The following is a 72,089-nucleotide window of genomic DNA, read 5'->3' as shown; positions in this document are numbered from 1 at the left end:
TAAAGGCTTGGTGATGATGAGCTCTTTTAACTTGACCTTATCTGAGAAGCACTTTATCTGCCCTTCCATTCTAAATGAAATCTTTGCTGGGTAGAGTAATCTGGGATATAGGTCCTTGTCTTTCATGACTTGGAATACTTCTTTCCAGCCCCTTCTTGCCTGTAAGGTCTCTTTTGAGAAATCAGCTGACAGTCTGATGGGAACTCCTTTGTAGGTGACTGTCCTCTTATCTCTTGCTGCTTCTAGGATTCTCTCGATCATTTTTACTTTGGCTAGTGTAATTATGATGTGCCTTGGTGTGTTTCTTCTTGGGTCTAACTTCTTTGGGACTCTCTGAGCTTCCTGGATTTCCTGGAAGTCTATTTCCTTTGCCAGAATGGGGAAGTTCTCCTTTATTATTTGTTCAAATACGTGTTCAATCTGTTGCTTTTCCTCTTCCTCTTCTGGTACCCCTATAATTCGGATGTTGGAATGTTTAAAGATGTCCTGGAGGTTCCTAAGCTTCTCCTTGTTTGTTTTTTTTTTAAATTATTTCTCCATTCTTTCCTGTTTGATTGTTTCTTTCTTCCTTCTGATCCACTCTATTGTTTTGAGTCCCAGTTTCCTTCCCATCACTATTGGTTCTCCATGCATTTTCCTTCATCTCTTTTATGGTAACCTGCATTTTTTCATCTAATTTGTGCCCAAAATCAACCAATTCTGTGAGCTTCCTGATCGCCAGTGTTTTGAATTGTGCATCTGATAGATTGGCTATCTCTCAGTCGCTTAAAATGATGAGTCCTGGGGCACAGATCTGTTCTTCTGTTGGAGACCTGTCTCTCTCTCTCTCTCTCTCTCTTTTTGGTCTGGTCGCACCTATTACGGTGAGGGGCGGAGCCTTAGGTGTTCACCAGGGCTGGGCACCCCAGTCACTAGATTGTGACATTGTATGTGGGGGTGGGGGTGGGGGTGGGGGTGGGGGTGGGGGTCGGGGTGGGGGTGGGGGCAGGGGTGGGAGGGAACAATGGCGGTAGCTCCGTTCTCCTGGGACCTCAGTCCCTTCTCTGGGATCCTGGGTTGTGTGCTCTGCCCTGGTCCACAATCACCACCTCACTGGGTCTGCCAGCTGCCGCTTGCATACTCAGGGTCCACCCGCTGCGATCTTGTGCGCCCCAGATGCCTTACATGCTCCTGGTTGCCTTATGTGCCCAGTTCTCCCTGTTCTCTGAGCCACAACCCGTGCCCAGCTGCTCCTCTCCGCCCCTCCTACTGGTCTGGATGAACGGGTCTCCTTCAACTTCTTGGCTGTTTGACTTCCATTTAGATAAATTCTCTATCAGTCCTGGGTGTTATTCTGCCTCTAAATTGTTGTTGTTTTAATCTTGGTTGTGCGTGGAGGTAACGTGTGTCCACCTATGCCTCCATCTTGGCCGGAAGTCCGGGAGCTTCCATATTCTTTTCAATAGTGGTTGTTATCAATTTACTTTCATACCACCAGTGAATGAGAGGTTTCTTCAAACCTCTCCAACCTGGTTATTTGTATTTTTCTTGTTGATAATAGCCATTCTGACAGGTGTGAGGTGTTATCTCATTGAAGTTTTGATGAGCATTTCCCTAATAGCTAGTGAAGTTGAGCATCTTTTCCTATTTCTGTTGACTGTTTGTATGTGTTCTTGGGAGAAGAGTCTGTTCAGGTCCTCTGTCAATTTTTTAAAAAAGATATTTATTTATTTATTTTTTAGAGAGGGGGAAGGGAAGGAGAAAGAGAGGGAGAAAAACATCAATGTGTGGTTACCCCTCATGTGGCCCCCACTGGGGACCTGGCCTGCAACCTAGGCATATTCCCTGACTGGGAATTGAACTTGCAACTCTTTGGTTCACAACCCGTGCTCAATCCACTGAACTATGTAAGCCAGGGCCTCTATCAATTTTTTAATGGGACTGTTTGTTTTGTGTTGAGTTGTATGGATTCTTTATATATTTTGAATATTAACCACTTGTTGTTTGCTAATATCTTCTTCAATTCAGTTGTTTGCATTTTTGTATCTCTGGTGGTTTCTTTTGCTGTGCAGAAGCTTTTCATTTTGATGAAGTTCTATTCATTTACTTTTGCCTTTACTCCCCTTGCCTTTGGAGTAAAATTTAATAAAATCCTCCCTAAGAACAAAGCTCATAATAGCACCTATGTTTTCTTCTATGTAATTTATTGTTTCAGGTCTTCTATTTAGGTCTTTGATTTATGACAAACAGTAGTGTAGTTTCATTGTTTTGCATGTGGCTTTTCAATTTTCCCAGCACCATTTATTAAAAAGGATTTCTTTTCTTCCTTGTATGTTTTCAGCTCCTTTGTCAAAAATTACTTGCCCATATACATACATGTGGGTTCGCTGCTCAGCTCTTAGTGGCCAAGATATGGAAACAACTAAAGTGTCCTTTAATAGATGATTGGGTAAAGAAGACATGGTGCATATGTATAGCGGTATACTACTCAGCCACAAGAGAAAATGAAATACTGCTATTTGTGACAACATGCATGGATCTTGAGAATATCATGCTAAGTGAAACAAGTCAGAAAAAGTCAAGAACCATATGATTTCACTATGTTTTTACATGTGGGATATAAAACTGAAAGCAATAAATAGGCAAAGAAGAAAAACAAACACACAACAGCCCAGTGGTTACTAGAGGGAGAGGGTGGGGGAGTAGAAAAGGGTAAAAAAGATAAAATATATGGTGACAGAAGATTTGACTTTAGGTGGTAGACACACAATGCAATATACAGATGATGTATCATAGAATTTTATGTTTGAAACCTATATGATCTTATTAACTAATGTTACCCCAATTAAAAAAAGAATGTAGTGGGATGCTACAAAACTTAAAAGAAAAGAAAACAAAACAAACAAAACTTCTAGACTAGGGAGTTGTATTACACGTTGAAGGACTTGTGTCTTTTTCCTTACCTAGGCTAGAACCAAAAGTCAGGTTTCCAGAGTCAGGTCTGACTCTGTTTTGTCAAGTTGATGCTGCTTGTCTTGGAAGTAAAACATAATGCTAATGCATTTTGTTTTATTTGTTTTTATTTCTTGGTGATAAGAAATGTATTCTTTCTTGTCACATGCTAACTGTTCATATGTAATCTTCTAAATTTTAAGGACCAGTTATTACATTATTAGAATATAATTTAAAAGAAAGAAAGAAAAAAAGTTTTTTCCCCAGCTTTGGCTTACAATAGTTAAACTCTTCACATATTTTGAACAAAGTCCTGGAAAAATTATTTATTTGGCAACAGGTGGTAAGTGTTATATCTGAGGAAAGTCTATTTTATGAATTCTTAGCCCTTGCTCCCAAGACAGTAATACAGAAGAAAGAGGGGTACCGCCCTCCCTGTGTTACTTCAATTTACAAAGAATTTCATGGAGTTTCTTTGCTTAGTCTGGAAGTAGGGGTAAGAGAGTCTATATCCAGTTAGAAATTAACTTGAAATTACTAGAAAACAGATGCCATTGAAATTACTTACAATATGAAGCAAAACTTTAATTGCACTTTCCCTTAGTGGCCTTATTCCCAAGATATGGTATGCTTTTGGGGACAGAGCTTTTTCAATAACAATAACAAAGAAAAAATGATGCAACTTTTCAAGGAACTTGCACCTAACTGATAAAAACAAAATATATTTTACAGTGGAGTCATCCACATTTTCTTTTTGGAAGAAGATAAAGGATAAAATCAAATGACTATGGAAATTCCTGCCCCATTCTGCATGTGAAGGTACCATGTTAAGGGAAGAGATGAAACTTGATGAACTTGACTCATTTATATTTTAGTTCTTGTCATCTTGAAAAAAGGAGAGAGCCTGTTAGAATGTAAGCTGAGATCTTTTAAATCATCTTCTGTTCTTCATTCTACTTGATTTTTAACAAGTTTAGGAGAACATAAATTATTTTAAGTGAACTTGAAATGAATTATATGTTTGGCTCACACCCAGAATCAGCATGATCCTCATCTTTGTTGGATGTTGAGCAAGACCTAAGAAGAGATAATTTGTGTGGAGATAAATGTAAATTCTGCAGCTGAACAACCAAGTATAACATTGGACAGAGATATTTCAGCAGCAGGGTGAGGGGGCAAATAGTCCTGACTTTAACTCCATCTGTCTAAAGCAACTGAGAGACTTCCTTACTAAAGAAAGACTAACACAGATGGTCTTGGTATTATCCAAATGTTTTGAACATGAGAGCCAATTGTGTCCACCACTCTGTGTAGTATTCTAAGTGGCAAATAAGAAAAAAGAGAAACTTAGAAATTAAAATATTCATAGAGGGGTAGAAGGCTTGGGAAGGCAGGTATAGAAACTAAGATTGATAGAAAAGAGTTGAGGAGCTTCAGGCAATTGTCAAGGTGAAGACTGGGATACAGTGTGTGACTGATGCAGTGGGAGTTAGTAGACTTTTAAGAGGTTTAAACAAGAGGTGATTGTGATGGGTAGACAGTTTGACTGGCTATTTCACCTGTCTCTTTAATTCCTCTAAAGCTAAGGATATAATGTAAACTGTATTTTTGGCTTCACAGAAAGCTTTGCTAAAGTCAAATAATGAATTTCAAATTAGAAAACTGAAGGAAAAGTGTCTAACACAAGACTAATTTGTGACTCCAATATTCTTGGACTCATAATTTTTTTAAAAGAAGTAATGTATAAGTAGCTTACTGAGCATTTGTACATTCATCCTCTTATTCTAAGTGGGTGAGAATTCTCAGAGATCAAACACAATAATTTTAGCTACATTGAATAACTGAAGCATTTAAGTAAGGTTCAGAGAGATCAGCTGACTTAACCAAGGTCACTCTTATAGTGGGTGATATGAGAATCTATCTTTAGATGATACAGAGATGGGAGAATTTAGGCTCTTTTCCAACTTTCTTCCCTGTATGGTTTACAAAAAGGTGGTACTTAAACTCAATACTTTTTATTAACTTATGGGCTTCCCACTAATGGTCACTGGCTATAAATTCAGCACCAGAAAACATACAATACTCATATTGGAATGAATTTTTTCTTTTTGAAATGAAAGGAAATGTGAATACATTAATACTTCCCAGTGTGAGAAAGGGAGAAACACAGACCATTTTGACAGCCATTTCAAAGCCCACCTCTGCCAGTCACTCGCAGTGAGAATTTGGATTGAGCTTACCTTCTCTCTTGCATAAAATGAGACACTTAGTTTGTAGGCTTTTTCAAAAGAGTATGTAAGACAAAAATACAATTATTGTGTACTTATTTAGGTGCTCAATAAGACACTGCTAAATGCTTTGGGTGCATTATCTCATTTAATCCTCAAAACAATTTACAAGGTTGGTATTACTATTAGTGTTCTTGCTTCACAGAGGAAGAAAAGTAACTTCCCTGGGGTGAGAAGAGGTGGATGCAAGAGCAGTTGGATAACATGCATTCAGCCTTATGTCATAATCGAAAAATGCAAAGAAAGTTGTCTGCAAAATGAGTGACTGCTCATTTCTTCTCCAGCCTGCCTCACTTCTACTCTCCTGCATCATTTCACCAGGGATGTGTCCACTTGGTGAACTCAGGTAAAGTTCACTAAGGTGGGAGTTAACAGATGTCTATTGTGGAACCACCTATGCTCAGTGAGTCAGCTGAGAGGACCTTGAGCAAGCTGCTCCTCTTCTCTAGGCTTCCACTTTTTCATCCATGTTTTGATGGATTCTACAGAGTCATAAATATTATAGCTGTGAGTGTGATCTATTTTGTGGTGGTTTCTATTTCATTTTGTATTCCCAGCTGCAGCTTGTAACTAACTCTCATCATTCTTTGTTAGTTCAGTTTCTAGTACATTTTTGCCGTGTCCTAATTTTGAAGATATATTCACCAAATCTGCTGTGATGCCTCTGTTCTTCTAATGGAAGTCACAACCAGTCAATGGCTAATGAAAACTGCACAAGAGTCACTGAGTTCATTTTCACAGGTTTGAATTATAACCCTCACTTGCAGGTCTTTCTCTTCCTGCTCTTTCTGAGTTTCTACATTACCAACCTAACAGGAAACTTGGGGATGATTATTTTGATACGTATCAGTTCCCGCCTTCACACACCTATGTACTTTTTCCTCAGCCACTTGTCCTTTGTGGACATGTGCTTCTCCTCAGTTGTGAGCCCCAAGATGCTCACTGACTTCTTTCTGCAGAGGAAAGTCATCTCTTTCTTGGGCTGTGCTTTGCAGCAGTGGTTCTTTGGGTTCTTTGTGGCAGCAGAGTGTCTTCTCTTGGCGTCCATGGCCTATGACCGCTATGTAGCCATCTGCAACCCATTGCTGTACTCAATTGCAATGTCCCAGAGCCTCTGTATCCAGCTGGTGGCTGGTCCCTATGTCCTTGGCTTCATGAGCACCATGACTCATACAGCAAACACATTTCGCCTCCCTTTTTGTGGCCCCAATGTCATCAATCACTTCTTCTGTGATGTGCCCCCCCTCCTCTTGCTGGTATGTGCTGACACGGGACTCATTAAGTTAGTGATTTTCATCATGGCTGGAGCTGTGGGAGTCTTTAGTGGTCTGATCATCATGGTCTCCTACATTTACATCCTCACTGCCATCCTGAGGATCCGCTCGGCCAATGGGAGGCGCAAAGCCTTTTCTACCTGTTCCTCCCACCTGACAGCCGTCTCCATCCTGTATGGTACCCTGTTCTTTATTTACGTACGACCAAGTGCCAGTTTCTCCCTGGATCTCAATAAACTGGTGTCTGTGTTTTACACAGCAGTCATCCCCATGTTGAACCCACTTATCTACAGCTTGAGGAACAAGGAGGTCAAAGACGCCATCCACAGGACTGTCACTAGGAGGATGACTTGTAGGGCTTAAATTTTTATCTGAATGGAAATTGGTGGAGAAATCTCAATGGAAAGACTGATTGTGTGATTCCTAAGGCTACTTGCAAGTATTTGGAGGCTGGCTGACATCCCTTTATCCATTCATCTATCCAGTTGTTTGTTCATTTAGTCAGTTGGTATAGATTTATTAAGCCCTGTAATGTGATTTTTCTCTTCAATATACCAATACTGTAGTTGGAACCCACAACCCATTTAATTTTGCTTCTCTTGGATACCTCATAGTCCAATTATTTTCAAAAAAGCTTTATTTAATTTCTGTCATTAATTTTCTATCATTCTGCTAATATATTTTCTCTTCCTGCTGACCCTTTGGTATTGGAAGTTTAAAATGCAGTATTTTATATTTTGCACTTCTATGTTGTTCCCATCAATAGAAATTTGTAAAAAAGTGGGAATCTCACATTAAGCTCATCAATGGAAAGAAATCCTTGGCTGTAAACATTGATTTTTGGGGTGTCCTTAACACAAAGAGCTACATACATCTTGGGGAATGAAGACAGAGCTGTGTTCAGCTCTGACAGTTGAGGTAGTCCACAGTGTCTGTTTATAGTGATAAAGAGTCCTGTGCTCATTTTAATGCATTTCATACCTGAAAGAGCTTGTGGAAGAATGGGTAAGACTTTTATTTTCTTAAGATTCCTTTTTCTGCTAGATGCTTAGAGAATCACCTGAAGTTCTCTTGGTTGTGCATATGATAGTGCCTACTAAACCCTGTTAATAATGAAGTTCATTACCCAGTCAGTACAGATTAATGTTGTGGTTATATGTAGGCTCTTCATATAACCAGCTCTACCTGTTGCTAGGAAGGTCAGTAGATTTGTAGCATCATAAGTGGGTACACACATGCAACTCAACTTGATGGTTGTGACTCCTGAGCATGGTGAACACTGGGCAGCCCTGATCTGAGCTTCTCTTAGAGACCCAGGAATGCCACCTAATTTCACATGATCTTTCTTGATCTATCTTTATCTTTTAATGTTGGAATGATGACATGAAAAGGAGAGAGTTTCACTGAAGAAATGTATAAGCTTTCCTAGATGACATTTTAATATCATGGCTAAATTGTTATAGAAATGTCCTCAGAATTTAAGGAATTCCTTGGTCCACCTATTTTCCCAAAATAAATTTAGCAAATTTGATTAAGAAATTTCTTTGAAATGCACAGTCTATCTCCTGGTTAGACTGAGAAATAAATTTTATAAACTATTGAGAACTTTTTTACATACAAAATGTTTTTGAGCTTTGAGCTATTTTCTATTGATTTTTTGTGTAATACACAATCTCTGAAAACAGACAATTGATCACTGAGTACCTACACAATCGTAGCATGCTTTATAAATGTTAGGGGCCTTTGAGACCAGTTTATCCTAACCAGATGACTGGCTAGGCATTGAGGCTTGGGGAAGAATGCCTTCTATTATCTTATGCTTTATAAAGCCCAAAATGTGTCTTGCTATCAAGTGTATTTATGGCAGATTCATTTAAACTTCAGGAATGTCATTTTAGAGTGGGTTTCCTAGATGGGATAGAATTTCTTTCAGAATATTTACTGGAAATGGTAGAAAAGCACAATTATATAACAAAAGAAGCAAAAGTTAGAGTTGGAAGACCTCATATACTCATATATTTAACAAATAATTATTGAATGTCTTTTGTGTGCCATGCACACAAAAGATGAGCCTGGTGTTGCAGACAACAGTGAAAAAAATAGACATGATTCTGTATCCACAGAGTTGACAGGATAGCAGACCTAATATATACTTCTGTTCATTACTCTTTTTGTGTATCAGTGAAGTCCATGATGAAATAAATGGAAGTAGTGATAGCATCCACTATAGCGTAGGACTATCACAAAGATTAAATTAAAGGATGGCAGGGGGAATCACTTGGTATAGTATAATTGCATTTTGCTGCTTCCTAATAAAAAGTATTTGTTGAAAACGACAACACTTTGGAACAAAGGTGTTATCTTAAGTGTGCCAGATTCCCCAACACAGGTTCCTTTGCAGGATCTTAGTTGTGATAATGGGAGGGAGAGTGGAGGCAGCATGGCATGGCGGACAGCCAACTGAATTCTAATCCTAGCTCCATCACTGGTGCTTTGTGATTTTAGGGTCATCTTTCAATCCCACCTATAAACTACTGATAACAATGCCTAATTTATTGAGGACATGTAACCAGTTTCTTGTAGGAGCTTAAGTTCACAGGCTATAAGTAGGAGGCACCTTCATTATTTTCTATCATTGCCCTTTTGAAACACTGATGTATCATCTCAAAACTCCTGACCACTTCTAACATCACAAAGAGATCTAATAGTTTTTCCTTCATTTGGAAATAAGAAACAGATGATGTCCATTTCCAACTATTAAAAAGTCAAGTCCAGTTCAGACCAGATCAAGATGGCGGAGAAAGTAAATGCTATGTTCTCCTCCTCCCATGGCCACATCAAAATTTCAACTGAAGTACAGAACAACCATCATTGAGAACGATTTGAAGTTGGCTGAAAAGAAGTGCTATAGCTAAAGAAATAAAGAAGAAACCACTTTGAGACTGTTATGCCATTAGTTAAATAAATTGGGGTACATCCATGAAATTTAAAAAAAAGTCAAGTTCCCCCGTAATGTTCAACTGCACATGCTTTTCCAAATTAAAACCTTCTCCCTCCCTGTCTTGGTCTCTGGAGCCTATAGAGATGAACGGGGCAGATCTGATTCTCTATTACTGCTGCCCCTCCTTTCCTACTCTGCAGCTGCTCAGATGGAAAGAAGAGGGGCAAGAGAGCAGAAAACAGTTGACTGGGAGAGCTGGAACCTGGCGTCAACATCTTTTAATGACAGATGCATGATTACTGGCTCTTTCTCTTGGGAGACTGTCCTAAAGAAATAATTCAAAATGCAAGTTTGGGTGGTGATGGTGGCACCTTGTTTCCAGGGATGTGTTTATAATTGTGTATGTACATAACCCAAGTATCCACTGGTTTCATTAGCTAATAGGTAACAGTGGCAGTCTCTTTCCTTTAATGCCAAATTATGATGGACTCAAGTTCCCATCCTTACTGATGAAAGAAAGGCAGAGTTTGTAAGTGTCTTTTCTCCATGGAGTTCAGAGCAACCCCAGGGGAGAGAAACAATGTATGGTGTTGCTCTCCCACTTTCCCTGCTGCCTCTGGCTGCCTCTGCTCCACCCACAAGTTCCTATTCCCATTGCTGCAAGTCTTCTCTTCTGCTTCACAGCAGTGGCTACTCTTCAAAGATTCCATCACTTCCTGCCAAACCTGCCAACAGACCCACTTCACTTTAAGTCACCTACAGAATATTTGAGGCCAAGGTGCAACTTCTGATGAGACTTTATTAGAGGGTGGAGATAATGAGAGAGACGTGCAATTTCCTTTTTTTTTCTGAAGATAACTTGGAGCTACAACATAGATTCCTTTGAGTTTTTGGGTGGCTCATTTTGTGGACTCCAGCAGGACAGTCCCATTAGGACAAAGTGTCCATGCATAGACCATTTCCCTAAGGCCTGGACTTAGTGTGGATGAACATCAGTGAAAGTCTTCACAGTCAGGTCTTGTTTGGATTCAGCCAAAGTGAGTTCAGTTTTTTGTATAGTCTTGTCTTCATCTAAAGCTGCTTTTTGTAGAGTCTCAACCCACAATTTCTTATGAAAATCTATTTAGGGAGAACATACTAAATCAGCCACAATTCAGAGAAATATTATAACCTAAATTCTTACATAGAAAACAATAATAGGTTTCAAACATTTCTTACAGTACAGATATATATTTTATACAGAAATAACCAGTGGAGACATACACGTACATAACTGGAAAGAAAAGTTCCACAAAATAGACTTAGTACCACAACATATACTTATACTACTTGCAATACATGTTGATCACTAAATTTCAGGAGTTGGCAAACTACATCCTGTAGGTTATATCTAGCCTAACACCTATTTGTGTAGTTTGCAAGCTAAGAATGATTTTTACATTTTTAAATGGTTGACAAAAAAGCAGAATAATATCGCATGACCTATGAAAGTCACTTGGAGTTCAAATGTCGGCATCTGTAAATAAAGTTCTGTTGGAAGGCAGCCACCTTTACGCTGGACTTTCTCAAAGGCGGCCCTGTGGACAGTTTGGACAGCATGACCCCTTGATTGTGGGCGCTGTCCTTTGTGTTGATAACTCTTTCATCACATCCCAGCTCCTACTCATTAGATGCCTATAGCTCCCCTCGCTCCAGTCATTGAGGCAAACATGTAAGTCACAGCTATTGTTGTATGAGCCATCTGTGGCTGTGCTGGGGGGTCAAGAGCGGAGCTGAGTAGTTGTCACTGAGTCAGTATGCCAGGAAATCCTAAAATCTTTACTCGATGGCCCTCTATAGAAAAGGGTTGATCGCTCCTACTTTGTCCTGTTGTTTCTTTAAACAATGCTGGCCATTTCCTGCTAACCTCTTTTACTTTCCCACTAATAAGTCTCAAACTGCTGTTTGGGAAACCTTACGCTTGTGTAGCTCCAGAGAAGCAGTATACTGAATACAGGCAGGGTAAGAGCATATGACTTAGATTCAAGCGTGGGTTCAAACTGTGAATGTATTATTTAATAGCTAAGTGAACTTGAGTAAGTTACATACACAACCTCTCTGAGCTTTTGTAACCACGTTTATGAAGTGGGAATGATAACAATAGCAGTTACACAGCTGTTTGCTGTTGTCATTGGTATTTGTATTTGCCAGGGTTCTCAGAGAAACAAAAGCAATAGGACATGTGTGTACATATAAAATGAGATTTACTTTAAGGAAGTGCCTTAAAAGATTATGAAGGATGGCGAGTCTAAAACCTGCAGGGGCAGCTGGCAGGCTGGAGACTCTGGGGAGAGTCAATGTTATAGTTCAAGTCTGAAGACCATCAGGCTGAAGACCCAGGAAAAGGCAATGCTGCAGTTCAAGTCTGTAAGAAATTTGCTGCAAAATTTTCTCTTGCTCAGGGGAGATCAGCTTTTACGTATTCAAACCTTCAACTGATTGGGGGAGGCCCACCCATGTTATGGAGTGCAATCAACTCAAAGCTCACTGATTTAAATGCTAATCTCTTCCCCCAAAGCCCTCACAGGGACATCCAGAATAATGTTGGAACATGTATCTGGACACTATGGCCAAGCCAAGTACATTCATAAAATTAAACATCACAGTGCTTAACATAATTCATGTCAGTAAAATAAAGAAAAATCATTATCGTACAGCATACCCAAGAAATTGAGAAAAAAACTGGATTACATAATGCAGCTTGTTTAGACATTTTATTATGCTTAAATATCACATTATGATAATTAAAAATAAAATACAAAATGATAGGGGGGATGTTTTAAATTTGTACAAAAATTACAACTATTTTCTTTCCAAATCTTTGAATGGGAAACTTGAGTTTGCTTCAGTGAGCCCAACAGCTCTGCCCTCAGGTTTTCAGTTGAAATTACTATGAACAATTCCTGATGAATAATTTTTAATAATTAACTTTGAAAATTAATTTTATAGCACCTATATGTGGAAAAGAACTGAATTAGATGTAAAGAAATGATACTAAAGGTATTCTTTGCTTTCTCTTTTTTTACAAATATAATGTTGAGATGTCTTGTTATAATGAGAATAGAGTTCAGATCCCATCTAATGTTTACACATTACATATTTCAAAAATCAGGTGAGTCTCTAGTTTGCTAAATGCTCATGAGTTGCTAGCCATGTTGCTGCCTAGACATCAGTGAAATGATAATTGTCTGAAAGGCATGGACATATCTGCCGAAGAAGAAGCCAGGTTCGGGCGGCCACAGGGAGCCGCATGCACCGGGAGACATACTTCGCCAGGCCCACCTGGTCACCAGCTCTTGCTTGGCTGCACCTCCGCGGACACTTGGAGCATGTATGTGTCCTGCAGCACCGTGGCCCCTTTGTCCACAATAGGGCTGTAGGCCAAACCAGCATGGTGTAGAGAAGCAGAGAGTGGAGCAGTGGATGTTGTTGGGGTTAGTTTCTGTGGGAACCAGGGGGCATCAGACCCACTCCATAGACTGCATTCTGAAGAGTGCGTGAAGAGCTTCTGATGGTCACAGCCCATGGGGCTAGGGCGGCCAGAGGCCCCATCTTCATCCCTGTGTTTCCTGGCACACCTAGGCTTTACACAGTGAGTAAAAATTTCTTCTGGTTCATTACTGTTCTCCTAGCAGAATGCCTACTACAGAGTAGATGCTGAGGAACATTTGTTGATTATAAACTGGCCAATAATTTATATAACTGTCTACATCCTTATCTCAGCAGAAAATCTTCGCTTTGTCTTTGAAAAGCTGACTGACATTCATAGCAGCATTATTACCATGGCCAAAAGGTGAAAACAACCTAGATGTCCACTGGCAGATAAATGGAAAATCACATGTGAAACAACCACACAATAGAATATTGTTCAGCCTTAAAAAGAAATGAAATTCTGATACATGCTACAACATAGATGAACCTTAAAGACATTGAATGAAGTAAGCCAAACACAAAAGGACAAATATTGCATGCCTCTGCTTAGATGACATAAAGTAACCAAATTCATAGAGACAGAAAGTAGGATCATGGTTACCAGGGGCCGGGGGAGGAGATAATGCAGAGTTTGTGTTTGAGGGTTACCGAGGTTCAGGGGGTGATGAAAAAATAATTGTGGAGATAGATTGTGGTTATGGTTGCATAACAGTGTTAATGTATTTAATGCCATTGAACTGTACACTCAGAAACGGGTAAAATGTACACATTACCATGTAGGGCTACCCAGCTGGAAGGGTGCCTTATGTAGGTGGTCAGGAATGAAGAGCAACTGGAGGTGAGGGGACCTGGCACGACCTTGTGCAATAACAGCCTGGGTGAGGGTAAGAGTGATGGCTGAACAATAATAACAGTATTTAATGAGCTTTTCCTATGTTTCAGGCACATAATGTGCATTATCTAACTTAATTCTCCATGGTAGGTACTACTATTTAATGGGCTGTTACAGCTGAAGGAACTGAAACACAGGACTTTTAAGTAATTTGCTCAAGACCAAGACCTGGTGTTCAAAACTAGAGGTGTCCTGCAAGACTCATGCTCTTCAACATAACAAAGGCTTGAGTTATATTCTTCTCTACATATTCCAAAACTTACAAATTAATTTAATCTCCTGGGTTTGCCAGTTTTTGCTGAATTGGAATAAATTTTCAGTTTGTTTTGTTTTATAGGGAAAGGGATCAAACCCCAAGAAGACAGAATAGCAGCCACTGACCCAATAATTCCAGAAAGTGGCCCTCCTGCCTTAAATCAGTTAAAGGCATCGTCTACCCCAGGGATGGCCAGGGATAGCCTTCTTTGCTGTCTGACCTACAACAGACCCTAGGGACTAACTTTCAGAGCTCAACAGCAATTATAACCCAGGAAATTTTCTTATTAAAATTGCCTTGATTAATTAGTTCCTCTGAAACTTGTTTAGAAATGAGGCAAATATTTTTTTTCAAGTTTAGCAATTGCTGGGATCTAAGTACCCACTGAGTCATAATGATGCCCAAGGCATCTGTTGGAAAGGGATCAGGAACAGTGTTGGGCCCTGCAGCCTCGGTCTCACACGACAAGCATAATTCATTAGCATTTTGCTGTAATGGTTTCTCTGAACAGTTGACTGCTGATTCCTCAGGCTTCAGACTCATACATCATTGTTGTATGTTACAGAAATGTTAGAAACAAAAACTACCTCAGAGATAATCTGAGCCAAACCCTTTCTTTATCAGGTGGGGGAACAAGTAAGTGGAGTGGAAAATTGGTCTACTCAAGATCATGGTGTTAGAGGCACAACCCTGGCAAGAACTGGGTCCTTCTGATAACTTAGTACAACTACTCCTTGTAGGGATATCTGCACATAAGACAAGAGGGAAGAAAAAAGGAAGGAAGGAGGAAAGGTACAAAGAAGATAAAGGAAGGAAAGAAAGCTCAAATGGCTATAACACTGAAAGAGAATGTTAAACATTTTATGATTAACTCATGGATGTTCCCAAAGGCCCTTCTATTGTAGAGCAAGGATAATTATGTTCTTGTGAATTTTAGAAATTTGTAATAGAGTGAGGATAATTTTTTGAAAAAGAGCCACTACTTCCTAGGGCTTTCTGGTGAAGCCAATAAGGGGAAGGAAATCATTCTGAGTGCTCAGGGAAATGAGGACACTTGCTCTCCTTCTCTCTACTTTGCTCCCTTGTCCACCCCAATTTTAAAAAATTGGGCCTTTCCTCTGAAAGATATATGATTTACATAATCTTCAGAATTCATATAGCTATGCAAATATATGTTTATGTATTTTCTTTTGTATGTGTATATACACACATATGCACACACATAATAGAAAATATATGACAGAAAAATTTACACTAGCATGGGGAGAGGTTCTAAAATGATGAAATGATAAATTTAATAGTTGCATAAACTATTCATTTATTGCATAAACACCAATTCAAAAGAACCTATGCACCCAGTATTCATAGCAATGCAATTTACAATAATAGCCAAGTGCTGGAAACAGCCTAAGTGCCCATCAGAAAATGAGTGGATCAAAATGCTGTGGTACATTTACACGATAGAATACCATGCAGCAGAAAGAAAGAAAGAGCTCCTACCCTTCATGACAGCATGGGTGGAACTGGAAAGCATTATGCTAAGTGAAGTAATTCAGGCAGTGAAAGACAAATACCATATGATTTCACCTGTAAGTGGAATCTAATCAACAAAACAAACAAATGATCAAAGTAGAACCAGAGACACTGAAATAAAGAACAAACTGAGAGTAACCAGAGGGGAGGTAACAGGGGAAGGGAGTGGAAGGGTCATCAAAGAACATATATAAGGGACCCATGGACAAAGATAATGGGTTAGGGGTGGATTAAATGTGGGAGGAGTGAGTAGAAAGAGGAGAGTAATAGGGGGCAAATGGGGAGAACTGTAACTGGACAAAAGAAAAAAAAATAAAATGCTGAGAATTAAGATAAAAATAAGAGTGTTGTAATGAAAATGCATGTGAAATTAGGCAAAAGAGTAATAGACCCTCTTGGGGAAAAAAATTACAGACAAGATTTCTTGTCCACATTTTCAGGTGGGATCTTTGACCCCTTAAAATCCTGTGTTCTTCCTAGTGACCAATGGACCTTAATTTAGAACTCCTTCTCTTGTAGATGTACAGCAAGACATTCAGGTGAAAAAAGGGACAGATAGCTAAGTGCTACGGTGTATAAGACATACGAAGTGCATTTTGAGGAGTTCTGATTGTGCTGACCCTGTCGTTAACCCTCTTCATGGTTTTAGGCTGGTCATGTAACCTCTCACAGTCACACTAGGCAATTGTTTTGCTTTGTAGCTGTAACAATCTGAACTCTAAGCCACTCATAAGGACAAGGGCTCTTTCTACTTTGTTCATGGTTGTACCTCTGGTGATTAACACATAATGTATTTTGGAGCTGAGAAGACCTGCAATGGAAATTTGTCTGTTTCTGTTTCTACATGTCATTAGCTGTATGACAGTATAATTCATGCAGAACCATTTCTACTGTTCAGTTACCTCACCTGAAAGTATTTCTGTGGCTTATTATAGTAATTGTACCAAATTTATTTGTGATAATTTGTGCTTCCTCTTAGCTGTAACTGTCCATAATTTTATTATTCTCATTGAAGTTAACTTAAAATATTAGTGTTTTGTTATATTATGAAAGAAGACTATCACAGTTATCTGAAGACTAAGTAGATTTCCCTTTTCAGTCTGCATACCTGTTTAAGGATGAATTTATTTCATGTACTGGTGCTTCAGCCAAATCATGATATCTCTGTACCTTGAGCTCAACTGTCTTATAGAAGCCAGACATTTTTAAAAATTATAAAATATAACACTGTCACTCCTCACTATATATTTTTTGGTTTTGAAATAAATTTATCTGTATTTATTAATCTATTATTTAGGTTAAATGTAATAAGCTTATTATAATTTTAAATGCATCAATAAAAACATCTGAAATTTCTCAGTTTTTATTTCTAAAATGGTAAATACTGATAGATATAAGCAATATAAAGAAAGTCTCCTTGGGGTCCCCAATCAGTTATAAGAATGTAAAGGTTGCTGAGCTCAAAAGATTCGAGAACCTCACACTTTGCCGACGGTTGAGTCAGTTGTACAACTGATTTACACCAGCGTTTCTATTTCTCTAACTTTTTTGATTCCTTCCTTTACAGTCTGTATGTAAACCATGTTCTTGTATCTGGGTGGTACTGATCATAGGCCTCCATTGATGTTATTTCTTGGTATATTTGTTCTTTTAAACTCCCTCACTATACTTCCCTGGCAATCTCTAGAGACTGTCTTGTAGCAATTAGCACAGTCGCTGGACACCTCAGAGGTGTCCATGTGCCCCACAACTCCCTGAGCAGTCTCTGCACTCCCCAGCTGGGTTATGTTCCATGTGACTCGCTCTTGGACCTGGAAGCAAAGAGGTGTGTTGAGGGTAGGGATGGAAAAGATACTGACATCTCTGAACTTCCTTCACTTTCTGGAATCCACAATGCTTTTCCTTAACTCAGAACTCTGCCCTTCCTAGAACCTACAGACCGTCCTTAGTATCCTCCCAGCCACCTGCCACCTCCAGCTTTATCACCTCCTTTGATTGTTGAACTTTTATTATTACCGTTCAGTTTTCAGGCCAAATATGACCTCCTCATAATCTTTTCTAAGATCCCACTCTATATAAGGCGATGTTATACAATCGCTGACACCTTATTGTTACTCCACACACTAGCTATAATTTATAAATATACATTTATATTATTATTTGATCACCTCTCTTATGAAGTCATAAGTTGCACAATGGCTGGCTTTATATCTTTATTTCTCACCATTTTATTTTCATTTTTGCTTTTGCTTTTTAATTTTCCATTGATATTTATTAAAATGTTATATGCTATTTCATGTAATCTTCATAACAACTTTATGAAGAAGACAAGTTATTTCCATTTTATAGATGGGAAAACTGAGGCTTGGTGAGTTTAAGTGAACTGCTGTTGGCCACATGACCAGAGAGCTGTAGAGCTGGGATTCACTTTTAGGTGATTTCTGTCCTAGATTTGCCTCTTACTATTACAAAGCTCATCTAATATCTTACCTTGTCTCACAGTTGTTTCTCCCTCAATATTTAGCACAATGCTGGATACCTAAGAGTTGCTTGATAATGGAGATCACGTGGAGGGTTATCATTAAGGAAAGGGAGGAGAAGGGGAGAATGGGGGGGAAAGGTACAGGGAATAAGAAGCATAATTGGTAGGCATAAAATAGATGGGGGAGGTTAAGGATAGTATAGGAAATAGAGAAATCTAAGAACTTATAAGTACAACCCATGGACATGAACTAAGGTGGGGGGAATCCTGGAGGGTGGGGAGTACATGGTGGATGGGGGAAAATGGGGAGAAAAATTGGGGCAACTGTAATAGCATAATCAATAAAATATACTTAAAAAATTGCTTGATAAAATATATCTTGAATGAATAAATATAATGATGGTTGGATGTGGAAATAAAAGTTTGCCCTAATCACATGACTTTGGTTCTGTCTCTCAATTTCATGGTTTGTAAATGGGTTCATTTTATTAAGTGATAGTTGGCATGTTTCAGAACTAAAATTCTATGGTCTTTTCATTATCATTATTACTATAAACTGCAAATAATTCTTGAGCACCTGCTGTTTGAAGACTGTTCTGTTGGGCATTCTTTTCTGCCAACTTCTCTTTTATCTCAAATATGTGAATGAAACTCACAAAGCAAAGGAGCTTTAGAGGTTAATTGCATCAATGATATTACTGATGAATAATCTCTGCCTACTTCATTCCAGAAAGACAACTGAACTTTCTAATTTGTCACTTGGCACCAGAATAACACATGAAGGCACTTTTTTTGTTTTTGCATCATATCCCAAAGGGGTGCTCAGGCTTATATTTTTTCCCAGCACAGTTAGCATTGGAAAGAGGATTTCTTTAGGTGAGTAGAAGGCACTTTTTATTCTAAGGTAATGTGAGGAATTGTGGACTTGAGTTGAAATTCAAATGAAGTGGCAATTTGTGTTAGTAAGTATAATATTTAATTAACCAGGGGTAAAAGGTGGTCATAATCTGAGCAAAACACAAAGCAATTTTGTGAAAGAGAATAACATTTTCTTTCCTCTAATTATATTTGATGAGGAGAGCTGAAATGTCTTTTCTTTAGGCCTTATTGTCTCTTTCAGTGAAACAGAAAGTTAGATGTGCACTGGATGAGCATTTTTATTTTTTGAAACCCTCTGCAGCTGTGTGTGACCCACCATCATCTCCTGTGGTATCTTACGGGGCATTCATTGGCCTTTAGAGTAGGCCATTATATAGAAAACTTGAAATGTTAATACTTTCACGACTAAAAAGTGTTTCTTTTTCTATCTAGGCAGTGCATGGGGTAGTAGCTCCTTAAGAGGAGAGCAATTATATATATCATAGAGATAAAGCCACATCTTTGGAGATTATACTGTACAATTATAATTAATATCTAACAGGAGGATTATGTGATTAGTGTAGCAAACTGAGTGATAGGGACTGCTGGTGCCTGGAGAGGGCTGAGAGGTCACTAAGCGATCACTTCCTTTTGGGTGATCATTCTCAGAGCCGTCTACCTCTTAAAGAGGCCTCCTGGTGAAGGGAGGTGAGTGAAGACAGAGGGGAGAGAATTTGGTGGGAGATGATGTCTGAGCATCTCTTGACTCTAACAAGGCATTCGGCCAGCTCTAAGTCTATGAATTAATGGCAAGCAAAGGTGGCTCAAAAATCCCCTCTTTTATGTCTATGTGTATAATACTACAGTTCAATATATTGTACCTTAAATTTCCCTCATTCTCTTTACAAGGAAACTGGGGGGAAATGATTTCAAAGTTAGTAACAAGAATGGTAATGCATTGCCAAATTTTTTTGGACAGTAGCTTGCCTTTTGGATGTTACTAACTGCATATTTGGGTTGCTAGAAAGTTTCCAGTTATTTTTGGCATGCACAAAACAGTGGATAGAACTCGTTGGGGTGCTACAGGGTTTATCCTTGTCTCATTTTATATCCAGGTCTTGCTTTTCCTTTTCACATTTTATGATACTTACCTGTGTCTTATGACTCATACTAAGCCACCTACAAACTTTTTTTATTTGTAAAAGCATTGACATATACATATATGTACTCCTATATGCATATTCACATGTTTATTTTATATTTTGATTACTGTAGAAGAACACGAGAGAGACTAGGGAAGAAATATCTGGCAATTTTTAAACCCAATTGTAATTTTGCAAACAAGCCCTGCTGTTTTTCAAATTTCTGCAGGAGGACACACCAGCTCTGGGGACCCGTGGCTTAGGTATAATTGTAAATCTTTGTGAGGTACAGCAAACAACAAATCTGAAGGACAGATTACAGATGTGAGGAAATCATAGAGAATGCACCTCACAGTTCCCACTTTTAGTTTTCAAAGTTCTTTTTCACATCTGTGAGCTTTGAAAGTCCCACTGAAGTAAGAAAAGTAGATGAGAAAATAGAATTTGGAGATTATGTTTATTTAAAATTGGCAGTAGCCAACTGAAACCAGAACCCAGTTCTCTTGATTCTTGCTCTTAAGCTGCTTCCAAAAATAGGTTTTGGCCCTGGCTGGTGTGGCTTAGTGGACTGAGTGTTGGCCTGTGAACCAAAGGGTCGCCAGTTTGATTCCCAGTCAGGGTACACGCCTGGGTTGCGGGCAAGGTCCTCAGTAGGGGGCACACAAGAAGCAACCACACATTGATGTTTATTTCCCTTTCTTTCTCCTCCCCTTCCCCTCTGTCTAAAAATAAATATATGAAATCTTAAAAAAAAAAGAAATAGGCTTTATTAAAAATGACCTTAGCAGTCAACAGCCATGAAATACTAAGGGAATAAAAATGGCACTTATTCTAATCCTCTTTTGCTTATTATTAAGAATTTCTACTTAGATGATGACTATAGCATTAATATTTATTTCAGTTTAAAAATTATAGATTCTTACCATTAAATAGATACAATTCTGAGAGAGGATTAAACATTATTTTCTAGCCCAATTTTAAGTCCATAGCTGAGGATATGACTAAGATTAAGTTTTTTTCTCCCAGCAGAAACTACTTTTAAAGCCTTGGATTGAATAGCAGAAATATGATGATCCCCTGACGATTCAGAGCCCTGACAATCATAACTCAGCCATTTTCGATTGTGGCACAGTGTCGTGTGTACTGGGTTGTAACCCAGATGAGCAGAGATGGCGTGTCTCTCATCGCTGCCAACACTCCAGCTGCTGCTTCTGCCTCTGAAGTCAAGAAGACTGGTAGAGGTCAAGTTCCAGAACTTCCTATATTAAGAGGTCATCACAGATTTGGTGGCTTCAAACAACAAACATTTATTCTCTCATAGTTCTGGATGCCAGAACTTCAAACTTGATATCACTTAGACAAAAGCAAGGTATTGGCAGGGCCACACTCCACCCAGAGATTCTAGTAGGGAATCCACCCCACGCTTCTGGCTTCTTCTGGCTGTTGGCATCTTTTGTGGTTGTTTCACTTTACTCTCTGCTTCTGTGGTCCCACTGCCTCCTCTTGTGGCTGTAGTCAGATCTCCCTGTGCCTCCCTCATGTAAGGATATTTGTGATTGTATTGAGGGCTCACTCTGACAATCCACCCATCTCAAGATTCTCAATATAATAGCCCTTGCTCCACATAAAGTAACACTTGTAGATTTCAGGATATCTTTATGGTTATTATTCAGCCTATCGTGTTCCCCCAAATCATTCAATTTGGCTAGCTTAGTTGTCTGTTTGTTTATTTTGTTTTTTTTTACTCTTGATTCTATAGGACAGCAATTTTCAACCTTTTTGATTTCATGGTACACATAAAGTAATTACTAAAATTCTGTGCCACACCAAAAATATATTTTTTCCTGACAAAAATTAGATATAATTTTGATTCATTCACACCATATGGCTATTATGTTGTTTGCTGTTAGTTTTTTTATTTGGCAATTTAAGGGAAAAGAGGTCAGTCCCTTTGATTAAATAGTTCATGTTTTAACAATTCTTGTGGCACACCAGTTGAAAATTGCTGCTATAGGAAATTAAATATGTTGTGAATAAATTATCAATTGGTTTATCTTTTCACTTCCTTTTACAGTATATTTGAGGGTCAGACAGGTAGCTATGGTCTCAAATTCCTATTATCTAAGGAAATCTATTCTTTTATTCAAGTTACACACTTTCTACTTTATAAAAACCTGTGTTCTTGATTTTGTGGATAAAATATAACCATGTTCAAAGAATTCACAAGAAAAAGAACTTCTAAGGATACTCCAAAATATTGTTAGCATAATAAAAGTGTTCTTCTTTATGTAATTCTCTGGAAAAAGACAAAAGGAATCAGAGACCAGAAGAGAAATTAGCATTTCCTTTCTAATTCCCCCTTTTATATCTTCCATGTGGTCCCCAATCACACTAAGTGAGAAGCAGAAGACAAGATATACAAATCATCCTCTCTAATAAGGAGGAAAAATAGATTAAAAAGATAAAGTGACTAACACTATGCTGTTTTCTTAATAACTGATCTCTCAAACCAGCATAGAACAAATTTTCAGTCATCCAACAAAAATGATATCCAGTTCAGCATAAACATGTCTCACAATGAACAACATATGTATCAGTTGGGTTTTTCAATGATCTAAAATGCCCAGTGACAAGGGAGCTTGTATATATTTTAAATCATGCCATATTTCTTAAACTATTTGCAGAGAGAGACCATAGAAACTCAGAATCAATGGATGAGAAAAATTTCACCCAAGTGAAGGAGTTCATACTTTTAGGGTTCACAGCTGACTTATGGTTACAGAGTGTTCTCTTTTTCATCTTCCTCGCCATTTATCTCTTCAGTCTCTTGGGGAACATCACCCTGATTTCTCTGATCTGTGCTGATTCTCGGCTCCACACACCCATGTATTTCTTCATTGGAAACCTTTCCTTCCTGGATCTTTGGTATTCCTCTGTCTATACTCCCAAAATCCTTATGACCTGCATCTCTGAAGACAAAAGCATCTCCTTTGCGGGCTGTCTGGCTCAGTTCTTCTTCTCAGCTGGATTGGCCTGTAGTGAATGTTACCTGTTGGCTGCCATGGCCTATGACCGCTATGTGGCCATCTCCAACCCCCTGCTTTATTCCCAGGCAATGTCCTCAAGGTTATGTACCAGTCTTGTTGCAGCTTCGTATCTTGGTGGCTTTCTTAACTCAACCATCATTACCAGCAAGACATTTACCCTGACCTTCTGTGGGAACAATATAATTGATGATTTTTTCTGTGATCTTCCTCCCCTTGTAAAGTTGGCCTGTGATGTGAAGGAGAGCTACAAGGCTGCCGTCTATTTCTTACTTACCTCCAATGTCATTACTCCCATCATGCTTATTCTCGCCTCCTATCTCTTCATCATCACCGCCATCTTGAGGATCCGCTCTACCCAAGGTCGTCTCAAGGCTTTCTCCACTTGTGCCTCTCACCTGACAGCTGTCACCTTGTACTATGGTTCAATTCTCTTCATTTACTCTCGACCAAGTACGAGTTATGCCCTGCAAAGGGATAAAGTGGTGTCAGTGTTTTATACTGTGGTGATTCCAATGTTGAATCCTTTGATCTACAGCTTAAGAAATAAAGATGTTAAAGATGCTCTGAGAAAAATGGTAGACAGAACAAAGTGTTTCTAAATGAAAATACTTGGTAAACAATGGCTGTATTTTATTTTACAGGTTATTTCCATGTTATCATTATCAGCTATATGCTCAAAAATGAAATGGACAAGCAAACAAACTAGCATCATTGGATAATGTGGAAACACTAGCCTGCATTTTTGTCTTTTGAATGTGTTTTTAAAATAAGTGATGCATTTGGAAGAACTGTTATGTCTGTTGGCTTGGAAGTTTTAGTCTCTTAATCGTTAAATACCTAACATTTAAAAATTAAGATTTCTTGCTTCCTAATAGGCAGGGTCTATATACCTTGAGGTAGAAAACTTGTGCTAAGTGAAATAAGCCAGGCAGTGAAACACAAATCCCACAGGATTTCACCTGTAAGTGGAACATAATCAACACAACAAACAAGCAAAATAGAACCAGAGACATAGAAACAAAGAACAAACTGACAATGACCAGATGGGAGGGTGATAACAGGGGAAAGAAGGGAAAGGGGCAAGTCAAGTCATGAATAGAGGACTCATAGGCATGGACACCGGGGTAGGGATTGACTGTGGGAGTGGGGGAGGTGGAGGTTGGGTGGGGCAGGGGTGAGCAACAGGGAAAAAGTTGGGACAACTCTAATAGAACAACAATAAAAAAAAACCTTGCATTTGCATTCTAATTGCAAACTGATCTGGTTTAGCTCAAACTAAATATTTTCAACAGTGAACTAAATCACAGCTCTCTTTTGGTTTAGCTTTCTCCCACTGCCTTTTCAGCTAAGAGAAAATCAGCTGGCTAGTGGAGCATCAGCCCTAATTCTGCATTTTTAACTTAATGCCTCCCTTTAGTTTCTCTCTGAGAGCTTTGGAGCTTCAAGATGTGAACATTAAAGGATTTATGGTTTTTCAATGAACCTCTGACACCAACAATTGGGGTCTTTCTAATGATCAGCATCCATTATATCAAAAACTTTCTCAACTATGTATATAAATCTAACATCAACAAGTGAATGTGGGGAACATAATTAAAAAAATTTAAAACTCTTTTTAATAAGTAAAGAAACCCAAGTTGTCAGAGGGTTATGGCATTGCCTTAGCTAGCAGAATAAGAAAGAAACAATTCACCTGTAAAAGACAAACATGGCTTAACAGTTGAAAACATACTCTTTATAAAGACATTTCTGGTTGGAATACCAGCTCCATTGTTGACCAGCTCTGTGATCTTGAAATTGTCTCTTTTTAAAAAGATTTCATTTATTTATGTTTAGAGAGAAGGGAAGAGAAGAAGAAAGAGAGGGAGAGAAATATCAATGTGTGGTTGCATCTCACATGCCCCCTACTGGGGACCTTGCCTGCCACCCAAACATGTGCACTGACTGGGAATTGAACAGGCGACTTTTCAGTTCAGCCTGCCCTCAGTCCACTGAGCTATACCAGCCAGGGCTTGAAAGTGTCTCTTGAACTCCATGAGGATCATCATAATACTTACCTTATAAAATTGCGTAAAGGATTTAGTGAGTTGAAATTAAAACTTAGAATACTAACTGACACACAGTGGTATATATGTACATATATATTTCTATTTGTATTAATTGTAGCAGAAGTAGTATGTACATTGGTATTTGTATAACCATCAGCACAATGCATGATACATAAATTCTCAATGATATACAAAGGGTACTGAAAATTTTTTGTGTGCTCTTTATGAACCAAACATTGGGCTGGGTGTTTTCATGAATCTTCTTTACCCAATCAGACAACCTGCCAGTTGCTTCATTTTTCTTGTCTGGTGAGACTGAGGGACTTGTCTTGCATTAAGCAATTAAGTGAAAGCCTTCATTTTATAATCATATTGTAACACCCGTTCCTGTGTTCCTCCAAAGCCACAGACTGAAGTTCTGTTATACTAGATAGTCATGGATAAATGTCTGTAAGACTCACAGTAATTGTTGACTTAACTGATACCTTTGTTTATTTCTTTCAATAGAAAAATCAGTAAACAATTTTTCCCCCAAATCATCATCAGGATTTCTTCTTTGTGGACATGGAAGTAGGAAATTATACCATGCTGCCTGAGTTCATTTTGGTAGGGTTTTCAGCAAACCCCTGGTGGCAGCTGATTTTATTTGTAATATTTCTGACATTCTATTTGATAACCTTGTCAGGGAACATGACCCTGGTTACCTTAATTCATATTGCTCCTGCTTGCACATACCTGTGTACTTTTTCATTGACAATTTGTCTTTTTTTGACTTTTGTTACATCTCTGTGTATGTTCTCAATATCCTGGCCAATTGTATCTCAGAAGATAAACACATTCCCTTGGCTGTATGTGGAGCCCAACTGTTCTTCTCCTGTGTTGTAGCCTATGCTGAGTTCTAGTTCCTAGCAGCCATGGTGTATGACTGCCACAAGGCCATCTATAACCCACCCCTGCATTCAGGTACTATGTCCAGCTCTCTGTGTACTGGCCTTGTTGCTGGCTCTCACATAGGAGGGTTCAAGAATGCAACAGCCCATATTGCCAACACTTTCTGCCTTAGTTTTTGTGGTAAAAATATCATGGACCATTTCTTCTGTGATGTACCACCATTGATAAAAATGTCTTGTACAGAAACCCAGGGCTATGAAAAAGTCCTCCTGGGTGTGGTGGGCTTCACCATTCTCTCTGGCATTCTTGCCATCCTGATTTCCTGTTTCAACATCCTTCTGGCTATTCTGAGAAAATGCTCAGCCTGTGGAAGGTGCAAGGCCTTCTCCATCCATGCTTCTCACCTCATCTCAGTCATGTTCTTCTATGGATCTTTGCTTTTCATGTATTCAAGGCCAAACTCCACCCACTCTCTGGAGAAAGACAAAGTGGCTGCCTTGTTCTACAATGTGGTCAGCTCATTGCTGAACCTTATCATCTGTAGCCTGAGAAACAAAGATGTCAACGAGGCCTTCTGGAAAGCCACGTAGACCATAAGGACACAGAGATGAATGTTATCTTTTTGAAAAATGCTCTCATTGCATTTGTCAGAGTACTGGCTTATAGATAGACATGTTGGTAAACATTGCAATATTTCAAATAAATATGTTATACTCAAAACAATAAAACATGATCAAACCACTATTAATTGTTTATATTATTTTGTTGTGATTGAACTATTTTAAACTTATAATATTGGGTAGTTTAATATTCCACAATATTTTATTTCTGAATTAATTGATTTAGGATAAGGCCTAGACATTGATATTAAAACCAAACAAACTACAACAACCAACTACAGTGCATTTAAGATTAAGTGATATCATTATGAGGCATTATTTAGCTAATCTGGCTCTTTGTATATTGAAAGGACTAGTTAATGTTAACTTTTTTTTAAACTGATTTGAGAGAGTAACATCATCTTGTTTTTCCACTTATTTATGCATTCATTGGTTGCTTCTTGTATGTGCTCTGAGTGAGGATCAAACCCGCAACCTTGGACAGTGCTTTAACCAACTAAGCTACCAGTTAGGGACAATTAATATTAACTTCTTGCTTTCTTTCTCTCTTCTTACTTTTCTTCCCCTTTACATCCAAAACAAGGAAGTAAATGTAGTGATGTAGATATTTTAAAGATGAATAAACCAAAGCTGATAAAGTAAAATGGTACGTTTGAGCTCACAGTTTCCTGGCCTTACTGTTTCCTTATATAAACAGTTTGTATTTAGTTGTTATGCAATAGTATGTGGTTCCAGAATTTGCTATGACCAGTGAGAAGAGAACCTAGGGTTCAAATTTGCTATGTGGATAATTGAGAGTATACCAGGATCATAACCATCTCTAAAATATTGTAAATTCTAAGAAATGACTCTCCAGCCCTGGCTGGTGTGGCTCAGGGAATTGAGCCCCAGGCTGCAAACCAAAGGGTTGCTGGTTTGATTCCTAGTCAGGGAACATGCCTGAGTTGTGGTCCAGGTTCCCAGTAGGGGGCACTTGAGGGGCAACCACACATGGATGTTTCTCTCCCTCTCTTTTTCCCTCCCTTCCCCTCTCTAAAAATAAATAAATGAAATCTTAAAATAAGGGAAATGACTGGTCTTCGAAGTCTGAATTTTAGGTTTTGCTGTTCTTGTGATGAATACACCCATTTTTATGATTCCTTGTATTCGGCAGTATAAAAGGCACAGAACACCCTGGATGCTTGGAAGGCCTGCAACATAACCATACTAAAGCTTCATGTGCAGGGTAGAGAGATGGGAGGAGCTACAACCAACAAGTGTCTCAATCAGGAATCCCTCAGAACAAATAATTGCATTTTAATTACTGGTCTGGGACATTATCCCTCAAGAATCCAAAATTCAGCCTAAGGTCCTAAAATGAGAAACCTCAGATAACTTAGGGATTTCACTGTGCATGCATTTATTATGTTTGTTTCTAGTCTACTTATAAGAGGACTGAGTCAGATTATGGTAGTTATTTATTTGTAGTTATCATAACAGAAGATTTATTTTATGTCCATAGAATTGTATTTTTGGGACATGAATATAATGTTTGTTTTGTTTTTTATTAGTAATTGTTTGCATGAGTAAGTGGTAAGGACAGGTATGAAACAGATCATTTCTACACATCTCTTGTGTCCTTAGGGTATGTATTTTTCCCTGCTCTGCCCATGTTTGTAATGGCCTATTAAGACATGAATAATAGTAGTAAAATAAAATCATTTGTTATTTAACTTAAGGATCTTTTGGAATTAGGCAGACTCTAGTACAAATTGTGGCTCTGTTAAATAGTCTGACTTTGAGAAAGTTGTATAGCCTGCCTGATCATTAATTTTCTCATCTTTAACATGAATATAAATCTACTTTGGAGTTATTGTGAAGATGCAATTTACTATCAGCAGAGTACCTAAAAATGTGTGCCATGCAATGGAGAATTGTAATAGGTAGCAATTAATATCTTCTTGATTTTTTAGAGGGAGAAGATCAAACATTGTTAACTTTTTAAATGTATTTGTTTTCATCAGCCACATAGTATTGTGGCTGATGCTGGGGGTTGGCCCTCTCTCTGAGACATGGTCTTCCGGGAGACTTTGCTTTCATATTTCTCTCCTTATCCTCCAAGATTTTCAAAACCAGATCCTAATTACTTGTTCAAGAGGATTTGTACAACTAATTCATACTTAGTGTACTTTGTAAGAACTGTATACAGTGTTTGTATTTAAAGAAAGGATCATCTCTTTTCTAGCATAATTCCCATAACTCAATGATGAATTCATCAGAAAAATATTTACAGACTTGTTGGCAGCCCTTCCTAATATTCTTCCTTAACTAGGTAAGGAACAGAATTATGATGCTATTTTTATTTTTCTTAGTCCTTGAACTTCTTAGTCCATAAGTTGATTTTTAGCAATATGTCTTGTTAATTGATGAACTGGTAACCAATTAAAAAACATAGAGAATTTTCACAGTAGTTAGCACATATAAGAATTGTATGAGTTTGTGTAGACTCTAAATATGTTTGTAATGATATGTCTTGAAATTCCAATATGGCTATGTCTAATAGTCCTTCTACTCTTAGAACACAAGTAAATTGAGTAAACCTGGGGTTTATATAATATTGGTAGCTATACTATGTGTCAGATACTCTGCTAGAACTTCTAGATGTGCTTTCTAATGCAATCATCAAGATAACCCTATGAATTAAGTACTAATATAGTTACCACTTAACATAGGAAAAGTATGAGATTTAGTGCAGTTTAAAAACTTTCCCAAGTCATCCATCAGAGAAATGGTGGGATCAGAATTCATATTCAGGCTGCCCTTGTTCAGAGTTCATGATTTTAACCTACACTATAGTACCTTGCAATGTTACCCCAGGAAAATGAGATATTACCAAGGACCAACAATATTATTGCTATTGGTCAACACCACCTTAATAGACAATTTAATTATACATCGGAAGAATATAGTCAGTTATGCAAGTAGTTTAAATTATAAAGATTAAAAGAGTTTTCTATTGAACATTCTGAATTTATGATGAACATATGCCTTTTCTAGTTGGTGTAAATTACATTTTAGATTTCTTCCCGTAATTTGCAGAGCAGAAAGATGAGCCATTCATCCATGGAAGACATATGTTGCCTAATATGCTCTGTCTATATAATGCCAGAGTAACCTAAAATAACCTGACCTGGACTAAAGTGTAGGTTACCATACATTGTATCTTATTGACATCAACTCACACCAACAGTTTTTTTCTTTTTCTTGAATTAGGTGGATTTTTTGGAATGTTAGGCAATGTTCTCATAAAAAAGAAACTACTATGCAGTAAATGAATTTGCTTGACTATGTACTTTGACTAAAGTCATAGCTACCATGGGGATGAATTTATTTTTAACTTGAGTTCAAGGCTTAAGAAATGTAGAAATTGGAAGGATTGATTTGAATTTTATCAGCACTGATTAGTGTTTATTGTGTGCTGGGGAAAGGAAAAACAGACATAACAGGATCACTAGAAACCTAAAGTCAATGGAAGAAATAGACTAAATATAAAGCAATAGAGTATGTTCAAAGAATGAAAATGTTTCAGTAGAGAAGACTAGTTAACTGTCTGTCAGAGTGAATGAAATCAGGGGGAGTTTCAAAGGGGACGTCATGCATGCCTAGTATTTAAAAGGTTGAAGAGGAGTTTTCCAGGCAGATGAATTAGGAAAAGGCATTTGCTAACAGTAGTAGCAAATGTCTGTGAGGTGAAATGGAGGGTGTACAGTTAGCTAGGTGATTGCTAACTTGATTGAGGGGCCAGTATAGAATCTATAGATAATTATAAAACATCCAGGGCTTTGGCAACCCCATATTTAATTTGGTGACCCTACTTTATACTACGGGTATTACATTTATTTATAAAAGTGCCTTTATTCCTCTTACCCTTGTGACAGAAATGTAGCTCTGTGTGTTCTGCCAGAAACAGAGTGTTTTATATCCTGAAAAACTGGCAGTGAATGGGTTCCAGATGTTTTTCAGCAGTTACAGCCATTAAGAGGCTAAAAAATGTTCTTTGAGGCAACTGCATTAAGAGGGACTAAGGGCTTATCCCATTTCATTGAATCTTCAAAATATCGACAGTGTTTAGATGCTGAATCAAAATTTTATGTTTCTTTATGTGAACAAAATTCTACATATACATGCATGCCTATAGAAGCAAGAATATTATTTTTGGTGTGCTTATATTATTTTTATGGTATAGATATAAATATATATATATGTGTTGTAGGTGCTTACATATATATTCAGTAATTACTTGTGATTTTGGACACGTTGTTTGCTGCCTTAAAGACTTAGCCTCTCTGCCATTTGTGGGGGTGAGGAGTGCCAATAACTCCTGTTCTGCACTTAACAAAAGTCTTTTTACGGGAGTCACATGGATCATAATGCTCACAGTTAACATATTTTGAGTCCTAATTACATATGCCTAACTCTGTCTGAGTGCTTTACATGCATTATCTCATTTACCTTGTCCATCATCTCTGTGAAGATGCTGCCCTTGTCTCTATCCTACAGATGAGGACAGTTAGGCGCAGACTGGTGGTGTGCATTGTGCAAGCACTCTCATCTGTGAGTGGTGGAGCCAGGCATGCAATGGGTGCCCTCCAATCATAGGTCCCATGCATTTCACCAGGGGTTGTGGGATCTGATTGTGTCATCTAAGAAACTCACTATGGGTGGGTGTCATTTGTCATTATAACTACTCCTAAAAAATCACCAAAGCATTTATCATTTGCAACAAAACTTTTTAAATACTGTTTGAAGGACATGGAAGGGAACTGAGTAACCTCTTCTGTTCACTCCTCGCCTTCTAATTTGATGAAAGCAAGGCTGTGACTTAATTTCTCTCTTCTTTTCCAGGCCCAACCTTCTTCATTCCTGGACTTCATATTTTACATAGTTTAGTTTTCCAGTTAACTGAATTACTAGATTTGAAAAGTCGACACTTAAATCAAAATATAAGAAAACCCTCTAAAAGGCATTATATCTGAATCAATGTTAATTGAAAAAGGATGTTTTGCATAAAGCAAACTTTTTCATGACATGCAACTACTTGGTTCTTAAATGTATTCTTGATAAGATTCCTTAGTCCCTCAGGTATCAATTTGTTCTTCATCACAACTTTTCACTGGAGCATAAATTCTATGGGAGTATTGGAAATGTCTGTTGTGTTTACTAATGTATGCTGAGCACCCACTACATACTAGATTATTAAAGAGATGTTTTTAAGAGGAAGAAAGGAAGGAAAAAGTAAAAGGAAATAGAGAAAGAAAAGACTGAATGAATGAGTGGAGGTCTGATTGGCAACTTCTACTTGCTATTGTATGTGCCACCCTCTAGGACTTTTTTATTGTCCCATATCTTCCTAAATCACTGATTTTCATCTGCTCCAGACTGGAAGTCAGTTACCAAACATATTAACTCTGTACATCAACTAAGAGTAAAAAAAGCACAGGGTGGGACTAAGGAACTCTCAGTGAATAGACCTAGTAACTAATCTGGATTCAATTTATTAATTAAATTTTATTAATATACAATATGTTAATAGTATATAATACAATTTAATTAATGTATAATGTTATCATACATTAATCTCTGAAATGATTATTATTAGTGACATGAATTCCAGATAAATGTTGCATCACTCTATGTTATTAGGGCTATTAATAATTGATGGTTTTTATTGGAAGATTGCTTTCTGCTTGTAAACATTATCCTAATTTTTTATACAAATTATTTAATATAACTCTCAAAATCCTCACAAATTGGGTGCTGTCATTATTCTCATTTTGTACAGAGTGAAATGATCCAAGCACCCAAAGTACAGACATGGTGATGAGGGAAGAATTGGCGATTAGTGTGCTCCAAGGCTGGTTCTGCTGGTGGTGTGCACAGTCTTTGTTCTTTTGGTTGTCAGGGTGACCAGACACTCAAAGGCTGCATCAGGGTGATCAGAGGAAGCACAGGCTGCTGTTCCCACACTTACATATGGGTTAGTGAACAGCACCTGAAGCAATGCCCGTCACTGCTTTTTACAGGAGTGCTGCATCCTGCTGTTTCATTGCTTGGTACGTAATTGGATCTTTTCAAAACAATAAGGCCTGAGTAAGACTTGAAGAGTGGATAGGGTTTGGAAAGACTATGAACAGACAAAGGAACATCCCATTAAAGAAAAGAAGAATATCTGCTTAACTCTAATCAATATGAGTTTTAAATTCTCTTTTAAAGGGATTTTAAAAAAAGATTTTGTTTATTTATTTTTAGAAAGGGAAGGGAGGGAGAAAGAGAGAGAGAACCATCAATGTTCGGTTGCTGGGGGTCATGGCCTGCAACCCAGGCATGTGCCCTGACTGGGAATCGAACCTGTGACACTTTTGTTTGGAGCCCACGCTCAATCCACTGAGCTATGCCAGCCAGGGTAGGCTTATTATAATTTTAAATGCATCAATAAAAACATCTAAAATTTCTCAGTTTTTATTTCTAAAATGGTAAATACTGATAGATATAAGCAATATAAAGAAAGTCTCTTTGGGGTCCCCAGTCAGTTATAAGAATATAAAGGTTGCTGAGCTCAAAAGATTCGAGAACTTCACACTTTGCCAATGGTTGACTCAGTTGTACAAGTGATTTACACTAGCGTTTCTATTTCTCTAACTTTTCTGATTCCTTCCTTTACAGTCTGTATGTAAACCATGTTCTTGTATCTGGGTGGCACTGATCATAGGCCTGATCATGTTATTTCTTGGTATATTTGTTCTTTTAAACTCCCTCACTATACTTCCCTGGCAATCTCTAGAGACCGTCTTGTAGCAATTAGCACAGTCGCTGGACACCTCAGAGGTGTCCATGTGCCCCACAACTCCCTGAGCGGTCTCTGCACTCCCCAGCTGGGTTATGTTTGATGTGACTCGCTCTTGGACCTGGAAGCAAAGAGGTGTGTTGAGGGTCGGGATGGAAAAGATACTGACATCTCTGAACTTCCTTCACTTTCTGGAATCCACAATGCTTTTCCTTAACTCGGAACTCTGCTCTTCCTAGAACCTACAGACCGTCCTTAGTATCCTCCCAGCCATCTGCCACCTCTAGCTTTATCACCTCCTTTGATTGTTGAACTTTTATTATTACCCTTCAGTTTTCAGGCCAAATATGACCTCCTCATAATCTTTTCTAAGATCCCACTCTATATAAGGCATTGTTATACAATCGCTGACACCTTATTGTTACTCCACACACTAGCTATAATTTATAAATATACATTTATATTATTATTTGATCACCTCTCTTATGAAGTCATAAGTTGCACAATGGCAGGCTTTATATCTTTATTTCTCACCATTTTATTTTCATTTCTGCTTTTGCTTTTTAATTTTCCTTTGATATTTATTAAAATGTTATATGCTATTTCATGCAATCTTCATAACAACTTTATGAAGAAGACAAGTTATTTCCATTTTATAGATGGGAAAACTGAGGCTTGGTGAGTTTAAGTGAACTGCTGTTGGCCACATGACCAGAGAGCTGTAGAGCTGGGATTCACTTTTAGGTGATTTCTCTCCTAGATTTGCCTCTTACTATTACAAAGCTCACCTAATATCTTACCTTGTCTCACAGTTGTTTCTCCCTCAATATTTAGTGCAATGCTGGATACCTAAAAGTTGCTTGATAATGGAGATCACGTGGAGGGTTATCATTAAGGAGAGGGAGGAGAAGGGGAGAATGGCGGGGGAAAGGTACAGGGAATAAGAAGCATAATTGGTAGGCATAAAATAGATGGGGGAGGTTAAGAATAGTATAGGAAAAGAGAAGTCTAAGAACTTATAAGTACAACCCATGGACATGAACTAAGGTGGGGGGAATCCTGCAGGGTGGGGAGTACATGGTGGATGGGGGAAAAGGGGAGAAAAAATCGGGACAACTGTAATAGCATAATCAATAAAATATACTTAAAAAATTGCTTGATAAAATATATCTTGAATGAATAAATATAATGATGGTTGGATGTGGAAATAAAAGTTTGCCCTAATCACATGACTTTGGTTCTGTCTCTCAATTTCATGGTTTGTAAATGGGTTCATTTTATTAAGTGATAGTTGGCATGTTTCAGAACTAAAGTTCTATGGTCTTTTCATTATCATTATTACTATAAACTGCAAATAATTCTCGAGCACCTGCTGTTTGAAGACTATTCTGTTGGTCATTCTTTTCTGCCAACTTCTCTTTTATCTGAAATATGTGAATGAAACTCACAAAGCAAAGGAGCTTTAGAGGTTAATTGCATCAATGATATTACTGATGAATAATCTCTGCCTGCTTCATTCCAGAAAGACAACTGAGCTTTCTAATTTGTCACTTGGCACCAGAATAACACATGAAGGCACTTTTTTGTTTTTGCATCATATCCCAAAGGGGTGCTCAGGCTTATATTCTCTCCCAGCGCAGTTAGCATTGGAAAGAGGATTTCTTTAGGTGAGTAGAAGGCACTTTTTATTCTAAGGTAATGTGAGGAATTGTGGACTTGAGTTGAAATTCAAATGAAGTGGCAATTTGTGTTAGTAAGTATAATATTTAATTAACCAGGGGTAAAAGGCGGTCATAATCTGAGCAAAAGACAAAGCAATTTTGTGAAAGAGAATAACATTTTCTTTCCTCTAATTATATTTGATGAGGAGAGCTGAAATGTCTTTTCTTTAGGCCTTATTGTCTCTTTCAGTGAAACAGAAAGTTAGATGTGCACCGGATGAGCGTTTTCATTCTCTGAAACCCTCTGCAGCTGTGTGTGACCCACCATCATCTCCTGTGATATCTTACGGGGCATTCATTGGCCCTTAGAGTAGGCCATTATATAGAAAACTTGAAGTAATATTTTCATGACTAAAAAGTATTTCTTTTTCTATCTAGGCAGTGCATGGGGTAGTAGCTCCTTAAGAGGAGAGCAATTATATATATCATAGAGATAAAGCCACATCTTTGAGATTATACTGTACATTTATAATTAATATCTAACAGGAGGATTATGTGATTAGTGTAGCAAACTAAGTGATAGGGACTGCTGGTACCTGGAGAGGGCTGAGAGGTCACTAAGGTATCATTTCCTTTGGGGTGATCATTCTCAGAGCCATCTACCTCTTAAAGAGGCCTCCCGGTGAAGGGAGGTGAGTGAAGACAGAGGGGAGAGACGTTTGGTGGGAGATGATGTCTGAGCATCTCTTGACTCTAACAAGGCATTCGGCCAGCTCTAAGTCTATGAATTAATGGCAAGCAAAGGTGGCTCAAAAAACCTCTCTTTTATGTCTATGTGTATAATACTACAGTTCAATATATTGTACCTTAAATTTCCCTCATTCTCTTTACAAGGAAACTGGGGGGAAATGATTTCAAAGTTAGTATCAAGAATGGTAATGCATTGCCAAATTTTTTTGGACAGTAGCTTGCCTTTTGGATGTTACTAACTGCATATTTGGGTTGCTAGAAAGTTTCCAGTTAAATTTTTGGTGTGCACAAAACAGTGGATAGAACTCGTTGGGGTGCTACAGGGTTTATCCTTGTCTTGTTTTATATCCAGGTCTTGCTTTTCCTTTTCACATTTTATGATACTTACCTGTGTCTTATGACTCATACTAAGCCATCTACAAACTTTTTTATTTGTAAAAGCATTGACATATACATATATGTACTCATATATGCATATTCACATGTTTATTTTAGATTTTGATTACTGTAGAAGAACACGAGAGAGACTAGGGAAGAAATATCTGGCAATTTTTAAACCCAATTGTAATTTTGCAAACAAGCCCTGCTGTTTTTCAAATTTCTGCAGGAGGACACACCAGCTCTGGGGGACCCGTGGCTTAGGTATAATTGTAAATCTTTGTGAGGTACAGCAAACAACAAATCTGAAGGACAGATTACAGATGTGAGGAAATCATAGAGAATGCACCTCACAGTTCCCACTTTTAGTTTTCAAAGTTCTTTTTCACATCTGTGAGCTTTGAAAGTCCCACTGAAGTAAGAAAAGTAGATGAGAAAATAGAATTTGGAGATTATGTTTATTTAAAATTGGCAGTAGCCAACTGAAACCAGAACCCAGTTCTCTTGATTCTTGCTCTTAAGCTGCTTCCAAAAATAGGTTTTGGCCCTGGCTGGTGTGGCTCAGTGGATTGAGTGTTGGCCTGTGAACCAAAGGGTCGCCAGTTTGATTCCCAGTCAGGGTACACGCCTGGGTCATGGGCAAGGTCCTCAGTAGGGGACACATAAGAAGGAACCACACATTGATGTTTATTTCCCTCTCTTTCTCCTTCCCTTCCCCTCTGTCTAAAAATAAATACATAAAATCTTAAAAAAAAAGAAATAGGCTTTATTAAAAATGACCTTAGCAGTCAACAGCCGTGAAATACTAAGGGAATAAAAATGCCACTTATTCTAATCCTCTTTTGCTTATTATTAAGAATTTCTACTTGGATGATGACTATAGCATTAATATTTATTTAAGTTTAAAAATTATAGATTCTTACCATTAAATAGTGCCACACCCTCTTCCAACCATGTTTTCTGACAAGGTCTGAACATGGAAAGAGGGCATTCAAGGAATCCATCTTCCTGGAAGAGAGCGTGGCATACAAAGGGGGGCGGTAATTTTTCTGGGGATTACTTTTAATAATTTCCTTGCTAATATTAATCATGGTCTTACTTTGTACCCTGATTCCCATAAGAATAGGTGATGAGAAGAAAAAGTCTCGAAGTGAGTCAACGATTAACTTGGAGGGAAATTCTGAAGGGACAGCTAGTTCTCCCTAGACTATTGAATCATGCCCAAATTATTTTAAACAAGGTGTTTATGAACCTGAGTAAGAAACTATCCCCGATTGTTCCCATAAAAGAATTCATGAATCAGTTACAATAGGTTGAATTATTGGTGGACTTTCCCATGCCTGTTCCTTACCCATAGATACAAAGAGTCTCTCTAGAAAACAAGAAAAAAAATTATATAGACCCTTACCCACAGCCCAGGGATACCCCTGGGTAGCATATTAGATTATTGGCAAATTATGGTATCCCCCAAAAGGAGCTAATAGTCTCCAGAGGGTTCCAGATCTCCCATTGCCTTATACAGGAGCATATAATGAGGGTGGCATTAGAATGGTCAATAAGGATGAAGTTCAAGTTCCTTATCCAGGAGCATATAATGAGGGTGGCATTAGAATGGTCAATAAGGATGAAGTTCAAGTGCCTTATAATAGTCTAAATTTCATGGAGAGGCTAGCTCAAAGCAGACCTCCCTGGTGTTTATTAACTAAGGAATTAAAAAGGGTTTATTGTAGCTGAATTTCCTGTTTATCTCTCCTTACATGTTTGTTTTGGTGATTAAAAGGTGGTGGGATTGTTAGATACCTATATCTCAGGTTTATTGATTCACATAATTCCAATGAAGTTGTATAAAATAATTTCTTGATCAAAGAATAAAATCCCCTCTAATGAAATAGCCCCTGAGTGTCTAAAAGATGTTGGAGTAACAGCCCTGCCTTTACCTTGAATAGGAATATATACCAAGTAGAATTAGACAGATAAAGAAATAAGAAAAGCTGGTTAACTATTATAAATTAAGCATGTAGGAGCCGTTACCAGGGAGTCAGAGTCCATGGTACATAGAGAAATATTTTAGACAGAAAAGGTAAATAGGTAAGTTACACATCACAAAGGCCTTATAATAAATGTCCTATAACCTCTATTCAATTTAACATATCCTTTTGCCCCATGACAAATTCTGAGAACTTTAATAAACAATAAGACATTCAAACTCTGTATGTACAGCTATTTCTAATTGTCTGATTTATGGCTCTCCTGGTCAAAATAATCTTTGTTTAATAAAACTGAATCTATGGGAAGTTTTGTACTTTTCCTGGTTACCTTTGTATTAATTTTTTTCTGCTTCACCTAACCGCAAATGTCAATCACTGCTAAAAATGAAAGTATAAAAACCTGTTCGTACTTGCAATAAACGGAACAGAGCATCACTGTCCTCTGAGGCATGTTGTCGTCTGTCTCCCATCGCCGTCGCCTTACCCACCTTTCAGGAACCCCTGGACCTAGCTGCGGCCGGACCACAGCAAAATAGATACAATTCCGAGAGAGGATTAAACATTATTTTCTAGCCCAATTTTAAGTCCACAGATGAGTATATGACTAAGATTAAGTTTTTTCTCCCAGCAGAAACTACTTTTAAAGCCTTGGATTGAATAGCAGAGATATGATGATCCCCTGACGATTCAGAGCCCTGATAATCATAACACAGCCATTTTCGATTGTGGCACAGTGTCGTGTGTACTGGGTTGTAACCCAGATGAGCAGAGATGGCGTGTCTCCCATCGCTGCCAGCACTCCAGCTGCTGTTTCTGCCTCTGAAGTCAAGAAGACTGGTAGAGATCAAGTTCCAGAACTTCCTATATTAAGAGGTCATCACAGATTTGGTGGCTTCAAACAACAAACATTTATTCTCTCATAGTTCTGGATGCCAGAACTTCAAACTTGATATCACTGAGACAAAAGCAAGGTATTGGCAGGGCCACACTCCACCCAGAGATTCTAGTAGGGAATCCACCCCACGCTTCTGGCTTCTTCTGGCTGTTGGCATCTTTTGTGGTTGTTTCACTTTACTCTCTGCTTCTGTGGTCCCACTGCCTCCTCTTGTGGCTGTAGTCAGATCTCCCTGTGCCTCCCTCATGTAAGGATATTTGTGATTGTATTGAGGGCTCACTCTGACAATCCACCCATCTCAAGATTCTCAATATAATAGCCCTTGCTCCACATAAAGTAACACTTGTAGATTTCAGGATATCTTTATGGTTATTATTCAGCCTATCGTGTTCCCCCAAATCCTTCAATTTGGCTAGCTTAGTTGTCTGTTTGTTTATTTTGTTTTTGTTTTTTTACTCTTGATTCTATAGGACAGCAATTTTCAACCTTTTTGATTTCATGGTACACATAAAGTAATTACTAAAATTCTGTGCCACACCAAAAATATATTTTTTCCTGACAAAAATTAGATATAATTTTGATTCATTCACACCATATGGCTATTATGTTGTTTGCTGTCACTTTTTTATTTGGCAATTTAAGGGAAAAGAGGTCAGTCCCTTTGACTAAATAGTTCATGTTTTAACAATTCTTGTGGCACACCAGTTGAAAATTGCTGCTATAGGAAATTAAATATGTTGTGAATAAATTATCAATTGGTTTATCTTTTCACTTCCTTTTACAGTATATTTGAGGGTCAGACAGGTAGCTATGGTCTCAAATTCCTATTATCTAAGGAAATCTATTCTTTTATTCAAGTTACACACTTTCTACTTTATAAAAACCTGTGTTCTTGATTTTGTGGATAAAATATAACCATGTTCAAAGAATTCACAATAAAAAAGAACTTCTAAGGATACTCCAAAATATTGTTAGTATAATAAAAGTGTTCTTCTTTATGTAATTCTCTGGAAAAAGACAAAAGGAATCAGAGACCAGAAGAGAAATTAGCATTTCCTTTCTAATTCCCCCTTTTATATCTTCCATGTGGTCCCCAGTCACACTAAGTGAGAAGCAGAAGACAAGATATACAAATCATCCTCTCTAATAAGGAGGAAAAATAGATTAAAAAGACAAGGTGAGATACACTATGCTGTGTTCTTAATAACTGATCTCTCAAACCAGCATAGAACAAATTTTCAGTCATCCAACAAGAATGATATCCAGTTCAGCATAAACATGTCTCACTTTGAACAACATATGTATCAGTTGGGTTTTTCAATGATCTAAAATGCCCAGTGACAAGGGAGCTTGTATATATTTTAAATCATGCCATATTTCTTAATCTATTTGCAGAGAGAGACCATAGAAACTCAGAATCAATGGATGAGAAAAATTTCACCCAAGTGAAGGAGTTCATACTTTTAGGGTTCACAGCTGACTTATGGTTACAGAGTGTTCTCTTTTTCATCTTCCTCACCATTTATCTCTTCAGTCTCTTGGGGAACATCACCCTGATTTCTCTGATCTGTGCTGATTCTCGGCTCCACACACCCATGTATTTCTTCATTGGAAACCTTTCCTTCCTGGATCTTTGGTATTCCTCTGTCTATACTCCCAAAATCCTTATGACCTGCATCTCTGAAGACAAAAGCATCTCCTTTGCAGGCTGTCTGGCTCAGTTCTTCTTCTCAGCTGGATTGGCCTATAGTGAATGTTACCTGTTGGCTGCCATGGCCTATGACCGCTATGTGGCCATCTCCAACCCCCTGCTTTATTCCCAGGCAATGTCCTCAAGGTTATGTACCAGTCTTGTTGCAGCTTCGTACCTTGGTGGCTTTCTTAACTCAACCATCATTACCAGCAAGACATTTACCCTGACCTTCTGTGGGAACAATATAATTGATGATTTTTTCTGTGATCTTCCTCCTCTTGTAAAGTTGGCCTGTGACGTGAAGGAGAGCTACCAGGCTGTAGTCTATTTCATACTTACCTCCAATGTCATTACTCCCATCATGCTTATTCTCGCCTCCTATCTCTTCATCATCACCGCCATCTTGAGGATCCGCTCTACCCAAGGTCGTCTCAAGGCTTTCTCCACTTGTGCCTCTCACCTGACAGCTGTCACCTTGTACTATGGTTCAATTCTCTTCATTTACTCTCGACCAAGTACGAGTTATGCCCTGCAAAGGGATAAAGTGGTGTCAGTGTTTTATACTGTGGTGATTCCAATGTTGAATCCTTTGATCTACAGCTTAAGAAATAAAGATGTTAAAGATGCTCTGAGAAAAATGGTAGACAGAGCAAAGTGTTTCTAAATGAAAATACTTGGTAAACAATGGCTGTATTTTATTTTACAGGTTATTTCCATGTTATCATTATCAGCTATATGCTCAAAAATGAAATGGACAAGCAAACAAACAAACATCATTGGATAATGTGGAAACACCAGTCTGTATTTTTGTCTTTTGAATGTTTCTTTAAAATAAGTGATGCATTTGGAAAAACTGTTATGTCTGTTGGCTTGGAAGTTTTAGTTTCTTAATTTTTAAATACCTAATATTTAAATACCTAATATTCCTTGCTTCCTAATAAGCAGGGCCCGTATGCCTTGAGGTAGAATACTTGTGCTAGATGAAATAAGCCAGGCAGTGAAACACAAATACCACAGGATTTCACCTATAAGTGGAACGTAATCAAAACAACAAAGAAGCAAAATAGAACTAGAGACATGGAAATAAAGAACAAACTGACAGTGACCAGAGGGGAGGGTGATAACAGGGGAAAGAAACGGAAGGGAAAAGTCAAAGAACATGAATAGAGGACTCATAGGCTTGGACAACAAGGTGGGGATTGACTGTGGGAGTGGGGGTGTGGGGGTTGGGTGGCACAGGGGTGAGCAACAGGGAAAAAGTTGGGACAACAGTGAAAAAAAAAGAAAACTTGCATTTGCATTCTAATTACAAACTGATCTGGTTTAGCTCAAAGTAAATGTTTTCAACAGTGAACTAAATCACAATGCTCTTTTGGTTTAGCTTTCTCCCACTGCTTTTTCAGCTAAGAGAAAAGCAGCTGGCTAGTGGAGCATCAGCCCTAATTCTGCATTTTTAACTTAATTCCTCCCTTTAGTTTCTCTCTGAGAGCTTTGGAACTTCAAGATGTGAACATTAAAGGATTTATGGTTATTCAATGAATCTCTGACACCAACAATTGGGGTCTTTCTAATGATCAGCATCCATTATATCAAAAACTTTCTCCACTATGTATATAAATCTAACATTAACAAGCAAATGTGGGGAACATAAAAAAGTTTTTTTAAACTCTTTTTAATAAGTAAAGAAACCCAAGTTGTCAGAGGGTTATGGCATTGCCTTAGCTAGCAGAATAAGAAAGAAACAATTCTCCTATAAAAGACAAACATGGCTTAATAGTTGAAATCATATACTCTTGTTAAAGACAATTCTGGGTTCAAATACCAGCTCTGTTGTTGACCAGCTCTGTGACCTTGAAATTGTCTCTTTTTAAAAAGATTTCATTTATTTATGTTTATAGAGAGGGGAAGAGAAGAGGAAAGAGAGGGAGAGAAATATCAATATATTGTTGCATCTCCCATGCTCCCTACTGGGGACCTTGCCTGCAACCCAGGCATGTGCACTGACTGAGAATTGAACAGGCGACCTTTCGGTTTGCAGCCTGCCCTCAGTCCACTGAGCTACACCAGCCAGGGCTTGAAAGTGTCTCTTGAACTCCATGAGGATCATCATAATACTTACCTTATAAAATTGCGTAAAGGATTTAGTGAGTTGAAATTAAAACTTAGAATACTAACTGACACACAGTGGTATATATGTACATATATATTTCTATTTGTATTAATTGCAGCAGAAGTAGTATGTATATTGGTATTTGTATAACCATTAGCACAATGCATGATACATAAATTCTCAGTGATATACAAAGGGTACTGAAAATTTTTTGTGGGCTTTTTATGTACCTAACATTAGGCTGGGTGTTTTCATGAATCTTTGCTACCCAATCAGACAACCTGCCAGTTGCTTCATTTTTCTTGTCTGGTGAGACTGAGGGACTTGCCTTGCATTAAACAAATAAGTGAAAGCCTTCATTTTATAATCATATTGTAACACCAGTTCCTGTGTTCCTCCAAAGCCACAGACTGAAGTTCTGTTATACTAGATAGGCATGGATAAATGTCTGTAAGACTCACAGTAATTGTTGACTTAACTGATACCTTTGTTTATTTCTTTCAATAGAAAAATCAGTAAATAATTTTTCCCCCCAAATCATCATCAGGATTTCTTCTTTGTGAACATGGAAGTAGGAAATTATACCATGCTGCCTGAGTTCATTTTGGTAGGGTTTTCAGCAAACCCCTGGTGGCAGCTGATTTTATTTGTAATATTTCTGACATTCTATTTGATAACCTTGTCAGGGAACATGACCCTGGTTACTTTAATTCATATTGCTCCTGCTTGCACATACCTGTGTACTTTTTCATTGACAATTTGTCTTTTTTTTGACTTTTGTTACATCTCTGTGTATGTTCTCAATATCCTGGCCAATTGTATCTCAGAAGATAAACACATTCCCTTGGCTGTATGTGGAGCCCAACTGTTCTTCTCCTGTGTTGTAGCCTATGCTGAGTTCTAGTTCCTAGCAGCCATGGTGTATGACTGCCACAAGGCCATCTATAACCCATTCCTGCATTCAGGTACTATGTCCAGCTCTCTGTGTACTGGCCTTGTTGCTGACTCTCACATAGGAGGGTTCACGAATGCAACAGCCCATATTGCCAACACTTTCTGCCTTAGTTTTTGTGGTAAAAATATCATGGACCATTTCTTCTGTGATGTACCACCATTGATAAAAATGTCTTGTACAGAAACCCAGGGCTATGAAAAAGTCCTCCTGGGTGTGGTGGGCTTCACCATTCTCTCTGGCATTCTTGCCATCCTGATTTCCTGTTTCAACATCCTTCTGGCTATTCTGAGAAACTGCTCAGCCTGTGGAAGGTGCGAGGCCTCCTCCATCTGTGCTTCTCACCTCATCTCAGTCATGCTCTTCTATGGATCTTTGCTCTTCATGTATTCAAGGCCAAGCTCCACCCACTCTCTGGAGAAAGACAAAGTGGCTGCCTTGTTCTACACTGTGGTCAGCTCATTGCTGAACCTTATCATCTATAGCCTGAGAAACAAAGATGTCAAAGAGGCCTTCTGGAAAGCCACATAGACCATAAGGACACAGAGATGAATGTTATCTTTTCAAAGAATGCTCTCATTGCATTTTTCAGAGTACTGGCTTATAGATAGACATGTTGGTAAATGTTGCAATATTTCAAATAAATATAAGTTATACTCAAAACAATAAAACATGATCAAACCACTATTAATTGTTTATATTATTTTGTTGTGATTGAACTATTTTAAACTTATAACATTGGGTAGTTTAATATTCCACAGTATTTTATTTCTGAATTAATTGATTTAGGATAAGGCCTAGACATTGATATTAAAACCAAACAAACTACAACAAACATCTATAGTGCATTTAAGATTAAGTGATATCAGCCCTGGCTGGCGTAGCTCAGTGGATTGAGAGTGGGCTGGGAACCAAAGTGTCCCAGGTTCGATTCCCAGCTAGGGTACATTCCTGGGTTGCAGGCCATAACCCCCAGCAACCGCACATTGATGTTTCTCTCTCTCTCTCTCCCCCTTCCTTCCCTCCCCAAAAAATAAATAAATAAAATCTTAAAAAAAAAGATTAAGTGATATCATTATGGAGGCATTATTTAGCTAATGTGGCTCTTTGTATATTGAAAGGACTAGTTAATGTTAACTTTTTTTTTAAACTGATTTGAGAGAGTAACATCATCTTGTTTTTCCACTTATTTATGCATTCATTGGTTGCTTCTTGTATGTGCTCTGAGTGAGGATCAAACCTACAACCTTGGACCGTGCTTTAACCAACTAAGCTACCAGTTAGGGCCAAGTAATATTAACTTGCTTTCTTTCTCTCTTCATATTTTTCTTCCCCTTTACATCCAAAACAAGGAAGTAAATGTAGTGATGTAGATATTTTAAAGATGAACAAACCAAAGCTGATAAAGTAAAATGGTACGTTTGAGCTCACAGTTTCCTGGCCTTACTGTTTCCTTATATAAACAGTTTGTATTTAGTTGTTATGCAATAGTATGTGGTTCCAGAATTTGCTATGACCAGTGAGAAGAGAACCTAGGGTTCAAATTTGCTATGTGGATAGTTGAGAGTATACTAGGATCATAACCATCTCTAAAATATTGTAAATTCTAAGAAATGACTCTCCAGCCCTGGCTGGTGTGGCTCAGGGAATTGAGCCCCAGGCTGCAAACCAAAGGGTTGCTGGTTTGATTCCCAGTCAGGGAACATGCCTGAGTTGTGGTCCAGGTTCCCAGTAGGGGGCACTTGAGGGGCAACCACACATGGATGTTTCTCTCCCTCTTTTTTTTCCTCCCTTCCCCTCTCTAAAAATAAATAAATGAAATCTTAAGATAAAGGAAATGACTGGTCTTTGAAGTCTGAATTTTAGGTTTTGCTGTTCTTGTGATGAATACACCCATTTTTATGATTCCTTGTATTCGGCAGTATAAAAGGCACAGAACACCCTGGATGCTTGGAAGGCCTGCAACATAACCATGCTAAACGTTCATGTGCAGGGTAGGGAGATGGGAGGAGCTACAACCAACAAGTGTCTCAATCAGGAATCCCTCAGAACAAATAATTGCATTTTAATTACTGGTCTGGGACATTATCCCTTAAGAATCCAAAATTCAGCCTTAGGTCCTAAAATGAGAAAACTCAGATAACTTAGGGATTTCACTGTGCATGCACTATTATGTTTGTTTCTACTCTACTTATAAAAGGACTGAGTCAGATTATGGTAGTTATTTATTTGTAGTTATCATAACAGAAGATTTATTTTATGTCCATAGAATTGTATTTTTGGGACATGAATATAATGTTGGTTTATTTTTTATTAGTAATTGTTTGCATGAGTAAGTGGTAAGGACAGGTATGAAACAGATTATTTCTACACATCACTTGTGTCCTTAGGGTATGTATTTTTTCCCTGCTCTGCCCATGTTTGTAATGGCCTATTAAGACATGAATAATAGTAGTAAAATAAAATCATTTGTTATTTAACTTAAGGATCTTTTGGAATTAGGCAGACTCTAGTACAAATTGTGGCTCTGTTAAATAGTCTGACTTTGAGAAAGTTGTATAGCCTGCCTGATCATCAATTTTCTCATCTTTAACATGAATATAAATCTACTTTGGAGTTATTGTGAAGATGCAATTTACTATCAGCAAAGTACCTAAAAATGTGTGCCATGCAATGGAGAATTATAATAGGTAGCAATTAATGTCTTCTTGTTTTTTTAGAGGGAGAAGATCAAACATTGTTAACTTTTTAAATGTATTTGTTTTCATCAGCCACATAGTATTGTGGCTGATGCTGGGGGTTGGCCCTCTCTCTGAGAACATGGCCTTCCGGGAGACTTTGCTTTCATATTTCTCTCTTTATCTTCCAAGATTTTGAAAACCGGGTCCTAATTACTTGTTCAAGAGGATTTGTAAAACTAATTCATACTTAGTGTACTTTGTAAGAACTGTATACAGTGTTTGTATTTAAAGAAATGATCATCTCTTTTCTAGCATAAATCCCATAACTCAATGATGAATTCATCAGAAAAATATTTACGGACTTGTTGGCAGCCCTTCCTAATATTCTTCCTTAACTAGGTAAGGAACAGATTATGATGCTATTTTCATTTTTCTTAGTCCTTGAACTTCTTAGTCCATAAGTTGATTTTTAGCAATATGTCTTGTTAATTGATGAACTGGTAACCAATTAAAAAACATAGAGAATTTTCACAGTAGTTAACACATATAAGAATTGTATGAGTTTGTGTAGACTCTAAATATGTTTGTAATGATATGTCTTGAAATTCCAATACGGCTATGTCTAATAGTCCTTCTACTCTTAGAACACAAGCAAATTGAGTAAACCTGGGGTTTATATAATATTGGTAGCTATACTATGTGTCAGATACTCTGCTAGAACTTCTAGATGTGCTTTCTAATGCAACCATCCAGATAACCTTATGAATTAAGTACTAATATAGTTACCACTTAAGATAGGAGAAATATGAGATTTAGTGCAGTTTAGAAACTTTCCCAAGTCATCCAGCAGAGAAATGGTGGGGTCAGAACTTGTATTCAGGCTGCCCTTGTTCAGAGTTCATGATTTTAACCTACACTATAGTACTTTGCAAAGTTATCCCAGGAAAATGAGATATTACCAAGGGCCAACAATATTATTGCTATTGGTCAACACCAACTTAATAGACAATTTAATTATGCATTGGAAGAATATAGTCAGTTATGCAAGTAGTTTAAATTATAAAGATTAAAGAGTTTTCTATTGAACATTCTGAATTTATGATGAACATCAGCCTTTTCTAGTTGGTGTAAATTATATTTTAGATTTCTTCCCGTAATTTGCAGAGCAGAAAGATGAGCCATTCATCCATGGAAGACATATGTTGCCTAATATGCTCTGTCTATATAATGCCAGAGTAACCTAAAATAACCTGACCTGGACTAAAGTGTAGGTTACCATACATTGTATCTTATTGACATCAACTCACACCAACAGTTTTTTTCTTTTTCTTGAATTAGGTGGATTTTTTGGAATGTTAGGCAATGTTGTTCATAAAAAAGAAACTACTATGCAGTAAATGAATTTGCTTGACTATGTGCTTTGACTAAAGTCATAGCTACCATGGGGATGAATTTATTTTTAGCTGGAGTTCAAGGCTCAAGAAATGTAGAAATTGGAAGGATTGATTTGAATTTTATCAGCATTGATTAGTGTTTATTGTGTGCTGGGGAAAGGAAAAACACAGACATGACAGGATCACTAGAAACCCAAAGTCAATGGAAGAAATAGAGGGCACCCATTGCATGCCTGGCTCCACCACTCACAGATGAGAGTGCTTGCACAATGCACACCACCAGTCTGCGCCTAATTGTCCTCATCTGTAGGATAGAGACAAGGGCAGCATCTTCACAGAGATGATGGACAAGGGAAATGAGATAATGCATGTAAAGCACTCAGACAGAGTTTGGCATATGTAATTAGGGCTCAATATATGTTAACTGTGAGCATTATGATCCATGTGTCTCCCGTAAAAAGACTTTTGTTAAGTGCAGAACAGGAGTTATTGGCACTCCTCACCCCCACAAATGGCAGAGAGGCTGTCTTTAAGGCAGCAAACAACGTGTCCAAAATCACAAGTAATTACTGAATATATATGTAAGCACCTACAACACACATATATATATTTATACCTATACCATAACAATAATATAAGCACACCAAAAATAATATTCTTGCTTCTATAGGCATGCATGTATATGTAGAATTTTGTTCATATAAATAAACATAAAATTTTGATTCAGCATCTAAACACTGTCGATATTTTGAAGATTCAATGAAATGCGATAAGCCCTTAGTCCCTCTTAATGCAGTTGCCTCAAGGAATATTTTTTAGCCTCTCAATGGCTGTAACTGCTGAAAAACATCTAGAACCCATTCACTGCCAGTTTTTCAGGATATAAAACACTCTGTTTCTGGCAGAACACACAGAGCTACATTTCTGTCACAAGGGTAAGAGGAATAAAGGCACTTTTATAAATAAATGTAATACCCGTAGTATAAAGTAGGGTCACCAAATTAAATATGGGGTTGCCAAAGCTCTGGATGTTTTATAATTATCTATAGATTCTATACTGGCCCCTCAATCAAGCTAGCAATCGCCTAGCTAACTGTACACCCTCCATTTCACCTCACAGACAAAGGCTACTACTGTTAGCAAATGCCTTTTCCTAATTCATCTGCCTGGAAAACTCCTCTTCAACCTTTTAAATACTAGGCACGTATGACATCCCCTTTGAAACTCCCCCTGATTTCATTCAGTCGGACAGACAGTTAACTAGTCTTCTCTACTGAAACATTTCATTCTTTGAACATACTCTATTGCTTTATATTTATAGGTCCCATGCATTTCACCAGTGGTTGTGGGATCTGATTGTGTCATCTAAGAAACTCACTGTGGGTGGGTGTCATTTGTCATTACAATCACTCCATCACTCCTAAAAAAATCACCAAAGTATTTATTATTTGCAACAAAACTTTTTAAGTACTGTATGAAGGACATGGAAGGGAACTCTGTAACCTCTTCTGTTCACTCCTTGCCTTCTAATTTGATGAAAGCAAGACTGTGACTTAATTTCTCTTTTCTTTTCCAGACCCAACCTTCTTCATTCCTGGACTTCATATTTTACATAGTTTAGTTTTCCAGTTAACTGAATTACTAGATTTGAAAACTCGACACTTAAATCAAAATATAAGAAAACCCTCTAAAAGGCATTATATCTGAATCAATGTTATTTGAAAAAGGATGTTTTGCATAAAGCAAACTTTTTCATGACATGCAACTACTTGGTTCTTAAATGTATTCTTGATAAGATTCCTCAGTCCCTCAGGTATCAATTTGTTCTTCATCACAACTTTTCACTGGAGCATAAATTCTATGGGAGTATTGGAAATGTCTGTTGTGTTTACTAATGTATGCTGAGCACCCACTACATACTAGATTATTAAAGAGATGTTTTTAAGAGGAAGAAAGGAAGGAAAAAGTAAAAGGAAAGAGAGAAAGAAAAGACTGAATGAATGAGTGGAGGTCTGATTGGCAACTTCTACTTGCTATTGTATGTGCCACCCTCTAGGACTTTTTTATTGTCCCATATCTTCCTAAATCACTGATTTTAATCTGCTCCAGACTGGAAGTCAGTTACCAAACATATTAACTCTGTACATCAACTAAGAGTAAAAAAAGCACAGGGTGGGACTAAGGAACTCTCAGTGAATAGACCTAGTAACTAATCTGGATTCAATTTATTAATTAAATTTTATTAATATACAATATGTTAATAGTATATAATACAATTTAATTAATGTATAATGTTATCATACATTAATCTCTGAAATGATTATTATTAGTGACATGAATTCCAGATAAATGTTGCATCACTCTATGTTATTAGGGCTATTAATAATTGATGGTTTTTATTGGAAGATTGCTTTCTGCTTGTAAACATTATCCTAATTTTTTATACAAATTATTTAATATAACTCTCAAAATCCTCACAAATTGGGTGCTGTCATTATTCTCATTTTGTACAGAGTGAAATGATCCAAGCACCCAAAGTACAGACATGGTGATGAGGGAAGAATTGGCGATTAGTGTGCCCCAAGGCTGGTTCTGCTGGTGGTGTGCACAGTCTTTGTTCTTTTGGTTGTCAGGGTGACCAGACACTCAAAGGCTGCATCAGGGTGATCAGAGGAAGCACAGGCTGCTGTTCCCACACTTACATATGGGTTAGTGAACAGCACCTGAAGCAATGCCCATCAGTGCTTTTTACAGGAGTGCTGCATCCTGCTGTTTCATTGCTTGGTACGTGATTGGATCTTTTCAAAACACTAAGGCCTGAGTAAGACTTTGAAGAGTGGATAGGGTTTGGAAAGATTATGAACAGACAAAGGAACATCCCATTAAAGAAAAGGCAAGAATATCTGCTTAACTCTAATCAGTATGAGTTTAAAATTCTTAATCTCATCAAGAGAATACTCCATCTAAAAGCAGAAGGAAAGCTTTCCTTTTGTAGTATGATTTAGATGCTAAAGATATAGTCTCAAAACAAGCCTTCTTCTTCCTCTTACTTGTGCCTTCAGTTTCCAACACTGTGACATATATAGTATATGATTGTGTCTTCAGGGCAGTAGATGGTTTCATGAGAAGTAGGTGACCTGAAAAATGAGTGTGATAAAAACAAACTTCACCGTGACTGAATTTGTGTTCCTCGGGCTCTCATCACAGCCAAAGGTACAGCTCATTCTTTTTATTATCTTCTTGTTCTTCTATTTATTAACAGTGGCTGGGAATATTATCATTATCACTATTATCCAGATAGAACCTCATCTCCAAACCCCCATGTACTTTTTTCTCACTAATTTATCCTTTCTGGATATCTGCTACACATCTACCAATGTCCCACAAATGCTGTCCAACATGGTGGGAAAAGAGAAGACCATCTCTTTCTCCAGGTGTGCTGCTCAAATGTACTTCTCCTTGTCCTTTGGAATGATTGAGTGTGTTCTCCTTGGTGTCATGGCTTATGACAGATATGTAGCCATTTGTCATCCTCTTCATTATACTATCATTATGAATCAAAACACCTGTGTCCAAATGGCAGCCATTTCTTGGTCCAGTAGCTTTCTGAGCTCCATGATTATCAATGTCCTCACTTTCAGTTTGCCCTACTGTGGGCCCAATGTCTTGAATCACTTTTTTTGTGAGGTACCCTCTGTCCTGAGATTGGCTTGCACTGACACCTCATTCACTGAGATGGTTGTTTTCATCTTCAGTATCATCATTGTCTTCATTCCTTTTATGCTCATTGTTGTTTCCTATGCCCAGATTCTTCTATCAGTTCTCAGGATGCGGTCAGCCTCTGGGAGGCACAAGGCACTGTCCACTTGTGCCTCCCATCTGACAGTAGTGGCCTTATTCTACGGAACTGCCATCTTCATGTACATGAGACCCCAGTCAAAGTCTTCCAGGGCCGGGGGTAAGATCATTGCAGTGTTCTACACTGTGATCACACCCATGCTCAACCCCTTGATCTATAGCCTCCGGAACCAGGATGTGAAAGGTGCTTTAAGGAGAGCTATCGCAAAACAAAAAACATGAGAGCTCTGAGTGAGACACTAGGGTTAACTGTTTACCTAAGATAATTGGCTTCTGAATAGGAAATGAAGGAGTAAAACATAGCTTGGATACTTAACATCTTTTCTGCCCTGCATAAAAGACACATAAATCCAGCTGCAGACTCTAGAGGAATCATGTCTTCTCCAAGGACAAACCACAGTTTAATGTGTCAGAGCAACTCCTTCCATTGTGTGATGACTATTTCCTCACTCCCTGAAAAAAATCTTGATTCCTTAAAACCATAAGCTGTCTGATATTTATTGCTAAAAATTACATCAGTAAGGTGAGAGATCTGCCTGGAGCATCAAAAGCACATTGATATAGAGAAGCATTCTTAATTTCCAACTCATACAGAACTTCAAGGAAAGAGATTTGGATGCAGCATTTCATTTTTGTCCTAATTGCATAGTTTTCAAGGAAACAATACCCTGCATCTACTTTGTGCTTTAGATCTTTATTAAAATATTGCTTCATTTAAATTTCAACTGAACTCTACCCTTCCTGTACATCCTGGTGTATGGTATATCCTTTTTGAAATGGGTAAATAAACTTGACTTTGTTTAACTACAGTTTTGTTCTTGGTGGTCTTAAATTCATTGTGTGGATGGGAGACAAGAGCGATCAGAAGCAGAAGTTTTGAACAAATGTTAATGGCCTAATTCATTCATTCATTACTTAACATTGAATGACTACATGACATAATGTTAAATACAATAAAATGCTTTCCTTCAAATATTCATAAATACATATAGTATACATATACTTATATATACTTACACTGATAAATTGTGGTAAATGCAATAAAGGAAATAATCCTCGAGGGGCAGTGAGAAACAGTAATAGGTGGAGTGACCTCTGAGGAGGCTGCCTACAAAGACCAGAAAGAGAGATAGAGTGAGACTGAGATGAGCTTTCTAGCCAGAAGATGGTTGTAAACAGACTGTGGAGATGTGGGGATTTTACTCTAGTTGAGGGATAAAGAAGCCTAGTGAGGAGCTGAGCAGTAGGTATGGCTGGGGAGGCAGGCAGACCCTGAATGGCTGAGTTAACTGTGGTGAGGAGTAGGGATTTATTCTCAGTAAAATGTGAGTATTATGAAGAAGGGTGATGTGACACAACTTATGTTTTTAAAAGGTTTTCCTTTATGCAGACAGACATACAGTGTTACTTTTACAAAAAATTATTCTTTGAATTAAGAGAATAGCAAAATAGAATTTAGCATTAGTATGCTTAATAAGCATAAATATGGACTGTGATTAACATGCTGTTAAATTAGAGATAAACTTTTTAAAATTGTTTCTCCTTTATTTCACAATGTAGAGTAAAAAAAAGCAATTCACTGTTCAGAGTCAACCAACAACTAAAACACAAGCATTTGTTTTATCTAAATATAAGATCATCTAGATCGATAAATAAAGCATCTCTGATGGAATAGGTCAAGTACATGCCAGTTATTTAAAACTGATTTAAAAAGTTAAAATAAAAATCATTAATAAAATGATCAAATATATTACACAGAGTATTTTTAATGTTTGTCTTGATATACAAATTACAATATATTTTACATTTTTAAATACATGTAGAAGAATTAGAAACATACTTCTAACAAACTTTCTCCAAACAGTTGATTTAAGGTGAATGGTGGCATTTAAAATTCTCCCAAACATCATCAAATAAGAAATGCAAATACTTGGCTATTTATAAATTAGAAACAAAAAACACTGCAAAACTTTTCTTGTTTAGGTCACATATAAGAAAAATATGTAAAACAAGGAGAATTGAATGTCTGTTTTTCTAACAATTTATTATTTAGACCAATTGTTTGAATTAATTCATTTTTGACTAGTTTGTTTAGATCAGTAACTTGAGGTTGGGTGAACTAAGAAAAATAATGCCATCCAACAGCCCATGCCTGATCCTCATTCTCGTGCTCTTCAAGCAAGTTTTCCTCCTTTTCTATGTTTGCTTTTATTGATATAAAGGGAAAATATGACACTTAAAGACATTCAATGGATAATTCTGTACGCTATATGTTACAATCATTGGGAGAACAAACAACAATTAGGGTTAACACAAATAATGCTGAACTCGACAATTATTGGTCCTTCACAACATCAAATGTTCAATTGAATTATTTCCTTGCTACATTTGTTTGGGGTTATGGTAACATGAAGATAACATAGCTAAGAAATATACTAACAGTATACTACTTTGACCTTTTTAAAATAAAATTAAAGCTCAGAATAAACAAAATAATTAGAGAACGGATTATTGTTATGAACTACATTTTCTCAGTGCTTGATTGATCAGTATTATTGTGTATTGTGAAACAGTTGTTGGGTTAATCTTTAAGTATGTATGTATGTATGTATGTATGTATGTATCTATTTACCTAACATTTATCTATGCATTTCTTTCTATTGTATCCTCTCTTTAGCAATATCTTGCTATCTCTGTTCTCTCTGGAATAGATTTATTATTAAATTGATACATCAAAAATATGTCAAAATTTCTTCTGAAACAGCTTTATATTTTTACTTTTTTGGTTTTGGTTGGTTAATTTTAAGAAAAAAATAATGCAATTTTGAGACATTTTAATGTCACCACTGTGGGTGTAAAGACCACAACTATCATAAATCATGTTACCAGCTCTCCTAATGGCTGTATTTATTTTTAAAGTAAAAAAATAATAATAATTTAGTACCCAAGTTAGTAAGTATGAGGGTTGTAAAATACCAAAAGGGGAGAAAGTCATGGCGAAATGAATTATTCCTCATCAATATCATTCTATCAGCATAATCTAAAAGCTAAACTGCTTCTTTGATATCATCTATTTTGTGTGTTTTTCTCACTTATTCATATTATGGTTACTTCTCTAGCCTATTTGACCTTGCAAAGATTCAGCTCATCCAAATCAAAGGCAAATGTGAATCTTTCAACAAGTACTTCACCATATGATCTTGTCTAATTCCTGACTGATGAGTATAATAAAATAACCAGACCGAAGATAGTCACAAATCCAACCCTTTGTAGAGGTTTTCCCAACCTCTTTCCCAATTATGATCACTCTATAACTTTCTACAATGCTGAACATTTCTCTATTCTATAGAATACTGGATTAGGAATCATGAAAAATTAGTTCTAACCCTGGCTCTACTACTCATAAACTAAGAACACATAAGCATGCCATTGAAACTTCTATTATTCTGGTTTCATCATCTTTAGAAATGGGATTAATAGTGCTGTGATATGAATCTCAGGATCTCATACTTTTTTTCAGTAGGCTTCCTGAGACCCAAACTTGGGACTAGATTTTGATAGCTGTTCCCTAGTCCATTGAGGTGTGGCATTAATTTGTGCAATGTATTTCTTGCTCATTTATTATGTCCCAGAACTTGAAGACAAAAAAAAATGAGCCTACCTTAAAGTCTGATGGTCTACCAAGGAGACCTTCATTTTCAGTCATAAATGTTTGAATGTTATTACAGAATTATGTGCACAGCCCTTCTCTAGCACAGAAGAAGGATGCCATTAAGCCCCAAAGTTCTTAGATACACTGTGTAGTTTTTTCATATATACTAATATTTGAACCAGGGTACTTATGAGAATGAAAGGTAGCATTACTAATACTTACTCCAGAACAATAGGCAAAAACAAACTGCTTTGAGCTAGAAGCACTGTCTGTGATAACTTGATCTTGAATACTCCTCACTACAACCTCATGTGATAGCTATTATTTGTACCACTTTACAGACACAAACACCTGGAAGGTGAGTCCAGGAGTGATTTATATAAGAAATGATGGTCGATGAGTGCTGTCTTTCTAGTGAAAGCTTCCAAAGCACATTGTCTGCAATTCTCTTTTGGTTTTTATTATTTTTTATGTGATACAGCATATTTGCATTTATCTTATTTTTCTATGGGTGTAAATTATGTGAAGTCAAGAAATATATATATGTACATATGGTCTACCCCATCATAAACACAGATTGTTAGAAAGATTGAATCTAAGCTTTATCCTACCCTATCTCCCCTTTTAACCACTTATGCATCAGTTTTGTCTTTCACATTATCACTTCACTGATTTAAGAAGAACACCACTTTATATGATTTTTGCAGTCTATAATACAGAACACAATTGACACATTTACCTTTCTTATGATTTTATTACTGGGAAAAAATTTTAATGCATGAAAGAGAATGCAGGCCTTTTCAAATATAAGACATTTGTTGATCTCTTATTTGAGTAATCTAATAGGATAGACAAGAGCTGAGTACTAGTCCCCACTTTATTGATAAAGAAGCTGAAGTACAGAAATATTAAGGTATTAATCTGAAATAATTATTGGTAGGACTGGGATAAGATTAAGATGATCAAACTTCTATCCATTTTTCTCTTGCTATTATAAGTTGATATGTATGCTTCTACCACCAACTACATGGATAAACAATTAATTTCCTCACTTTATTGAATCACATTGATAGCATAGTATAGATAAACTATAAATGAAGGAAAATAGAAGCAACTAATGTTTATTATGTATCTTTATATGAAAAATTATTTATAGATATTCCCACATATCCTTTAAAAATGCCAAAAAGTAAGCATGATTATTCTCACTTAGTAGATGAAGAAATCTTACAGAGATCAAGTGACTTGCTCAGGATCACAGACTAGATGAGGGCCCCTTTCTAAACGGTCCAAAGCCTGAATGTTTGTCATTGGTCAGAATGGAAAGTATGGTCTTTGGATCAAGTTTTGATATAACCACTTTGACAAGTTTGTTGAGCTATCTGAGCTTTATTTTTTATCATCTTTAATATAAGGAAAATATTTATCTCTAATAATTGTTGTAAGAGCTTAGTGAGATTTCAAGTGCCCTGTTCATAGACTAGATACAACAATCAATTAAGAAATAAAAATAGTCTTCAACAAAATCCCTGATTAGAGATATAAAAGTGAGTTTCAAAGATCTTCCTGATTCTAAAGCAACTCCTCTTTGAAGTACATCTTGTACCTGTTAATTGCAGTTTTTAAGGAACAAAATTCAGCTGAGTATGTTTGAAGATCTAATTGGCTTCTTAAGTGATTCATGAATCAGGCAACATCCCATCTAGCAACTGGTAGAATGAACACAGGGTTTGTACCAAATAGAATGTTTTTATAGGAAGAAGGGTGGGGGGTGAGGAAAAGATTAACAAAAGAAGAGAAAGGGTTATTTTTAGACCAGGTTATCTTTCTTTGGGGGTCAAGGGAACTGCAAAGGTTTTCATTGTGCAGATGTCTCTTCTTTTTCTGGGAGATGGGGAGGGCCAAAGTGAGATTATTACCTCACTGGTAGTGACCAGAAAATTCCAGACTGTTTTCTCAAGATTATATTTCTGGTAGAGGTTAAAATAGCAACAGGTTGGGCATTAGGTCTATGGTTGGCATCATGGGCTTTACCACAAGAGCAGTCATTTTGGGCCTGTGACTTTCTCTTTAACACAAGTAAGGGAACTGAAATAACCTTTTGTTCTTATATTTCACATAGTATATTAGATTTGCATATTGATTTATGTAAAAGAATCTGAAGATTAAATCTCTGGACTGCCAACTCTGCATCTGATTATTAGCTACTGTATTTTCCCCATAAGGTAACATCAGGAATGTGTTTTTGGATATTCATGATATGATTGGGTAATTGTGAACCAGGCAATTGCCACTCCTATATAATGATTCCCCTGAAAAAAACTTAACAAATCTTGAGTCTTTTATCCCTAAAACTCTCTGGTGTCTTTCATAATGAATGGGGCTGCTCTACACTTTAGGATAAGCATCATGTTTCCCTGATCTTAGACTACATTGCACTGGAGCGGGATTGGGTAGAAAGATTATCGACTGTAAGAAAAAAAAACAACTGATGGCATTATGGAGTTTCAGCATAGCTGAGAAAAGCTTAGATTTCCCCAAATCTCAGTTTTTTGCCTTTACCTGCCATTGATACCTGAAATTCTTGTTTCTTAATTAAAAATTTGTAGCTTTGAGAACATGAAAAAATGAGTTATATTGTTTTCTATTGCCAGCTATTGATACATTAGGGTTAGTGAAACTGTTCCCCAATAAGAGCCTGGGGGTGATGATGGAAAGTGTTGCGCGTGGGTCTCCAGCCAGCAGTGACCATGGAACGCTGTGGATGGCTCTACGAAAACACGCGAGAAAAAACATGCACAGAGACAAACTAGTTTCTGTGGGGAAGTAGGGACGAAATGGCCACCCCCCACTAGTGGGGAGCGCGCCGATTTACAGTCCATACCTGCTTTTATTGGGCTCATTCTGCATAATAATTCAGGTAAGGTATAGTACTCATTAGGGGGAAGTAAGGAACCATAGAAAACAAAGAACTCTGCCAGTCTATTGAGTTGGGGGTCAAAGAGCTGTAAGACCGAGGAACAAAATAACTTCCTCCTAAGACCCTTCTCATTCAACTGAGAGCATTCTAAACAAAGAAGGTTTCACAGTAATTTACATGTTCTTTCTTAGGCCTGATCACCCTGGGGAATCCGCCCTTCTCAGTGCCGAGCTGCACCACCCTGTCATTGTTTCAGGCTTAGGTGGAGCAAGGGAACTAAGGCAACTGAGACAAGGAGGTTTTTTTCCCAGATGCTGAGAACTCAGGCTATGTCAAAGCCGAGGAGCGAGGGTCCATCACCCCCCTTTTGCTGCAGCCCCCCAAGTCCTTCTTTTGGGGGGCCTCCCTAAAAGTGATCGTGCCTGTCTTAGGTCATTCCCCGCGTGGGGAATCTTACCCGTCTTTGGCTAACCGACCAAGCTTTTTGGGGTTCAGTCATGAATAAAGCAGCAGAAGCAGCATTCCTGCCAGGAAGGTAAGCTTTTGTCTCCTTGCTGGCTTACGGTTCCAAGGGTGTTCCCTTAGCCTAGCCTAGGCGGGGGTTTCAGCTTCTGATACCAGTCAGGGCGGTTCCCAACAGAAAGCACTGCAGACCCTTGGCACCTAATTTATATCAGAAGAGAAGGAGAAAAAGTCACAGGGGAAACTTTAGAGGGAAGCAGGAAAACAAATTCCATAGGCATTATGATCTTGTTAATGTTAGCCTTGGTGGTTGATCCTCACTATCTTTCGCAGGGCCCCAGAGTCGTATGGTTTCCCTGAGGCCTGAATGGATGTCAATATGTGAAGGTGACCAAACTTGCATGACTACCCCTTGAAAATATTGGGCAGAAGAGATCAAAGGGAGCCAGCAATTATTTGGTAAAACCAACTCCTTGCCAGAAGGGAAGACAAGACAGAAAAGAAAAGGGTCTTGATTATCAGTGGCAGCAGTTTCAGAGAGATAGTAACTGGAATCACACCAGCCATGTTGTGTGCCTTATATTTGTACCCTCCAGAAACTGGCATATACCTAGAGCTTTCAAGTCTTTGCTGAATATGAGTGGATGGATCCTGGGCTGAGCTGAGTCATTTCTCACACCAGCCCCACTCCTGATGTATTTAACTAAATTTTCTCTGCCTTCCTTTCAGAGTAGAAGAATGTTCAACATTTAGACCTGTCATGCCTCATGACCCTGAAAAAATATGCTTAAGAGTGATTGGATAATCACTCTTGGCTAATTCAAAAGAACATAAACATCCTTATGTTCATAGCAGCATTATTTATAATAGCTAAGATTTGGACACAGCCAAATTGCCCATCAGTAGATGAGTGGATAAAAAAGCTATGGTATGTTCACACAATGGAATAATATGCAGCAGTAAGAGAGAAAAACTGTTACATTTTGTAACAGCATGGATGGACCTGGAGAACATTATGCTAAGTGAATTAAGCCGGTCAGTGAAAGACAAATACCATATGATCTCATTTATATGTGGAATCTAATGAACATGGTAAACTAATGAACAAAATAGTAACAGAAGGTTAGATACATGAAACAGACTGACAGCTGCTGAAAAGGAGGAGGGAGGCAGGATGAAAGATGGTGAAGGGATTAACCAAAGAACGTTTATGCACAGCCCATGGACATGGACAGCGATATGGGGATTGGCTTAAGGAGGAAAGAGGGCGAGACAGGGTCGTGGGGAAAGGGAGAAAAGGCAGGGACAACTGTAATAGCATAAACAATAAAAAATTATATGCCACACATGAAAGAGAGCTTTCTACTGGGCCTTTTAAATTTATTATTTCTCACAACAAATTTATAAGGTAGATACTTTTGTTGCTCCCATTTTCAGATGAAGAAAAGGAAAAAGAGAGTTTTCTTTTATAACTTGCTCATAAAAAGAATGATTGGAAATTTATTTCCCCTATCAAATCCTGTCTCCATTTCAAATCAATATTTGAGTCAATTTTAAATAAAAAACTAATGAACTTTGCTTAGCATGTTTTTCAAAAATACTAATTTCTATTTCCTTCAGATAAATAAAGTTAAGGGTTACAGAAAACTTTCAAAATTAAGATTCACTCAACAAATGGATGGTAACTTAGGTAGTGTTTATTGGAAGTCGTTTGCATTTTTGATCTTCTGCCACCATTTTCTATCACCATCACTTATCTGTGATAACACATTTTCATTTTTGAGTTTTTTTCCCAATTAGTTTTTTGAAAGCAGCTTTCACATCCTTGTTCCGTAAACTGTAGATCAAGGGATTCAACATGGGTATGATTATAGTGTAGAATACAGAGGCCCACTTATCTTGGTCCAGTGAGTAGCTGGATGTTGGCCTCAGGTACATAAACATGACTGTGCCATAGAAAAGTGTGACTCCAGTGAGGTGAGACCCGCAGGTGGAGAAAGCCTTAAGGCGGCCCTCAGCTGAGCTCATTCTGATGATTGCAATGAGGATGAAGGCATAGGAGATGAAGATGATGAGGATGGTGCTGAATTCAATGAAGCCACACAGACTAAAGAGCAAGATCTCACTGATGTGGGTGTCTGAGCAAGAGAGGGCCAAGAGTGGTGGGATTTCACAGAAAAAGTGGTTGATGATATTGGAACCACAATAACTCAAACTGAAGGTGAGGGAAGTGTGAGCTACTAAACTCACCAGACCAGCCAGGTAAGAGCCCAGCATGAGAACCAAACAGACTCGCTTAGACATGAGAGTGTTGTAGTGGAGGGGTCGACAGATGGCCACAAAACGGTCATAGGCCATGGCAGCCAGGACATAGCATTCAGCATCCACAAAACCTACAAAGAAAGCAAACTGGGTGGCACAGCTAGAGAAGGAGATAACTTTGTGTTTTGTTAGGAAATCAGCCAGCATCCTGGGAGCAATGGCTGAGGAGTAGCCCAGGTCAACAAATGAAAGATTGCATAGGAAAAAGTACATGGGTGTGTGAAGCTGAGTGTCTGTTATAATCAGGATGATCATACCAATGTTCCCCACTACATTGACCAGATAGACTAAGAGGAAGATCACAAAGAAGATAATCTGGAGCTGAGGGTCCTGTGTGATGCCCATGAAGATAAACTCAGTCACCACTGAATGGTTTTCTTTATTCATCTTTTCAATTTTATGAGTGCCTTGATTTGGTTTATTGTTTGGAGTGATCCTTAAAAATCTTCCCAGTGATTAGACTCTTTGACTCATGTGGCAACTTATAGGTGATGGTTGTACAACTTCACTAGGTGCCCAGTTTAAATAGAAGATATTATTAGTGTCCTGGGGATGGCAAATTCTGCTTCTCCAATGACCTTGATGCTCTGAGGTCATTTTTCATATGGTACCAATGCATGACCTGATCTATTCATTTATCCACCTCACTTAATCAGTAAAGAGAAGCCATTTTGAGAGTTTCTTCCTTTTTCTAAAACAAAGCAAATGTGGACACAAATATGAATAAGTATTAACTTTCATTGCATATAAGCACACACACACACACACACACACACACACACAAAAGAAATGAAATAACCAGGGATCTCAAAGCATGACATCACATCACACACATAAACACATTCACAGAAAGTGAAATACTTAGAGCAGAGGGTGAGCAATATTAGAAAAAGCAGTGAATAATGACCATTTCAAATAAAAAGGAGTTACTGAGTATTAATGATAAGCCAGAACTTTGAATGCTTTACATACATTACTTAATTTCATACTCACAACAACCCTGTGAAGTAGGAATCATCATTATCTCCATCCTATACAGGAAAAGAATAAGGCAGGATATCAACTTCAAGAAAGTGAACCAAAGTAAGTAGCAGAGCTGGTTCTGTCTGTCTCGAATCTTGAATAGACTTCATTTTATTGCTCATTGTTTATATGTGATTTGATGAAGGTGAAATCTCTTCATTTTTGTGCCTGCCTTTTTTCACCTGTGTTGCCTATTATGCATGGACACAGACTTAGTCTTTTGGTTTTCCTGATCTTAAGAAGCTTCCAGGGCTTTGGCATAGGGTGTGATGAGAGTGAAGACACAGTTGTCTCTTTGGACAATTTCTATTGCCTAGTCAACATGTTGTTGCATAGCTCAGTTCAAAGTTAAAAGTCAAGAATACCTCATTCAGGGGGGAATAGAGAAAGTATTATCCAAGTCTGCATTCACACAGGAACATACATATGTTAAACTATTTTCTTTTTAATTGGATGAATATTTCATCTATTGACGAATTCTGAAAAGGAAGTGGGCAAAATCAAAGCAAAACAAATGAAGTAATTAAGAAATAAGTAGCATCCTCTACCTAACCCCAAAGGCATAATTCAGAGGGTATCTACTTGGTTTGTTGCTTAGGAAAGACAAGAAAGGGGATAGTATAATGTGTCTTTTATGAGGGTGTGAATATTCATAACAGGTTGTCTTAAATCCTAGGGTGGATGAAAGTAGCGTTCCCCATCTTATGTATATAATATAAGATTTTATATATATAACTAAAGTTCAACCAATCTGACACTTCAAGAAATGGTAGAATAATGAGTAAATAACATATTTCATAGTTAACAGTAAACTGAAATATTTTTTTAAAAACTAGCAAAATGTTTAAAGACAGACCAAGTATATTTTAGATTTTGATGCACCACATACTTTTGCATGTTTAAATGAAAAGAATACTGAAGGAAAAGTTTGGAATCTTAGTTATATTCCTGTTTTTCCCCACTAATTATTTTTTGGACTTCATGAATTGTTGTATTGGATGCAGCTTTCTTAACTGTGAAATGAATGGGGCAGAGAATGCAAACTCTATGGAACTTTCCAAATCTAGAATGCTTCAAATTCAAACACTATGAGATACCTAAAAGCCAAACCCCAGCCTGTGTCTCCTTTTGAATTTAAAATGGCATGGACCCAGTGACAAGCAAACCTGTGCTCAACTAGCACTCAGCAGTGTAGTGCTCCGTTCCCGGTAGGTCACATCAGTTTCTCTTTCTGTCCCCAAAACTGACTCGTGACTTGACCTGTTTTCTACCTGTTGGTAAGAGGTTGAATGTCTTCTCTCCTCTTCTCCTTCACTGAACAAATATTCTCAGAAGTATCCAAAAACAGTGAGTCACTCTAGTAGTTGTCTCTGGGCTGCTTGCTCACCCCACCTTTGTTTCTGGGTGCGGGAGGTATTTAAGTCTTAATCACAAGTAATCCTCAGAAGAAGTATGATGAAATACTTTCTGCATTCACAGGAGACCCAAATACATGATGAACTGTCATCCCCTAAGGATTTCACTCTCTCTTCCTTAAGCTGTAATAATAAAAGAAGGTAACACAGGGGAATTTTATCAGCCACTCCAGTTTTAATTATTGAGTCAACCATAAGGACTGCATTGGACTTTTTTACTTTACCAGCCTTAAGCCTACATGGTGTGATTTTGATGGTAATTTAGAAAGATCTGTTTGCTGATTCTTGAAACGTCTTTCAAAGAGGATAATACTTACCATGCTATATGGAGTGGTCATATTTAAATGTACACGTGAGAGCCAGGAGACTGTGAGATACCCAGTGGTAGTTTGCCTTTATAAAGGTTGACCAGCACTCCTACAAATATTACATGGACAATGTTAAATTTATAAATTAACTTAGCAGAATTGCCACTTTTATGTCATTAACTCTTGCTATCAAAGAGCATATATGTCTTTATACTTCTTCAACTGTACTTTTGTATCATTCTGCAATTTTACTCTTTTCCTTTATAGAGGCTTTGCACATTTTTTTTTCCATTTGGTTATGCTTAGGTCTGTTTTGTTTGGCAACTGTAAATGAGATCTTCTCTTCTACATAAATTCCCTAGCTGGCAATGCATGTGTATATGAAGTGATCAGGCTAATTTTACATTTTGCTAACTTACTGAAATTTTTCTCCCTCTCTCTTCTGGATTTTGAATAAAATGTTACTTATGGCTAGTGATAGTATGTAAGTGTCCCCTGGAATAGTAGATCTATATCCTTTCAGACCCAATGATGTCTTTTAAAACAAGTCATTTGTATTGTCCCCTCTGCTTTTGACGTGATCATAGATAATTTAATTTACCCACACATAATTTAAAGAGAAGAAATAAAATTTAAATAATTTATGATAAAATAATACATATGTTAGTAACTAACTGGTCAGGCATAACTACACTATGAAAAAGGTAAATGTTTTAAAAGAAATTATGTACCCCAGTGTTCATAGCAGTACAATTTACAATAGCCAAGTGCTGGAAGCAACCTAGGTGCCCATCTTTAAATGAGTGGATAAAAACACTATGGTACATTTACACAATGGAATACCACACAGTAGAAAGAAAGAAGGAGCCCCTATCCTTTGTGACAGCATGGATGGAACTGGAGAGCATTATGTTAAGGGAAATAAGCTAGGTGATGAAAGACAAATACCATATGACTTCACTTATAAGTGGAACCTAATCAACAAAACAAACAAGCAAGCAAAATATAACCTGAGACATTGAAATAAAGAACAAACTGACAGTAACCAGAGGAGAGAGGGGAGGTAGGTAAAGGAGGAAAGAATGGGAAGGGTTGTCAAGGAATGTGTATAAAGGACCCATGGACAAAGCTAAAGGGGGGTAGGATTGAAGGTGGGAGGTGGCGGTGATGGGGGGAAGAGGAGACAACTGTGCTCGAAAAACAATAAAAATAAATAAATAAAAAATAAATTTCTTGAAAATAAATAAAATAAAATAACTCTGTAAATGTGACAGTTAAAGATGTGGGCTGATACATGTTTGTTATCTAGGCATGTCAAACAATTTTTCAGCTTCCTAGCTTATGGCATAAACTTCTGAATGATGAGCAGCAATTTGTAAAGTCCCACACCATTCATTTTCTTCCTTGAGTTATTTAATAACTGCATTTGTGGCAAATTTGTTATATATAAAATCTATTCAACAATACTCCATGTTTATATTTAAAATGTGTTTATATGTAAAATGGAGGTTAATGCAAGACTCAGATAATTTGATTAAGGACATCAGCTGACATGATACATGAACATTGTGTGGGGTGTGGATGGTTCTTCATTGTGATGGGCTGTGCTGCACCCTGAAGGCTTTCAGCATCTTCCCCTACATCCCCAGATTCTGTGCCACGTGTACCTCCATCACTGTGACAACCATACATTTTCATAATATCCCCAGAAGAAAACACCAGCTTCATTGAGAACTTGTCCTTGAAATTCTAGGTGTTGGATTTTAAGTAACTTTTTCCAACTAAGAGGTGGTTTAATCTGCCAAGTTAGACATTAGTTACTCTACCTACCCACCCTTAATACTTCTGATTCACTCTTTCTCTTAGAAACCAACAAGACTGCTATGTTAGGGTTCCCCTGAGAAACAGAATCAACAGAAGGTGATAGATAGATAGATAAACTGATATGAGGAAATTTATTATAGGAATCGTTCAATGGTTCCGAAGGCCAAGAAGTCCAAAGATCTGCCATCTGCAAGCTGAAGAAGTAGGGAAGCCTGTAGTGTAATTTGGCCTAAGTCCAGAGACCTAAGAATGGGATGAAAGTGGGGGGTAATGGTGTCTGAGTCCTCTGAAAATAAACAGAACCTCATCTTCAGATATTGACCCTGGGTCTTTTATATGAATGATATAGTAAGGCAAATGAAGAACCTAGTAAGTCTCGATCTAGCCTACATAAACTGATAGCTATTGCTTACTCTGGACAGTTAGGAATAGTGTCAAGGTAGGGGAAACTCATTTTATTAATCATCTATCCATATGCATTTGATATGGTAACTCACATTTGTTCACTTATTTTATCAGAGTCATCCTAAGCATTATCATTCTCAATTAGAAATGGAAAAGCTAAGTCATAAAGAGATTCAGTGCAATATCAGAAGTCACAGGATTAGTAAGACTCAGAGCCAGAACTGAATGCCAAGACAACCCTTGTTCCCCCTATCTCCCTGATCCTCCTATAATCAGTTCTTTACTGTGATCCAGGTGATATAACTGGTATTTACACAGAGTCCTTATAGGAGGCAAGACCAGAGGTAGAATGAACCAGCTGTTTTGTTGATTCTTTCCGTGCTTCTTAGGGGGCCAGATGACCAACTATCAGGGGAGATAGAAAAAGGATGCTTAATAGTGGTTAGGAATATAGGACTGAAAATTCACTCTCTACTGGGCCCAGGTGTCCTGAGGGTAAAGGAGAGAAATGTGAAAGGAACATTTGATTTCCTTAGTTTTAGAGAGGAAAACAAAGAGATTAAAATGAGGTAACATGAGGGATTCAGTCCCCAGAGACTAAAGAACAAGAAATATATCCTATTTAAAATAAGTCAGGATGCCTACTCCACAGTCTGATCTGGAGACTCTGTGATGATAAATAATTTCAAATAATATTAAAGTTGTTCTGCAAAAGTATATTTTCTATGTTAAAATGTATTTTAGCATAAAATAACAAACTAGAATACTTATCTTTAAGGAAAACTAAGAGAAAGAAGGACTCAAACTCTGCTGAACACAGAGTAACTTTCTTATGACAGGGAAGGTGTGAAGGGTTTCAGTTTTCCTATTTCTGTAATGGATGGTGTCTAAAGTCCATTCCAGCTGTACTTACTGCTTAACCTAGAAGGAGTTCCATCTCTAAGAAGAAGGCTCTACCCCCCCAGCTTCTAACTGTTTTGGTGAATTTAGATATTGACTAGGAACAAGCAAAGGGGTCAACTAGAAGTCCAGTGGTTAAAAAAGGTAAGGAAAAGCTATGAAATGTTTCATTCATGTACCTCACTGAACTGAAGAAAAATTCACAATCCTGTTAATTTCTGCAATTATTACGGGTCCAAAGTCCATGTGTCCAATGCTTTGAAACCCAAAATGCTAGAATTTGGAGTAAGGAAAGATTTGTTGATTGAGAAGGTGCCGAGAATCTTAAGAATGTACAGAGTTCATTGTATTCTGGGTTCATTGTAGTGTGTCATAGAATTGTACACTTGAAACTTATATGATTTTATTAATCAATGTCATCCCAATAAATTCACTAAAGAAATAAGAAATAAAAAAGAAAGTACAAAATTCAGACTTATTTTATGTCAAAGAAAGTGAGAAAGAGGAAGGCCAAGAGGTGATTGATGGCCACAGATATCTGGGCACCAGAGGGGATCTGAGGTGCTTAGTCTGTGGACTCTGGTTGATGTGAGTCCTGTCATGAGATTTCTGCAAATCTTTGCTAAGTAACCATTATTTTTGTACATGCTTCTCTTATTTCCTCAGGTGAGGCACCTTCTGGTAAGGGGCTGTTTTCGTGAAACTTAAGCTGCAAACAGATTTCCTTTAATGATTAGCATGTCTACTTGCAAGATGAAGCAGAAGCTATTAGCCTGAAGGCCACGGGAACAAAAATTGAGTGTGAGAGACTGAGCATTTCACTCTGTTACACAATCACCCATAGACTCCAAAATTTCAAGAGCACTGAGGGGCTAAGAAAGTATTGCTATTACAAGATTCGTTAAGTCATTAGGAGAAATTTATGCAGCAGTAAATAATATGATTTTAATGCCTTTGCAAACACTAGCAATTCTCAGGAAATCCCACAATTATTTTCACAAACTCTTAGAAATTGAAAACCCAGATCGAGAATATCTGGACTAGAGGGCGGACTGTAAAATCTCAGCACGGGGGCCAGGAATGCTGCAGAAAAGCAGGAAATGTACTTACCAAAGTAGAGGGGAGGCTAGAACATATAATTCATGACACCAGCTGTAAAACAAAGGGCATTTTGCTAATAATGCTAATTAATAGATGTAAATTCAAAAAAATTTCAGCTACTGTAATTATATTCCTCTTCATGAGATATATGGATTTAAAAAATGTAACTAAATGTATTCTAATATATTAACAAAACTCTGAGAATTACAATATGAACTGCTGTGTGTATTAGTGCATCTGTTGGGTATAAATCAGTCACCATTAGGTTAACCCTGTGAATTGTGCAAGAGTCACTAATCCTTTGTATTTCTCATTTCCCAGGTACAAAATTATAATATTGCCTGTCTCATAGGATTTAAATAAAATAATGCAGGAAAAAATATACAACACACTGCTTGTAGAGTACAGGAAATGATCAACACATTTTAGTACTTGTCATCTTTGCTCATCATTACCTTTCCTTATATGTCTAACATGTACACAAACATCTGTGACATTTTATTTTTTTCACTCTTTTTGTTAGATTAATACTCTTGGGGAAACTTTTTAATTGAGGATAAAAGGACAAGATTTGTTCTTTCTTTTTAATTCTTTCTGGAGATGCTGTTCTTTGAAGTTTATACAGCAGGACTATTCCAAGGAAGAGGATCTAGTCTATACATCTGCCCAGTGAAATAAAGGAAGAGGGAATGTAGTGCTTAAGAACAACAAATAATTTGGCTTCAAGGGACCTATGTTCTAGTCCCTGATTCACCAGTGAGTGGTGGAGAAAACCCTATACTCCACTGACCTCCTCTAGCAAAGATAATCTTATCAGCACTCAGAAGATCTAGAATGGGTATCTATTTTGAGTTTTCTCCTCCCTTCCCAAGTATTTGGCTTCATTTCTTCTTGCATAAGGTGAATATTATTTCTATGTAGATGACCGGCTATTAAATTATTCTCCAGATTCAGTATGGTGGCCAGACTATTCCTCATGCCACTCCTGGTGTTTTCTTTAGCGTTAGGTAGAAGTTTTTGCTGCAGTGGTTTGTTCTATTACTTTCATCTGAGCTGTCTACTCATTTTAACAATCTGATTTTTTAAATATGGGAGGGATGACTTAAAATTATCAATATTTACCTGACATTTTTTCCCTGTTGATGCTGCCCTGGGAAATTAGGATTGAGTTAAAACAATGCTATCTATGGGAATAGCCTATGTTTCTGTCTTTGGTCATTGCTTTTTAAGGTTCCCCTCATGCCCAGAAGATTTAATTATTTTATTCTTGTTTGGAACTGTTGACTACTTTTTATTAACTTTCAGTACTTTTTATTCTTTTCATTAATACTGTGGAGGAATAGTTGGTAGAAACTGAGAATTAATTTTTCCCTCTTTCTCCAGAAGTTGTGTCTAGAGAGTACATTAATGTATAAATTAATCTGTTTACCATAAACAATGAAGAGAGGTACATTTTAAAGATGTTCTGCCCCAGCTGGTGTGACTCAGTGGATTGAGTGCTGGCTTATGAACCAAAGGGCCATCGGTTCAATTCCCAGTCTATGGCACATGCCTGGGTTGTGGGTCAGGTCCTCAATAGGAGGCACATGAGAGGTAACCACACACTGATGTTTCTCTCCCTCTCTTTTTCCCTCCCTCCATGAGGGGTAGGGGAGATTTTCCTATAATTATTCAAGAAATGGTTAATGCCAGAAGTGATATTAGTGAATAGATATTAAGTCACTCTTCTTGGTCATTGGTAGACAGCACACCTAGAACTCACATATGACCTTTTGACTTGACATCAAGTCCAACATACTGTTTACTATGTTTTTCATTTTGCCCTCTTCTGATAGGATTTGTGTGTGTATATGTCAACAAAAAGATGTTTATAGCTCTGTCACGTGTTCATCTGACCAAATGCCATGTTCCTTCTTCTCTCTTTTTGCAGCTCAAATGTTCAGATACGTGAAAGAAGTTCAAGGCAGAAATCAAACCCAAGTGACAGAATTTATCCTCTTAGGAATCTCAGACAACTCAGATCTACAAGCTACCCTGTTTGTATTGTTTCTGTTAATCTATATGGCAACTATGGTGGGTAATTTAGGGATGATCATGTTAATTAAGATTGATCCTCGTCTCCACACTCCCATGTATTTTTTTCTTAGTAGCCTCTCCTTTGTTGATGCTTCTTACTCTTCTTCTGTTACACCTAAGATGCTGGTGAACCTTGTAGCTGAGAATAAGGCTATTTCTTTTAATGGATGTGCTGCCCAGTTCTACTTCTTTGGCTCCTTCCTGGGGACTGAATGCTTCCTGTTGGCCATGATGGCATATGACCGCTATGCAGCCATTTGGAACCCTCTGCTATACCCAGTTCTCATGTCTGGGAGAATTTGCTTCTTCCTAGTAGCTACCTCATTCCTAGCAGGCTTTGGGAATGCAGCCATACACACAGGAATGACTTTTAGATTGTCCTTTTGTGGGTCTAATAGGATCAATCATTTCTACTGTGACACCCCACCCCTACTCAAACTCTCCTGCTCTGACATCCACATCAATGGCATTGTGATCATGGCTTTCTCCAGTTTTAATGTCATCAGCTGTGTTTTGATTGTCCTCATTTCCTACCTGTGTATCCTCATTGCCATCTTGAGAATGCCTTCATCAGAGGGCAGGCATAAAGCCTTTTCTACCTGTGCCTCCCACCTCACGGCTGTCACCATATTCTTTGGGACAATTCTCTTCATGTACTTGCGCCCAACATCTAGCTACTCAATGGAACAGGACAAGATTGTTTCTGTGTTTTATACTGTAGTGATCCCTATGCTAAATCCCCTCATCTATAGTTTGAAAAATAAGGATGTGAAAGAGGCCCTAAAAAAGATATTAGAGAAATGCATAACATAAAGCCATGTGATATCTCATCCTGTTATGTAAAAGAAAATGTTTCTATATCATTTTTTTCTGATTGCTTAAGCTCTTTCTTTTGTGCTAGATTGTTAAAAATAAATTGTACTTATCTGATGTCTTACATGTATATCCATGGCCTGTATAATGAATCATCACAGTGGGGGAGGGCAGTGCCTGGCAAATTAGCAAAACTTTTGGAGTTGTCTGACTTAAGTTTAAGTTCCAGTTTTAATATTTATCTTTTCTTAATATCAATTTTATTGTGTATAAATGTTGTAAAAATTGTGAAAGAAACCCAGGTATTTGTACTTCCACAATGATCTGTTTTGGATATGGGCCACCCACTGGGAAGGGGAATGATCTTGGGCATGCCAAATCCTTTAAACAGGGACAATTCCAAGAGCAGAACTCAGCTGTGTAGTTAAACTTGGAAGCTGGAGAAATAAATACTTCAACTCTAAGAAGCAAATCTGGATAGTTTCTCTCAGCATTGCTATGAATAATAACACTATTCCACTCACAAGGCTGTCAAGAATACTAAATAAGATACAAAGAAGTGTCTACCAAGCTTATAGTAATATGGCTGCAGCAGCCACAATGGGGGTAACTTTATACTAACTTTTTGATTAATTATGATATTTTGAGGGTAGTAATAGATATATTTTAACTTTTTATCTCTATTCCTCCCAAATCTTTCCACAGTTTTCAGTAAACATTTATCAAACTAAATTATTTATCTTATTATTCACTGTAGGGGGTGGGGGACTGTTGATGTTGGAGCAATGAGGAAGCAGATTTTTTCTATGAGATGATGTATTGAAGAAGGCCTAAGTAATGAATTGGAATTGGGTAAATGTTTGTTTCCTATTTCTTCCCATTTCATCATCCACTGCAGATGAGGAGGAAGAACATCAGTGCTCTACATACTCCAAGTGAGATCCCCTCACCCTGGAAAATTTGTTAGAGGCCACAGAGGAAGAGTTATGTCATTCTGTTCACTCTCAGCAG

At 37.6% G+C, this 72,089-nt stretch overlaps 6 protein-coding genes and 2 pseudogenes across 6 annotated transcripts; 7 read left to right on the top strand and 1 right to left on the bottom strand.

Moving 5' to 3' along the window:
* Window positions 1–5,914: 5,914 nt before the first annotated feature.
* LOC123831485 (olfactory receptor 1009-like) lies at window positions 5,915–6,856 on the top strand. Its single transcript, XM_045858366.1, has one exon. It carries the CDS (start codon window positions 5,915–5,917, stop codon window positions 6,854–6,856), a length of 942 nt encoding a protein of 313 aa, XP_045714322.1.
* Window positions 6,857–22,778: 15,922 nt separating this feature from the next.
* On the top strand, window positions 22,779–23,714 carry LOC123831437 (olfactory receptor 1013-like). Its single transcript, XM_045858315.1, has one exon. It carries the CDS (start codon window positions 22,779–22,781, stop codon window positions 23,712–23,714), a length of 936 nt encoding a protein of 311 aa, XP_045714271.1.
* A 2,013-nt stretch (window positions 23,715–25,727) lies between these two features.
* Window positions 25,728–26,665, top strand: LOC123831436 (annotated as a pseudogene).
* A 13,925-nt stretch (window positions 26,666–40,590) lies between these two features.
* Window positions 40,591–41,526, top strand: LOC123831435 (olfactory receptor 1013-like). The gene has a single exon (XM_045858314.1). It carries the CDS (start codon window positions 40,591–40,593, stop codon window positions 41,524–41,526), a length of 936 nt encoding a protein of 311 aa, XP_045714270.1.
* A 2,011-nt stretch (window positions 41,527–43,537) lies between these two features.
* LOC123831434 lies at window positions 43,538–44,476 on the top strand (annotated as a pseudogene).
* A 6,667-nt stretch (window positions 44,477–51,143) lies between these two features.
* On the top strand, window positions 51,144–52,079 carry LOC123831404 (putative olfactory receptor 2B8). Its single transcript, XM_045858282.1, has one exon. It carries the CDS (start codon window positions 51,144–51,146, stop codon window positions 52,077–52,079), a length of 936 nt encoding a protein of 311 aa, XP_045714238.1.
* An 8,585-nt stretch (window positions 52,080–60,664) lies between these two features.
* Window positions 60,665–61,600, bottom strand: LOC123831506 (olfactory receptor 1019). The gene has a single exon (XM_045858389.1). It carries the CDS (start codon window positions 61,598–61,600, stop codon window positions 60,665–60,667), a length of 936 nt encoding a protein of 311 aa, XP_045714345.1.
* Window positions 61,601–70,124: 8,524 nt separating this feature from the next.
* Window positions 70,125–71,078, top strand: LOC123831433 (olfactory receptor 5AP2). The gene has a single exon (XM_045858313.1). The coding sequence runs from the start codon at window positions 70,125–70,127 to the stop codon at window positions 71,076–71,078; it is 954 nt and encodes a 317-aa protein (XP_045714269.1).
* Window positions 71,079–72,089: the final 1,011 nt, after the last annotated feature.

Source organism: Phyllostomus hastatus, unplaced genomic scaffold, assembly GCF_019186645.2.
Source record: "Phyllostomus hastatus isolate PE091 unplaced genomic scaffold, TTU_PhHast_1.1 phas_scaffold_177, whole genome shotgun sequence".
Classification (NCBI taxonomy): domain Eukaryota; kingdom Metazoa; phylum Chordata; class Mammalia; order Chiroptera; family Phyllostomidae; genus Phyllostomus; species Phyllostomus hastatus.
The sequence above is the reverse complement of the archived record's forward strand: the minus strand, read 5'-3'. Positions and strand labels throughout refer to the sequence as shown.

Bases quoted from the DNA above. Each gene is read 5' to 3' on its own strand.
- LOC123831433 (XM_045858313.1), top strand. From the start codon at position 70,125: ATGTTCAGATACGTGAAAGAAGTTCAAGGCAGAAATCAAACCCAAGTG.
- LOC123831506 (XM_045858389.1), bottom strand. From the start codon at position 61,600: ATGAATAAAGAAAACCATTCAGTGGTGACTGAGTTTATCTTCATGGGC.
- LOC123831435 (XM_045858314.1), top strand. From the start codon at position 40,591: ATGGATGAGAAAAATTTCACCCAAGTGAAGGAGTTCATACTTTTAGGG.
- LOC123831404 (XM_045858282.1), top strand. From the start codon at position 51,144: ATGAGTGTGATAAAAACAAACTTCACCGTGACTGAATTTGTGTTCCTC.
- LOC123831437 (XM_045858315.1), top strand. From the start codon at position 22,779: ATGGATGAGAAAAATTTCACCCAAGTGAAGGAGTTCATACTTTTAGGG.
- LOC123831485 (XM_045858366.1), top strand. From the start codon at position 5,915: ATGGCTAATGAAAACTGCACAAGAGTCACTGAGTTCATTTTCACAGGT.